This window comes from Paramormyrops kingsleyae, chromosome 2, assembly GCF_048594095.1.
Source record: "Paramormyrops kingsleyae isolate MSU_618 chromosome 2, PKINGS_0.4, whole genome shotgun sequence".
Taxonomy (NCBI): domain Eukaryota; kingdom Metazoa; phylum Chordata; class Actinopteri; order Osteoglossiformes; family Mormyridae; genus Paramormyrops; species Paramormyrops kingsleyae.
The window spans coordinates 36,110,799-36,180,444 of record NC_132798.1 but is presented as its reverse complement, the minus strand read 5'-3'; the positions used below and the strand labels follow the sequence as shown (position 1 = coordinate 36,180,444).

Genomic DNA, 69,646 nt, shown 5'->3' with positions numbered 1-69,646 from the left:
CATATCATTATCGATCTTTACTTACTCAGTACAGGGTCACAGTGAGCTTGGGGCCTATCCCTGGAGGCAATGGGCAGCAGACCCATGCCTGATGATGTGTGGGAACATAGCATTACCCATAGGGTCACTGTGTCCCCCACAATACAGACACACAGGGTGAAAAAGAAAATAAACTGAACGCTCTGCAGAGAATGGTCATCAAGTGGTGAATTTTCGTTCTTTCCTCTCTCACTTATAATATCAACATTACAGCACAGACATAAACATCAGGCTAATAGCAGCACCACTTATTCCATTAAATAAAGCGTAACACTACCTCTCACTGTGGTATGTCTTTCTGTAACCTTGTTTGGTGACCAAACATGAAGCCATCCAGAGCGGAGCTTTAGAGCTTCAGAGGAGCGCCTGGCGAGTCACCTAGAGTGTCTTTTCTCACCCCCCAGACACATGATGTTTAACAGGCCCAATTTTCTCATCCATGTCTAGGAACTCAAGAACATTGTGGGCTCCCCAACAGCCCCCTCCACCCAACCGTAGACCTGTAAACATGTTACACCCCCCCTTTGGCACCAGCCTTTTCATTTCCCTGGCAAGTAAAACTTTTCACGGGCTGACAATAGGACAGCCATTAAGTAAGAGGAACAAACGTCATTCCCTGTATCAAGTGTCCAGACCCTTTGCAGGGAGCAAAGTAACAGCCACGGTCAATGTTTAATGAGCTCTGCATCAACGGAACATGGTCTGGTGACCGGCTCGTGGCGAAAGCGCGCTTCAGTGAATGGCTCGTGGCGAAAGCGCGCTTCAGTGAACGGCTCGTGGCAAAGCGCGCTCCGGTGAAGGGCTCATGGCAAAAGCGCGCTCCGGTGAACGGCTGGTGGCAATAGCAAACTCTGCCAACAGGCAACCGGCAAAATCACACTCCAAAGACAGGCTCATGGTGAAACCACGGTCTGGTGAGGGGTGCATGCTGTGTCTGTTCCATGGAGGGGAACGGTCAGAGGCTGCCACGTGCCATGGAGGATGTTTATGACAGCAGGCATGACAGGAAAAGTGGGGAAAAAAAGCCATGATAAAAATCTGCCTGAAACAGATAGTGGAAAAAATGAAAGGGGCCACAGAGATAAGAGTCACCTCTAGCACACTCACTGTCACCTTCATGTCACACTGAATCAGCCTGCCGGCACACATGAGCGATCACGCTGGTGCGCAAATGGCATGACACACTAGGGTTGCACGATTCTGAAAAAAATTTGGATTGCGATTCTTTTGCTTAGAATTGAAACCACAATTCTTTGTAACAATTTTTTTTAATTAAATGTGAACGTTTATTGCACACATTAAACTGCAAAAGGAAACACAACAAAACATGACTGTGCCAAACATATGACTGATCCAACACCAGCATATCAACTACTGACAACAGAAAGGAAACACTCAAGTGGCCATTCAATTAGGGTAATCAAAACAGCCGTACCAAAAGCGCCACTGGGGTACTTTTTTGGTACTTCAGTACTTTGAGGTGGTACTTGAAATGCTTTCTTTGTTGAACAGTTACACAAATAGCCTGCCTCAAACGCAATACAACCGCCCTCTTGAAAACAATGATAAAAGAGGTAATACTAATAATAATAATAATAATAATAATAAAAGTGAAGTGACCCAAGCTTTAACTGCAACCTGGTTGGAAAAACCAGAGGTCAGGATAACATAAAAAGAAATAAAGTATTTTATAATATACTAGAGCAGCATGGTATTGAACATTTTCTAAGTACTGCAATGTGATTTTGTTGTAATAAATATTAGGGTATTTATAAAACAAAAAAGGAGTTCACCATACATTTCTCCAAAAACCATCTAGGAGTGATTTAAAGAGCAAGGATGAAAATGATTATGATTGTCTTGGAGAGTTTAAACTGATTTTTAAACATATACTAGATAAACTTGAAAAGGAATAATAAAATTGCAAAACTTGACAATTTTTTTCCTAGGACAGAGTAAAATGTTTTAGCAAAACAAACTCCCTGTACTATAATGTCCATATACAGAATTGAAAGTTTTAATCTAGCTGATTGGCAAAGTAAGAATTGTTATTAATATTGTACATCGGCCAGCCCAGTAATATACAGCAATTTTTCAAATTCAGTAAAAAATACCACGCCTTGCGCTGTGATGGTAGAAGTCAGTAGAAAACCAACACCTTGAAGTAACATACATGTGGTACTTTCTTGAAGTACTAAAAGGTACCTGGTGAGGTGGGAAATCGCCCTTCAGAGAGAATGCAGAATTATGGAATGCTTGAGAGTCCCTGGAGAAAAGTAGGAGTGCTTCTTTTGATCCAGCTGATGTAATACAATGCATAAGAACCATTGTAATTTAGAAATGAGATCACTTAGAGATGTGAATCGAGACCACGTTTTATTTTCACGATTAATTGTGCAGCCCTATGACACACACACACACACACACACACACACACACACACACACGCGCAGACACACACGCGGGAACATACAGGCGTATACATGCACGCATGCAGGCGGCCACAAAACTATAGACATTCCTCTCATAACAGGCACCTACTCTGAGAAGGCACACCCAGCCACAAACCTGGCCACACCTTCACGCACACACGTGTGCTCCTAAACATGGTCGTGCAGACACAAAGAAAAAGAACTGAACAACCAGGAGGCGGTGGCCTCAAAGCATCTCCTCCCCTAAAACTCCACCTTCTCTTTATGTCATAATAAAATAATTATGCACCCTCGTGATATGATGAGAATCCATTTAGGTTTCATGAATTACACAGCACATCTTAACCAGGAATTCATCCGGCTGGGCTGGTAAATGCAGTTGGTGGATTCCTAGAAAAACCGTGACTTCAAGAGTTTAAGACCTCAAGCTAAAATTAAGATAACCTTAGAGTGAAAATCCAAGCACATCTTAGTGTGATACCACCCAGGAAGGTCTCTGAGGATAGAGCTTTGCACTGGACCAGTGAATCCCTGAAGAAACCTAAATGTGGACAAAAGTGGGTGTGCCAATAGAAATTAGGTCATCGAGGAATGCCACTGACACAAGGGAACACAAACAACAGAATGGTGGAGCACCCCGGGGCCAAACATCTACTTGGAAACCTTGGATTAGGTAGGGTTACATGAAGTTCCAGCCCTACCAGTGAACCTAAAAGCTGAGAAACTCACACCTGACATTCTGGAATAACCAGATCAGCACCCCATGAACCTCCCCGCCCCAAAAATAAAAACCCAGAACACAACTGTCTTCTGGTTGCATTAGCTCTTGTAGTCATAGAAGATGCTGAGCTTGCAGACAAACTTCAACGTCTGTAACAGCCAAGGGGCCTGTACTACGAAGTGGGGTTAGTGGCTTATTGGAGTAATTTGTCGGATTTAAGGTAGTCTGGGCAAAATGTAAGTAAACGAATATGAAGTCCATTTTAAACTCGATCCCAGCACCATCATGTTTCAAAGAAAAAAAAGTCTGACAATCAGCGTTCCCGGAAGGCACAGAGCAGCTGGAAACTGCTCAAATGGAACAAGCAAAACAGCAGATCGGAAAAAAGAAAACCCTTAAGTAAGACAGTTCCACCCTTGTTGCCACCATTTACTGGTAGAACCTGGTTCCAAGAACTAAACCTGTGTGCTGATTTTTGGAAGCTGGTAAACTGACCCCGGTGCTGAAAGACTAGCTAACATGTCTTTGCTAGCCAGTTAACTTTTCTGTACCAGACTGCAAGTAGTAGTGCACAAACTGTCTCCATTGTGTCACTACTTGCACTTAGCCATAGCGGGTAAAGTTTGGCGTCCTCTCTTAGTTTTGTTTGCATTTTCTTGTCAGAAAAACACAAAGTCTAAGCAGCTAACAGATTTTTGGATAAAAGGTGCCTGCATATATCTTCTTTGGCAGCTACACAAATCTAATTTAGACGACCTGGGGAGGCATCAACATTCTGCGGACATGGGGTGGCTTCCTTCACATGGGGCCTGACAGCAGGGTCTCTCTCACTCTCGCTGTGATGTCTGCGGGCAGCCGGATTGCTATGGGGGGGGGGGGGGGGGGGGAACTGTAAGGACAGGGGGGAGGGAGTGAGGAGGAGACCTGAGGTGGGACGGTTATGTTTGCCTCACTATTACTCTGTGACATTACCCGCCTAAGGACACACAGCAATAAGTTGGAAAGGAGGTCACGTCCAGGATACCGTCCGCAGAGACGGAAAATCAGGTTAACCCCTGCCCCCCAAATCACTGGCTGCGATGACAGCAAGAATGAAGAATTCCACTTTATGCCTTAAGTACAATTTACAGTCTGTGGTGTGCAGGGAGGCGACGAGGGGAGGGCAAAGTGCAGCAGGAAGCATGACAGCGATGAGACCCTCGCAGAAAGGTCTCAATATTTACCGCGGCCTTGATCCCTGATAAAAACCAGGACTTTCTAATGGACTATTCTCAGAGGGGATTCTCCTCACCTTTCATTTAAAGTTTCTGTAATGTTTACATTTAACGGGTTGGATGGTGGAGCTTTTCCTTTACATCAAACAAAATCAGATGCATAATGAAAAAAAAAACAAACATTGCTATAACACCCAGATACAAAAACTTTGATACTGTGGCTAAAGAAAATGACCAAGCATGAATTTTAAAAACTTATTTTGTTTGGGATAGTATTTTAAATGGATTCCCTCCTGGTACTCCAGTGTCCACTTGTACTAAATGCTACAGGATTGCTGGATGAATGACTGACCATGTGCTCTGACCTTTTTGTGTATATGGACAGCAAGATGAGATATTTAAACTAGCACATTCTAATGCACCTGCTCTCATACTTGTAAAAATGGCAAATAAAGCTTCATGTATCTTCATTAACCCCACTTGATGCATTTTTGTCATCACCTTAAAAAAGCGCCACCCCTCACCACCACCACTTAGCCTGCCCTGTAAACCCACGGCTGAATGTTAGCTCACATTGTAGGCAAGCAGGTCGCAACCCCACAGCCTATTCAGACGACTTACGCCCTAAGACTGTGCCGAGGAGTCGGAGATGCCCGATAAGGGATAACACTTTTGACTGCGCACAGAAATTGTGTCTTTTTTTACAAGCCAACTTCCTGAGTGAGTATCTCATCTAGAAACCACACTACCGGTTAAGAAGAAAAAGTTTCTTATCGAGAATGGAAAAAAGGGTACTAGCCGTTTTTTTTTTCCTTCTTCCTGTCTCCATCTTCCTGTTTCGTACGCTAAGAGCAGAGGCATGCATCAAGGAACTCAGGTTGTGCATGCAGTCACGCAGTAGACTGTCGTTGCAAATGCAGGAGGAAGTCATTATTAATGCTGGTGAATTATTAATATTGGTTACATCGTTCTGGAGGGGGTAGCACACTGAAAAAAACAAACTGCAGAAGGTCTATGACATCCAAGACACCTCAGTATTACAGATGCTGGTCTCTCCAGTAATAGTTTTTTTTCCTTCTGCAGCTGTTCCATGACAGCCCATCCTGTGGGTCAGAAAAGAGTGCATGTGAACACATCAGAGGAGGACCCGCCTTTTTCATCAGCCAGTGAGAGTGCACTTCTAGGACATTAGCATGGTGATTAAGGACACAGAAATTTCAAAATAAGGGCACAGCGGAAGTGTACAAACTTCTACCCAGGCAGGAGACAGCCTTCTGGTAGCAAATTGAGCCTGAAAGGTGACGGAGGGGTATGACCTAACATGAAACGGCTGAAGACCTTTCCAGAAGGTAGGCAGCAGCAAGGTTCAGGCTCTGCATGTAGACAGTAATGTCCCAGACAAGGCCGCACCATGGCGCAGGCATAGGCTAACCGTGTGGCAACGGTGAATCGTCAGCAGGTTTCCGTACGACATCAACCACAGGTGTGGATGTGGCGCTTTCATGGCCGTGGGGGAACCGCATGCATGGGTTGCCAGGGTCAGGTGGCCAGAGAACATATGGACGAATTAACAAGGCTACGCACTGAAAACACTCCGCAGGCATTTATGGACTCCCGCGAGGCTGCGACCATGGATGACAAAACCCCTCCCTGCCCATGGGGAAGCCAGGCCTTTTCACCTTTCAGCAGCTCATCCAGTCGCCAGAAAAGAGTGACAGGGGCGCTGAACAGCGGCAGCCGGCCGAACAAAGACATGAGCGGCTGGGTCGTAAATAAGCAGCCCATTCAGCCGTTCCAAACAGCTGAAAGAAGCGCCCTTATCAAACATGGAGAGAAAGGAGAGAACACACGACTGAATTACCTGTGTCTGTAATCCAATAGGCACTGGGACAATAACAAAACAAAACAGCATCATTGCTGGCGAATTTTCATGTTCGTGGAGTCAAATTAAATGAAACAATTTTTTAAGAATTTGAGCATTCCAAAAGACCTCAAAATTCACCAAAGACAAAAATTCCTTCTCTAATCAGCTATATATATGTGAAATGAGTTGCACGCACAGGGAGCACAAATTCTCACACCCTGCACACACTGTTAGCCTACACTAGGACATCCTCCTAATTAAAATACATGTAAAAATTCAGGCCACCTACATTCAGATTTACATAAATCTCCATTTGAAAACACTGGTAAACACTCCTGCCCTGAAAACACACACAACCTTTGTTTGCAGCCAGATTCACGATCCGGTCACAAAGTAAATAATCAAAAATAAAAGCAGCAAGCGCCTCATACACCATCACTAGTAAGCGTGAACGCCACACACATGAACCCTCTGACGTCTCCTGTGGTCGATGCCTCGCAGAAATTTACTCACACGCACTCTCTCTCTCTCTCTCTCTCTCACACACACACACACAGCCAGCTGAACTCAGTAATTTGTGCTAGCATGCATTTTTGCTGACGTGAGACACTCATCACCGTCACAGAACAGAGCATTTCATGCATTATCCTGTTTCCTACCACAGGTTAGTCAGCAGGTTCGAGGTGGAAAAAGGCTAAATCTAAGCAAAGGCAGTAATAATCCTACAGTGTTCAGGGCCTATGTGGCCTATAAGGGACACAAAGTCTGCAATGATGCCCATCAAGACTTTATACCCAAAACAAAAACCAACATTAGCAGCCGCAATAAATATAACGACACTTGCACTTGCATCTTTACTCATGGACCATGCCAGGACCATCCACGTTTCCAAAGTCTAAACCATCTGATTGTATAAATAGAGGAAATTCTGATTAACACAGGAGGATCTCATTCACCTGCTCTGGGACAAATGCTTTTTATGAAACATCAGCCAGTAGTTGAAGGGGACTCAAGAAGAGGCTGCAGGTCTCACAGGTCTTCTGAAAATGCAACAGGAAGCCATGTATCTTATAAATCATTCATTCCATGGGGCCCCCCGACCGAAGAAGTCTGAAGTGTTTCTACTGAGGTAGCTACCCTAAGTGGTGCAAGTACAGCCGTGAGGACCTGAGCATGAAGTTAGTGGAGTTTCATTTCCAACCAAGATTATATTATGTCTCTTCCTCTACGATATTATGACTTAAAATAAGGCCTGTCCCACCCCCCCACCTATCTGACTTCTAGTAAACTCAGACAGATGGGCGGAGCCTCAGACTGACTGTGACGTCTACGCCGGCCGGTGTCGTGTGAGCTGAGGTTATTTATTCTGCTCTGACATTCCCCATGAATCACTGCACTGCATTTAAGGAGACGACGAATGTGTCACATTTCAATTTCTTTAATCCTCCAATGTGGCAACTAATCCTACACTCCCTGTTTGTTTATCATTGCCTGATCAGCTGCAGAGTATAACACCTCCTAATGGTCACAGGACATGCCAATAACCAGCCATAAACTGGACACTGGCCAGGTGGTTCCAATGATAATGAACTCCCGGTTCCTGCATCAACGTATGTGAGAACCTCTGCTGTCACTGGATCACTTCTGTAATGACTATGGTCTCATTAGCCTACCAGCTCCGGGGCTTAGAAGTTGGCCATGTACTCTGAATGAGTACTGAACGGTCACAAGGACGTTCCGTGACTCTATCCTGTTGCTTTCCTCCGGCTATGCAGACACCCCACGGAGGCTCTCCCGGGCCCCCAGAGGAGCCAACTGCAGGAGCTAAGGGACAGTGCGAAACTCCGGCAGGCATCTGCGCTACACCAAGGTTAAACACAACCATAGTGGCCCCAGCGACACTGGAGAATGTGAAATGAGAGGAATGTTCGACAAGGGCAGGTCCTTTCTTGTTCTCTTCCATCTTTCATAACAACTCCGCAGTTGTAGCGATGTGTGAGGTATCTTCCAATCTTTAGCTCTGCAAAAGAAACCTGTCGAGCTTCTTGGGAAAACATCATCAATCTGTCATTGTCGTCACCCCTCCACACTCTCTTCAGAGCACACCACACAGTCATGGCGGCCAGGCTGAAGATGGGCCATATACAGGGCAGGCATTGCAAAAAAAAAAAAAAAAAAAAAAAACATGCGCGTGGGTAACATGGGATGCGCCAATGCCTTCAAAGAGAAACGGGGGAGCCCTCAGTAAATAAATAAACACTGCCAGCTCACTGCTTTGTTTGGGAGGCAGGGAATACTGTTATTAACCACTGAAAATAAGATGAGCAGCAAAATGGCACACAGTAGCCCTGATGGCCGCACAGAACAGGGACTGAAAGCTCCCTGTGCAGCTGCAGTGACCCCACCCATCTGCCGGCTTCCAACAAGCCTCGTATTCCAGTCCGCCGTACATGACGAGCCGGCCGAAGCCAAAGCGTGGCTTTCTGCCCACACTGCTGCAGCCATTAACAACGTGTGGCTGGGATTGGTGGGGTGGGGAGGGTCTGTATAGAGGCAATCAGTATTGTGACTCATTCTTTCTGCCATGGCTCCCTCATAACAGCATTAAAGACAAACCTAATCGTTTCAGACGGTGTTCAGGCGACAGGCACCATTTCTTCTTCCCCTTAAATGCTCACTTGCCTGAGGTCAAGGGGGTTAACAAAAGTCACAGAACATGCCTTGGTAGAATTTATAACACTGTTAAATAATAGGAATAATAGCAAACATGAATGGCATGTAAAGTCAACCAGAGCAGCCCAGCATGCCACGTTTCATGCAGAAGGTGTTGGCTCAGAGTGACTTTCCTCGCAGAATAGACTGGTGCGTTCCCCACCCCATGGTTATGAAAGAAATATCTTCTGGGAGACTACACTGCCGCTGGCCAGACCGGTTCCCAGATATGAACCCAAAGAGCAAGTCACTCGCACTCACATCTCAGGAAAGCACATCCTTTTATATCTTCCCCATTCCCTGACACCACCCTCCCCTCGCCCTCCCCGTCCTGAATTTCCCACACAGCTTCTGTTGGGTTTAGCTGAAGCTGGGAAGGTTCATCAATACTAGTGAACAGCTACAAGTTTCATGTTAGGAGAAAGTGGGGGAGCCATACAGTAATGTACTTTATGGTTAAATAGAGTAAATAGGGGTGTCTCCTATAGCCACTTCTTCAAAAGGTACCACCTATCCTTTCTTAAACTGCTTAAGATTCACTGCAGCAGCAGAAACACGTTCATTTTCATTACAGACGTAAACAGCATGAGAGAAACACCAAGAGGGATCAGAACTAAACCTGAGTATTTTGCCCACGTGATCATGCCTTTGGACCAAAGAAAGGACAGGCAGTCCTTACTGAAAATTGTGTTTAGTGCACTCAATATTTAGCTGTTGGTGTTGTGCGGCATCTTGGTGAAAAGACGAAAAAACGAAACCGAGGTGCAAGATGCTGCTCTGTGTAGGGCACGTGTAAATAACAGGGGAGGGGGGTAAAATATTAATGACAGCTGAAGGTTGGCAAAAAGGTCGCAATCTGAGCTGAGCCGCCAAGACGACGGCGGTGGGCTACCTGTTGTTACGACCATAGGCACGGAAACGGGCGATCAAGCGTTTACAGCCAGGGAAGAAGCTGCATTCTTTACAACAGGAAAGGAAAGCTGCCTACATTAAGTCTCTATAAATGCATCAGTTCTAAAATGATGGATTACGTATATGCATATTATATATATATATATATACACATACATATACATACACACACACACACATCTATACACCGCCTATAAGCGCCCCCCCCCCGGTGTATCCCTTCTATGAGCGCTGCAGAGACGCCACGCAGTAACGCCAAAGCCTATTAAGCATGCCGGAGCAGCAAATGCACAGATACCGACAGCAATCGCATTAAACGCTCAAGTCATTCTGGCTAAATGGTGCACAGCTACACAGCTTGTTAGTATTTTTATGGGGGAGGGCGGGAAGGATGTTAAGTAGTTTATACCGAAAAATAACAAGCAAACATCAACGCTTCTACCAGAACCAAAGATCTCAGAAACAGATAATTTGAGAGGCACGATGAGAACCACTTAACATGGGATCAAACTGACCTCAAAAACTAGCTTTATATTATAGATCCTACGATTGCGTTCGAGTATTTACATTTATTAATGACCCCGAGTAACCCCGGCGCCAGTTTCCTAGCAACATCGCCGCATGGTCATTAGATGCCTCGGTGCTGCTCTCCCTCACATTCGGGTACCACACAGAGACCATCACCTACTCACCGAAAAATGTCAAACTTCGTCCGTCCCTCTCGTGTGTCGGCTTTGCTTGGCTTTTTGAAGATGATTGCCCGTAAAATCCCGTTAGCCCCGATGCGCCAAAACCCCGAGCCCACCACCTGAAACGAAGCCTCGGGAGCGAAATGCGAAGAAGCCCGGGACGCGAATCCTGGTGGGTTTCCTCTTCCGTGTTTTGCCGCCGTCCGTCTCGGTGCTCGCGTTCACACGAAAGAAGCATCGGGGCTGGGCGCCCGAGGAATACCTTCAGATCCGACGAAGACCATCGGGCCACTTCGCCTTCGCCTAAAACGCGAGGATCTTCATGCTGGCCTCCCGCAATTCTGCGCGGAGTACTCTGCGATCAGCGGGCTATCAAGCTGAACGATTTCTCGGGGAAAATGGCCATAAATGCAATTTTGCCCTTGACTTTGAGATCCCCGCGACGTATAGCCTGCCTATGCCGGCTGCCAGATGCACTTCAATGTCTTAAAGCGCTTCTCTAGCGGCGGGTTTTGTTACGTTACTAGCCAGCTAGGAAAAGGGTGAAGGTGGGAGGGCTCTCCCTACCTTATTTAAAAGGAAAAAAAAGGCTGAATCGAGTCGCCCCAATCTGGCTCGCAGCGCAAATAAGACTGCTCCCAGACGATTTACGTTTGTCCCAGGCCGGGGCGAAGGCGCCGCCTATCGGCCAGAGCGTGCAATCGACGTTTTGCCGGACTGCCGTCTCGCCGCACACAGGAGTGCCTCGAATTCTTGAGCATTACATTAAAATGGAATGAGAGTGTGCCTTTCTGTGGCTCTGTAATAAATATTCGTTTCGTTTTTAAATTTCGAAAGGCACGAACGTCTGCTTGAGCAATACAGACCAAAATGGAAAAGGGCAATGAGTCATGCTGTCTAAACCGCATACACGTCTTTAGGTACATGCGACTGATTTAGACGTAGCGCACTGAAATGGTTTATTAAAAGGAAAAATGTTCACGAACGGTGTTCACAAACCTTCGGGAAAATTAACCAAATGATGTGGAAGTTTTTCAACAATATAGAAAATGTTACATTCTGTATTTAAAAGCAACGCCAACAGAATAAATTTCCGCTCATCAGCGTAACGGAATTTGTTTTAAAAACGGCCTCATTTATAGTTAACGCTTCTGCGCGTGAAGGTCGTCGATATCTGCGGAAAAACTCCACAGTTCAAATAAACTCGTGTCGTAAAACATTTAATGAGAATGTGTACTGCAGAGCACAAGACAAACATTTTAGGTGATTAATTCAAAAGCAAGGAAATGCCACCAATTTGAAATTTTTGGTTCAAGTGGATTTGGCGGAAAAAGGTTTTGCTTCTCCCACCAGCAGGAGAAGGAACAGTAAGTGAACGGTTCAAGGTTACATTGCAGTCAGTGTATTTCTCCATTTAAACAATGGCAAATCACATAAACCTAAAAAACATTATAAACACTCGTGTACAATGACGTTAAGTTAAAAAAAAGCTCAGATACAAACAAAACATTGCCAGCATATACAAACTTGTTAAAAACACGGAATAAAGCAAGTTGAATTTCAAAGCACGTTCCAAGTATCTAAGTAATGTAAACGCTCAAACCCAGCTAAAAACAAATTTCCTGCGAGGTGGAAAGGTCGGTTTGTGCAGCACCAATTTTGCTTTATTTTAAAGCATACTTTTTCAAACCTTCATTTTGAATGCCAGTAAATAAAACACAAATGACGATGGAATGAACACGTTATAAAAATAAAATCTCACAAACATGTATTTAAATATGAAGGCTTTGCTCAACGCTACTGGAAGAGTTATAAGATGATGTAAAACAGTGGAGGATTCCATTTTAAAATGACCATAGCAAAACTGGATATCAGTGCCCTATATGAATCAGTATTGCCCATTTATATTGGTAAACAAGTGCAAAAAACCAGTTTACCCAAATATGGCATTTGTTGCAATTATATATAGTAATCACTTTTCATGAGATATATACAAAGGTAAATATTATATAAACATTAACTTCCTAAAAAATATACTTTAAAATCATTGATATACCTCATTTTATATGACAAGCCATACAAAATATATATGGTACAGTAATAAAAGTAGAAAATATTGTACAGACATGTACAAGATTATTTTTGTACAGCTTAAGTCAACTACCTGACTGTAATGTATCAAAGGTGCGATAAATCTAAAAGACAGCCAAGAGAGAAAATTATATATTGCTGGAGCTTCTCAACACATGGAATCTCTTCAAGGTCATTCGGATGGACCCTAGGTCCTGGTTGATTTTCTCCAAACGCTCTTCCAAAGCCTCCTGAAGGATAACAACTGAGGTTAATTAAATTAAGACATAAATCTACATTCATTTAGCATGTATATTTAAGACGATCGAAATAAGGTAATTTACTATATCAAAATATTTTTATACCTATTTTATGCCACAGAAATTAGCATAATGGATGAGCAATTAATATGATTAGCAAAATGGGTAGGTAACTGTATGAATCATCATAAAAGTAGTATCTTATAAACTAAAAGAGTCTGATTATTACCCAGCAGATATAAAGAGTCACTGCCACATCCTTACATATTATAAGATGGTGTTTCACATCATGTAGTTTACATAAACAAATACAAATAGCAAACTCTGATTAAAACAGACACTGATGCTCAAGGGTGGGCGATATTACATATCACTGTAATCCTTTGTAAACTTTTTTTCTGTTGAATCCAGTAGATGCTGTGCTATTTTAAGAATCTGCCTTCATTCCATTCTCTGAGTTATACAAATATTGACATAAAGACTCACTCCTACAATAAATCATATCATATATTATCATTATGATTATTATTATGCTAAATCACAGCCCCTATGAGTTGCGCATCCTTAACTCATCTAATGGTGGGGTTCGTACCTCATCCAGCTTGGCTTGCAAGGTGACGCGCCCCCCAGTGGCCGGGATACGGCTCAGCGCCGCCTCGATCTGCCACAAGAGGAGAGAAGAGGGCAAAGAAAGGAACAGATAGATAAACAAGCAAACAAATAAATAAATAATGAACACAAGCCAAATATAGTCCCAGAGCATGCCTGCTGCCCCTTTTAAAACACAGCTCGCGCTTCCCAAAATAGACACCATTGCTGTGATGGAGGAGACACCAAGTGTCATAACGAGGTGGAGCTGGGCCTCATGGTTCTCTGACATTTTCCTGGACTGAGTTCCACCCCTCCCTAACCTTTACCAGTGTCCCCTTCCTCTTCATTTCATATGCAAACCAAAAGTGTGTAACTCCTCTCACAGGGAATTACAGGCACCTGTGCATCACACTCATCAATCAAGGGCAAAGGTGTACAAAACAGGTTATAATCCTACACAACAAGCTGATTTAAAATTACTTATTTAAACATCAAGATCTGTCTTCAAAAGTCAATCATGCTACGACTTTCTGAAACAGGCAACTGTCTGAACTGACAGTGAGCAACAGGTGTCTGTAATCCTCCAGAAATAAAGGTCACTTTGGGGGGTCTTGCTAAACCAGGAGGGTGGGGCTCTCTGGGACTGGGGCTGAACATGTAGAGCTCCACCATCTCATGGTGCTCCTCAGCTCTGCAGAGCTGCTTGGCCCAGAGTGGCACAAACAGGGGGAGGAGCTCTGCTATAATGACACTTTAGCATTTGCATGCAAACCCACCTGCTGCTTCTCCTGAGTGAGCTCGTCAAACAGGCGCTCTGTATCAGCCAATGACTGCAGCCTGCCGTGGTACGAGGGGAGTGTGTCACAAGGACCCAATATTGCATCCTCTTCGTTTCCCTCAGCACCCTGCATCTCCCAGGACACTCGCAGGGCACCCTCTGATGGCTCTGTGTGACTATCTGATTCCAGTCCACCATTACTGGACTGGGTGAGTTCTGTAGGGGTATTCACAATCATAAGGCTACAGATAAATCAACAGAACAGTATATGGCAAATATAATTCACTACATATTGCACTATAAAGTCCCCACAATACACTGCTAACTGGCGTACAGAGCATTCTGCACTGAGACAAGACCAAAACACTCAAGTATTCAGTAACCAATAGAAAAAACAGGTGCTGTAGCACTGAGGCTACATGGCAAGTATTCATCAACGAACATCAGCACCTTTGCATCCATGGCACACTCACCTTCAGCTTGTTCAGATGATGTAAACTGGAGTCTCCTTTTGGATCTAGACCCAAGAGAGGGTGACAATGGCAGCGGGGCACTTTGATCGAATCTGTCGCAGCTGAAAAACAGACAATGCACCCCAGGATCAAGCGGACACATTAGGACGGAATTCTCAACAGTAATCCTAATTAAGTGCATTCAACTGAATTAATCATATGATTCAAGTCACACTGTACCATAGTCGGGGACTCAGTCTATTTTAGGTTCATTTAGTTCAGTAATACTTGGACTGATGAATACAAATAAAGCTTTGTCTCATTTTGACTTTTAAAAAATTTCACTCATTCTTTTAACCAATTTACAAGGACACCAACTACATACATTCGGTAGCAAAAAAACAAAAAAAAACAAATATTCTATAAGTTTTAATACTGCTATACACTAATGAACAATAACAGCACAAATACACCTGTAACAGGACCAATAATAATGGTTTAACACAGAAATGACAAAAACCATAAAATTATAAACTATTTAAAAAAATGTACTGAATGGCTCACGCAGTTCAAATCAAGATAGCATTCAGTCTAACGTGATTCAAGCTGCGCAATTCATTCAGATCAACAGCTCAATCACTGCTAATTAATTAAGAGCTCAGCTGGAATAAAAATTAGGGTAGTGTCTGTTAGAACCGATGTTGGGAACCAAGTCAGAGACCAGGGTAATGAACAAGTGAAGCTGTACAAATAGTTATGCTTAACTCATCCTTGTACGCCATTAAGTGTTATATTGACGTAGCAGACCTGCACTCTCGTGACCAAACGCAACTCTGACAAAGAGTTGAGTTCTGAGGCTGATGTATGAGGTTTCCTCCTTTGAGGGTTGTGGGGATGGATGGATGGATGGATGGGTGGATGGATGGATGGATGAAGGTACTGTGCTGCCAGTTACCGAGGGTTACTGCGATACAGCAAGGGAGGAGAATGGCCGAAGGCAGTGGAGAAGTTCTCTGTGGGACAGCGTTTTGGGCTGGATTTCACCGAAACAGGCATGAGAAGGGTCTCTCTCCTGGCTGCTGAAGACAATCAGAAAAAACCCCAAACATCTGACATTTAATTAATCCTATTGTTTTAATTAAAGTCTGAAAAAACTACTGTGGTGATAATTAAGATAAGATGAACTTTACTGATCCAAATGGGAAATTTTGGATATATAATATTTGTATCCTTACAAAAGCTTCACATACAGTATATTGCTCCAATTCTGCATTCAGGTTATGGTCAGATGGTTATCATCCGCATTGGAAAACATACAAACATGGAGGCAGCTTTACTCAAAGACATTTCATAAACTGTAAAGCTGTGGAGGAAGCAAGAGAAACAGAGAAACATGTCCACCTGCCACGGAAGCCTGACTGCCCCTGGGGGGTAGGGAGGAGGAGCGGGGGCCATCTGGGGAGAGGCTCCTCTGGGCCCTGGGGATGACTGTGGCCCGCTCTGATATGGGCTCCCGCCGGTCACTGTCCACAAAGCTCACTGTGGGCCGGCGACTCCCCAGTCCTGTAAAATAAGTCAATATATATATATATATATATATATATATACATGCAGTCTAAGGGCTGGTTTATACTCTATGCATGCAACGCCTGCTGCTGCTACGCAAACAGTGCTACTGCTCATACTTGGACGCGTAGTTTACGTCAATCTGGCGGATTAATGGTCATGTCCACTGGAGTGCAGCGTGAGAAATCCATCTTTGTTGGCTCCTTCCTTTCTGAAATGAAGCTGTACACTCACTGCCTCCACAGTGAGTTGCTAACTTTGTAATACTGCTGCCGCATTCTCTATATTCTACCCAGTGCTTCATGTCACATTAGTACTTCACTCTGCCACATATCACTTAATACCTTATGCTTAATGTTGCATTATATGATGTTAGATATCTCGTAGTAGTTAGGATTCTGTGCTTAGTACTTCAATATTAGGGGAAAAAAACATTTTGCGATAAATATTGTAATACTGACAAAGCAAAGAAAAAAATGTATCAATCTCTCACAGACACATCTGAGAGTGATTTAAACAGCAAGGATGAAAATGATTATGCATGCAGAAGTCATGCAAAAGTAATGGTGGTAAACTTGATAAACATATACTAGATACTCTTAAAAAGGAAAGGTCATTAAAATTGCAAAGTTTGCTAAGTTTTGTTCTCTTGCCTCAGTTTTGATCTTCCAGCTGCACATTCTTTAAAAAAAAAATAAAAAATTAAATCAGATGCTCCTTTAATACCAATTGTACCCTATATAACACATTGTCCTGTAACAAAAGTTGACCATACCACCCCCAAGATTTTTGGTGGTACTGCATCTCGTGTAAACGTAGGGTTAATTCAGCACATAAGTGCACAGACGATGTATGGAATCAGCGCAGAAAATGCACAGCGGTCATGATGCGGATGCGTTGTGAGCATGAAGTATAAACTGACCCTAAAGCACGGTGGCCATGAAGTGCAAAACACACACAAAAAAAACATACAAAACACAAAACAGCTCATTTTTATCTGGGGCTGTATTTAACTTTTCAGAATGGAAGCTCTCTAGGCCATAGGGGAGGGTACATGTGGCAATTAACCTAGCTAAGCCTAGTTAACCATTGTTTGTTTATCATGCAGCATAGCTAAGCCTAACATTTACAAAGAACTGAGCAAATTAAATGGATAAATTTGACTAGAAGGCTGGCCTATACTGTGAGTTTGGAGAATAACATTTGCTGTGAGTTCTGACATTTGAATCGGTTGATTGGAGCCTCATTTTGGTTACTTTCATGAGATGTGATCTGTGGTCTGTCCAGGTATAACGGATATGGGATGCGAATGGGAACAGGACTCCCCACCTGACCACAAAGTTCTCTGCTAGGCTACCCAGCAATTTTAGATGTATCAGTCGCATCGACTTTAGAATTAGGATCGATGGCAGCAACAAACATAAAAGCCAATCACTATCTGATAAAATAAGTCCTTTACTGAGCCTGATGTATACTGCCCCCCTGTGGCCTGGAGCACATCTGTTGTTGTAAAGGGCAATCGACCCCTTAAAAGCAAAAGGCAACACATTAAGTAGAAAAAAGCAACTGTGGGCTGAGGAACCATGTTTTCCTACTGTAATTAATTTAGCATTTTAGGGCCAATGTACTACGAAGGTAGATCCTATTTACGTATTTAAGTCCTCTTCAGTGCAGGATATCAGTGGTTTGTCCAACACTAGGGCTAACCGGTAATGTGACGTTTACGTTTTTGTTCTCTACACACCCCGTTTGCATTAGTGTGTGCATGATGACCTGCTAACCCAACAGAATCTGACTCTATGTGCTATGCTAATACTGTGCCTTTTTTCTTTTTAAACAAAAAGCAGCAGTGTCCACCACACAATAACATCACCAGGGTTACCCATAAAAAGAAGGAGCAGGAGGATTAAGATTAAGATAGAAGGCAGCATGCCGAGGAGATACACATACCTATGTGACCAGGAGCGGAGCCAGCAGAGTCTGCCTTGGCCTCATCTATCTGGATCAGTGCTCGTATGACTGGGGTTGGGGCAGGGTCCTTCTTTGCAGGATCCTTGGCTGGGGGCCGGTCCTGGGGGCCCACCCTCTGTGGGGGAGACTGGGCCCCTGTGGAACCGTGAAGGGCGTCCCTAGAGAGCACAAGCAGGACAGGTAAAAAACCATTAAGTGAACCAACTGTTTTATCAAAGTATGAAATCAAACCGCTTTAAATTTCTACATCCCCTGAAGAAACTGCTTGGCTTACAGAAATTGTGAACCATCCATCCATCAATAGCCAATTATAATATTGGCTTATTCACAATAAGCCAAGAGCGTATTCCAGGAAAGACAGGCACACAGCTGGGGAACACCATGGACAGGATACCATTGCATCACAAATCACACACATATACACACACATTAGTTTAGACACTGATTTATCTAAACCATATACTTAGAAACCTGCCAGATCATGTTACTTGAAGACAAAGACCCCACAGCAATGAGTGAATCAGATACCTGTCCCTGTCACTTTGCTCTGAGGACTGCTCTACACGGCTGCTCTCTGTGTTGGCGGCGCCATTTCTCGGAGAGACGAGGAGGTCTGGATGGTGGTAAAACCTGCTGGACGGATGAGTTGAGCCTGTTAACAATGCAAGCTGTTCTACACTGGGCATTGTGCTCTATGCATCATCAACCCCATGGTGTCTTGGCACTAGTCACTGCATAATGAAATACATGGCTTACTGTACATTTAACCATTAACAGCTACGCAAAGCCAATAGAAATGGCAATCTGAGAAAATGCATTCATGCATAAAAGTTGTGGATAAACTACGGACTCCTTTCAAAATCAGTGATGACTAATTTATGTGATTTATAAACATGAATTTATAAAATTAACACAATGAGATTTAAGAGTAAGTGTGAGTTTAACCACATTCATCAGTGACCTGTGCTGCTATTTGATTATAATCTGGGAAACGCAGGTGAATGGTTGACAACATGGAGCTTAATGAATAGACACACTAAAAATGTATCTTAACCAAAGACAAAAATGCAAATATTCCTATAGAAGCAATATTAAATGCATATTTGAGCAAGACACCTTATCATACATCAAGTACGCTATACTTTCCACTAAAATGAAGTACGCTAAAATGTAGAGCTGGGCGGTATAAGCAAAAATTTATATCACTGTATTTTTCAAAGTTATATTGGTTTCACGGTATATGGCGGTATTTTTTTTTTTTGGAAGTATGACTGGGCGTTTACCACATTTTACAGGACACATTTTTGTTTTACGTTTTTGTATTGTTCCCACATTGACTATATTAGACAGACAGACAGGCGGGGGATCCAGACCCATCAGCCATAGGTGAAAATCCGCGATATAGAAAGACCATATACATAAACTTTTTTATAGTTTAAGCCTTAAAATATATAGTGATCCCCCGCCCATCGCGGAAGTTACGTTCCAGACCCATCAGTGATAGGTGAAAATCCGCGATATAGAAAGACCATATACATAAACTTTTTTTTATAGTTTACGCCTTAAAATATATAGTGATCCCCCGCCTATCGCGGAAATTACATTCCAGACCCATCAGCGATAATAAAAACAACCGGAAACAGCTGATAAACACGGGGAATTCACACGGGGTTAACGAGGGGGCGTGGCACACAGGAGGAGCGGACGAGCGGGGCAGGACATACTGCACTTTTAATCAGATTTTTTAGATTTTCTAAGCAATTTTTATTCAAATAAGTTTTTTTCATCTCTATTTTGCTTTTTTTTGTCTTGGTTTAACTTTTTAAAATCTTGTTTTTATAAAGCATATTAAATAACCCCTGTGTATGATAATAAAAACTTGCCTTGCCTTACCATAAGAAGACCGAGAAACGTTCTCCTCAAGACCACACGAACAACTAAGAACTATATGCTGGAAACTAAGACATTCACAAGGTAACTCCATGAAAAGCTCTCTAAAAGTAGAAATGTGTTTATTTTATGATAAGAACGTGAGCCATCTGGCTAGTAGTTGCCTTTTAACTGAAAAAATTCACTCCAGTCATCAGAGAAAAAAGTTACTAACGCACTACATCAAAACATTTACATTGCAATAATGTATGGCATGAAATAAATTATTTTAATTTAGTCGTTCTTGTTGCAGTAGATAAATGAGAATTTGTTTTTAATAAATTAATTTTAAGATAATTACATTTTGCGGGAGTAATTCTTTTCTCCCGCAACCCGCACATACATGAGGACCTTACCGGCCGCACCCGCATTCACCCATCAAATCTTGTCCCGCGCCGCACTCAGTTTCTACGTTGCCGTGGTGACAAGCAGGCGGCGGGAATGCAGCGATTGGGGTGTCGACTTACAGGTAGGAAAATCCATTCATTTGTGTTGTTCGGGACCGCGATTTAGGTGACGACTAAGGGAATTTGACGACTTACAAGCGGCGACTTACACAAGGAATTTTAAAGGAAACATCATTAGGAAAAATCGGGACTTTTGCTTGAGCGTCGACTTGTGCACATTGACGAGTTACAAGCCGGCGACTTAGACCAGTTTTACTGTATATCATTCAGTAATACAAATAATAAAACATACCGTTCACATTGGCCTCAAGAACTAAGTTAGCGCTTGATTCCCCTGCACTTCCTGTTGTGGCTGAGCGTGCACCTGACGTCAGTGGCTGAAAGTGCACGTTCTGCAGCCAGACCCTTCTCAAACTGTTTGTTTGCCTAGCTGCAGTGATCACGCAATGGGATTTGTAGTTTTATTACCACGCAGACACCGGTGCAGACCAGAAAACACAACCAACGGATTAGTTTTACAGTTTTATTTTCTGCGGACAACGCTTTTTGGGTAAATTAAATTTAAGACCTAGGATGAAAATCTGGGCATTTTTAAGACATTTTAAGGCCTTAAATTTAACTTTCTGAATTTTAGACTTTTTAAGACCCCGTGGGAACCCTAGTGTGTGTTAACCAGCAGGAATGCATTCAGCGGCTATTGAGAGGAGGGGAGGGGCTGCGCTGTAATGCTGCTGTATGAATTGTGGTTAATGAGGCGAAAACCGCACTGTTGGTATCAATAATGGTCTAGTCAGATACTAATTATTAATATCGATTAGTATCTGAGAATCAATTTTTGACATCCCCAGTGTCTCATTTTCAACTCCAGCGTCAGCTATATCTTCCGTTTCTGATCTTTCGCGGGACATTTTTAGCGGTGCAGCAGTGAAAAAGGTCCACCCTTAAACAGTTTCTAGCTGCGCCACTTTCCAAACATTGTGTAGGCTATTTAAACTGGTATTGCTGTATAAGAAAAATTCATATCATAATAATAAAAAACGGTTTTCGGTATGAACCGGTATACCGCTCCGCACTAGTTAAAAGTATACACCGAAAACGCACATCAGCATGCACTTGCATGACCGGCACACTAACATGACACGCCGGCCCCTTACCCGGCCCCAGAGGGCTGCGATTGGCTGCGGGAGACGTGCCTCGCCTTTGTGTTCTCATACTCCAGCTGCTTGATCTGCGTCTCCAGCTTCAAGACCATCCTGACAGAGAGCAATACATGTCACCCCGCCAGTGACCCCGAAGGACAACCCATTAATAAGAAACTTGCGTAACCCGAGGGGTGATTCAAACTGCCCCATCACAAACGCTAAAGATGACGCAGTGTTAATTACATTCATCACTCTTCCTCAGCTCCAGGTTCTCCTGAGCTTCTCCAAGCTACCAACCCCAAAAAAGCAAATAAAATGGTTCAATTTCTTTTAAAAAGAAAAAGTTTTGCTGTACTTACCTCTTAAGTTCAGATTTATCTGCATTGGACTCAAACAGTCTTTCCTCAGTGGACACCAAACTCTCCTGGCAAAACAGGATGGTTCACATACAATTTCAAGGTTAAACACTAAAACTGTAACAATATATATTCAACAAACATTTATTGTTTTTTACCTTAGTTCTCTGGTGATCTCTGTCTAATGCCTCATAGTCTGCAAGGAGCTGAAAAATCAGCAATAATATTTGAGACCACAGCAGTGTACAGACAATACATGGATGTGGTGCTGATGCCCATGGGGCGTGACGGCCATCACCCACGTCCTGCAGCGCCTTGTGTTCCTTCCTCATCTGGGCATCCTGGTCATCGGCGTCCCTGCGGGTGGCTTGCAGGGCTTCCTCTGCCTGCAATAGTCTGGCCCGGAACCTGGCTGCGGAGGCCTCCTTCTCCCGTTCACTCAGTCGCGCCTCGTCCAGCCGCTGCTGAAGGGACCGGGCTGCGTCGCACGCTGCCTCGTACCGCGACGGCCAGTCCGTCTGGGGGGGGGAGACAGACAGCATTAGCACCCAGCCCTGTGGTCGTACCCCTCACTGCCCAGCACCAGCTCTAACACCAGGAGCAGCTCAAGCTCCATTTCCCTTCTACAATAAAATCTCATGACAAAACCTCACAAAAACACACAGCAAGATTTTACATTAACTGCACCTAAATAAATCAACATTCATAAGCAGCATGTAAGTAAACCTTAACATCCTAACATACCTTAACAGCTTTTATGTACATTGATAACAAATAGTATATGCTAGGATGGTAAGGTATACTTGCGTGCTCCTTATAAATGTTCTATGAAAACATTATGAAGGTGTACTGAATGTTCTATGAATGCATAACAAAGGCATTATGGAGGTGCAGTTAATGTAAAGCATTACCAAACATACTGTATCAGAGCTAGAATAACATGCTGAAGAGAAACCCATCATTTCATAATTACTTATGGTTAACTGTTAATTTAATTACTTGCACCTCATGTATATATTGAGAACCATTTTATTACTTATTTCTTTATTTTTATTATTATTATTACTTTATTCAGAATTTTTTATTTTTATTTATTTGTTCTATTTCTTTAACGTCTGGTTCTGTGTCTATGCAACACTGCTCTACGTGCTTCAAATTGCCCCTCGGGGACAAATAAAGTTTTTTGATTTGATTTTATTTGATAACAAGCACCGAAAGAGTGCTCAGTGTCCTTTAAACACAAGACTGGTGGTTCTTTTATATAGTCAAAGTAAGCCAAAGTACTGTTTATCTAGAACAACACAGGGTTCATTATGTGCCCTATCGGGCTAAGCCTCTGTGCCCGTGATCAGGTTGCCAGTTGGAGCCCAGTTTCGGCAGAATAGTCAAATGTCCGTAGGCCCCTTAACCTCCACATCCATGGACGCCGCAAGGTGGCTGCCCTTCACTATGCCCCCCAAGCATTCTGTGACCTCTAATGCAAAGAGAATTTCCCCACGGGGATTAATAAAGTATCACTATTATATAACACAGGAAGAACATGCTAAAAGAGCAGGGGTGGGATTTGTACCCCAAACCCTAGAGATGCGAGGCTATAGTACCGCTCACCAAGCTGGCCGCCAGATGATCAGCCCCACATTTAATACACCTTAAATGGAGTTGCAGTCTAAGGTACCCAAACCAGGAGCATGTAGTTACAAAAAAAGAGGTTGTCAGGCTTACCAGCTGCCGTTCCATAGAATGGTTCCTGCTCTCCAGTTCCTGGATGCGGGCACTGGCCTCTGTGAGGGCTCTCTCCAGGTGCTCACACCTGTCAAGCGAGCAGGGATGGGGGATGAGGCCCAAAATCACATGTTCAAACATACAACAAACTATATGCCCACAAAGCCCCTATGCATGCAGGCTCACCAGCTCTCCATTAACTGCTAACTACTAATTAGTTAAATGTGGGGAATTTCCACTGAGAGAAAACAATGTTGTGAAGCTATTTCTTCACTTCACTAAATGACCTACAAAAAACAAAAACAGTACTCCCAGGATTAAAAGATTTTTAGCAGAAAAACGCAAATCAACTGCAAATTGTGCCTGGCTTCCTTGTAGCGCATGAATATTGCTGGGGCAGATTCTTCAATGCAGGAGACAAAGAGCTGTTTGTGCAGCAGTAGCCCAGGTAATGTCGCCTTGCTTCCCTCATACCTGTCCAGCAAGCTCTGATTTGCTTTCTCCAAGTCCAAGCTAGAAGGCTGTTTTGCCAAGTCCAGTTTTCTCTGCAGGATGTTTAACTCAGACTCATAGTATGCCCGCAAGTTGGCAATATGACGTGAGGTTTTCTCCCGCATATTCTGCCTTACCCTGGGAAGGAGAGAGGGGAGCAAGGGACTGCTGAGGAACTGGTTAGGAACAAGAATCAAACAGATGTAAAGGTAAGGAGCTTGTGGGAACCAGTACTCAACAGAAGAATTACTGAAGAAGTGTTGAGTAACCATTAAACATGAGGAACAAGTGAAGAACTATTATCACACACAAATACAACCAATGAAGAACCATCAAAAAGACAAAGAAATCATCACACAGACAAGGAACTGATGAACAACCATTATCATACAGATGAAGAACCATAATCAAATAGATGAAGAACAGGTAAGGATCCTTTTCCACAGACAAGGAACCGATGAGGAACCATTATCACACAGACAAAGAACTGGTGAGGAAGACCAGAAAACTAGTTAAGGAGAATGAAACCAGTCACCCACTGAAGACTTGTTTCAAGTTAAATGGAGAAGCAGGATGGTCTTACAGAGACAGAACTACCGGGTCGTCCAGGGACCGGCCAGTGGCTGGACTAGGCTCCAGTGGGTCCATTTTGGAAGTAGGTGGGCCATTGCCAAGTCCATGGGAGCCATGGGGATGCACGGCAGAGGCAGCTTCCTTGTTTGTGGGCAGGACAGGGGATTGGCTGGTAGGTGTGACTCCGGAGAGGCTGCTGGTGCTAGAGCTGCTGTCTGTGTCCATGACGTCGTGGCTGGTGATGCCCTCTGCCATGGAGTCCGGGCTGACTGGGGTACCCGCGGGCTGATGGCCATGGGACTGGCCAGAGAATGGTAGTCCACTGAAGCATAATGGCGAAGTGAAGCCAGATGATCTACCCGAAGGCCACATGTACGCCTTGTTGAGGTCAAGGTTCAACACCTGCCATGGGAAGGCACCCAGAATTCATTTAAGGCTGTTTCACAGTAAGCCCATCGTGCAAACACCAAAAACAGCAGAAAGCATGCAGACAAGCATGTTGCCTTAACATTTCTCAACTGGCCAATTACTAAAATAGCTTACAAGGTGTTAGTGGACTGGCTGAAAAACAAACACCATCAACATGCCAATGAAGGAAACAAATTTATACATTTAAAAGACAAATCGAAGGAGAGAAGCAGGGATATAATCCAACAAAACCCAACAAAATAACTTTACAAAAGCAAAATCTTAACCTTCAAAAGGTCATGTTTCCACCCAGATGTACCTGAGCAGTGGTCGTGCTGGAGGCGGGAGAAATGCTCCAGTTGTGCCCTTTGGCGTCTTCTCTCTGGCGATTCCTGTAAATCTCCGTCAGCGAGATCGGGGGCCTCGGAGCCTCAGGTGGAGTCTGAAGAAGAGGAGGAGGAAAAGACAGTCAACTTGGCCGGCAGCGAGACTGCCTAGGGGAATGGGGTGGGTACTGGGTGAACATACCAGGCTTCTCGAGTTTTCCTGCCCCAGATGGAAAGTACCTCTGCCCAGGCTGTCAGGCAGAGGGTGATACAGCTCATGATCCTCCAGCCTCCAGTAGGTGAGACCTGGATTCCAACCAAGGGGACAAATGAAGTTAAAACATACAACTTCACAAGGCTCCACAAAACTGCTCCACATTCATGTAAAAAGTCGGTCTTCATACAGAAACGTGGATAGGGGTCCATGGAAACAGCTCAACATGCTATTATTAACTAAGGTTAAGTACTTAATTTACAATACAAATATTAACGATTTACGCAGTGGAATTCCATATTTTTATGTTCCCAAAGAGATAAAATTATATTTTGGCTTGTAAGTCACTTTGAATGAAAACACCTGCCACAGAATATATAAACTAAAAATAAAACAAACTATTTTTGTCTCCCAAATATTTTTATGTTGTTCTAAATAGTTCAGAGACAAAAATAACAGGCAAAAACGACTTTCTCTGCACATGACAGCATCTAAGGCACTTTACCAGAAATTTCCGAAGCCAGGCTGTCACTGCGTCTCAGGTGAAAGGGCTGTGAGGCCTGTGCGGTGGGTCGATGCTGAAACCGGAGAGGCAAGATTCAGGCTCAAGCGGCGATGAGCCCAGCCACTGCCACGTTATCCCGACTCAGGGGCGGGGGCACAGTGAAGACCTTCCCACAGCATCCCCCCTCTCAGATTGCATTTGGGGCCTCATAAATCCCCATCCCAACCCTAAGTCGACCATGAGGCCTGGTTGGCAGAGTTACACACTGACTCAGCAGGACACGAGGTCACACTGCAAGCCCAGCCGGGGGAGCTTTAACAATTACACAGAGTGACGCACACACGCAGGTATAAACATGGCATGAACAAAGGTAGTCAGACCGTTCACGTTTTTGCTCCCTCCCAGCTCCCAAGACTGGAGCTCCCCGAGATGTAGTGCATCTGAACATGAACTAAACACAATGCTTGAGAAACTAGGTAGACACAGGACTTTGACTGGGTTCCTGATCAAAGGATCCAGGTTTACCATGAACCTATGGATTGTGAGAGCTTCTGTGAGGTCCTCCGAGGTGTGAGGAAGTGAGCAAGTTGCACCTGTTACCTTTTATGCGTGCACGCATGTATGTATGCCAAGACATGATAACTCTGCAGTCTGGTTAAAGAGACAGACTGGTTGTCATGTTAACCAAGTAAACTGTGGCTTCTTGTGTCCACACGTGGATTAAATTATTTGTTCATAACAGACGTGTGTTAAGTTTGTATTGGTGTAAGCTGAAATGATCGATTTGCTGAAATTGTCCCCTCATAGTGAGTCATGAAGAGCAGACACACGTTGTGACCTGTGGGGTCTCATTCAGCTCGACACACCGGGACGCAGGAGATGAACTCACGTTGTGTGCCTCGTCTGTGCTTCCATCGTGGGTCGTCTGCTCCGGCCCGCCTAGCTGAGCCCCCTGAGCCGGTCCGCCCTGCCCCGCCCCGCCCTTCCACTGCCTGCGCCTCAGCTTCTGGGCCCAGGTGGTCAACAACGGGCTGAAAAATAAACCCCAAGCTTGGTTCAATGGACCACACAATTGGATCAGTCAAACTATTATTAAACAATACAATAAGTTAAGCTTTAATGAAAAGATCTGATGTGGAGACTTCAGACACCGGGTCCTTAGAAATTATAAAAATATTCGAACATTTTAAAAATATATAATATTTTTGGGTAAATTACCCTGCAGAGTGTGTCTGTTGTGAAACAATAAACAAAAAAATTAATGTTTTGTCTCTGTGAAAGAAATTGACAAACACCTGTGGGTTTCTGGCTGGTCAGCCAGGGGGCTGGGATTGGACAGGAGGGAGGCAGACGGCGTTCCCACAAGGGTGCCACCCTCCGCACCCAAGTCCTGCACGCGGGCAGAAGGTGAGAGCGCCGACCCAGGCCCGTCGTCGTCCCCTCCGCGAGCCCCACCGGCACCACCGGCCCCCGCGTCTTGCGTGAAACTGTGTTCCGAAGCAGACAGAGTGCCGTAGCCACTGCTCAGGAGTAATGTTGCCACTGTGCTCTCCGTGTGGGTGGGCCCCAAGTGCTTCGTCACACCCGGACAAGGGGAAGCCCCAGGGAGGCCACCGAGAAGGTCGAAGAGTGGGGACCCAGCCGGCGTGTGGGCCTGTGAAGCCTCAGTGGCGTGAGGCCCGGCCCGCTGGCTCTGCAGCTGGACTAGAGCCTTGATCTCATCCTGTATGAGCTGTGAAAAACACAGGGGTTTCAGATGGAGGCCACAGCCCTTGCCGCGGGCAGCAGCAACCCGACATGACAGCAGGCAGAAAGCAGGGCCCCCCCACAATCCAATGCAGGATTACAGCATACCCCAGAATTATCAAAAAACTGCTCTGAGAGTAAACCTAAATGTTCCTGTCATCAGAAATTTGGCTGACATAAGAATTATACAGGTCTGACATTTGATGGAGCCTTTGAAATCCCGACTGAGAAAAACAGGTCCAACTTTAAGTTGTTTATTGTGCTATGAAGAAAAAAACTGGATACGCTAAACACCTAAACCCTAATTATCACTACCCTTAATTCACTTAATTCTAAATTCTTGCAAAAGTACTTAATGAATAACCAAATAAAGGACATAACTTGAGTTAACCTGAATTTGGCACTGATACTGTTCATGCTGAGCAAGGATCTGCTCCTGGTATCGCTTCTCCACAAGCTGGAAGAGCTGTAACCATCTGCCCTGTTAGGGACAAAGAGAGAAAATGGCATTTGGCATAAACAAACAGCAAAAAAGGGGTCAGCTTCTGTTTTCAAAGCAAACTTCCTTCAGACACAGCCAATGGGAGACAGTCCTCATATGAGGCAGGGAGCTCTGTCTGTGGACAGATCATGGAGGGTTTTAAACACAGAAGAGCAGCTTATTTTTGTTCAGAATGAGACTGCTCACTGCCACCTGTAAAACATCTAGGAAAGGTTCTACATGTGCTTTAATTATTTTTAAACCAGGAGCAAAAGTGGAAGATTAGAACACAGTTCCCCCTGATATTAAAACTGTCAAATGGATGGACTTGCAAACATACATTAGGGTTTGGCGATGTCGACCAATTTGGCATCGTACGATGTCTAATGTGAAACATCGCGATGGACGATGGCATCGTCATCGTAGGCGGCGGGTTGGGGGGGGAGGAGGGATGGTTGTTGTTAAATAATTAATTCATAACGAAAAAATTAATTGTAGCCTACCGTTTCCACTACCTGACCCGCATGGTCTTTGTTTTACCCATAACCAAACCATAAATAAATAAAGATAAGTTACACACAAATTACCACCTGTCAATCACTTTTTTCGTGGGACTCTGGCATGAATAGGCAGAGTGATCTGTGTCGTTATAATGGCGTCGACAAACTTGGTTGGTAAAAAAGGTGCTGTTTTTGTATGCCTCATTTATTAATGTAAACGAACTAGTTTGTGTAATTCGTCTGGAGTTCACTGTAATTTGTATTGTGATCGCTAACAACTTCCTTGTTATTATTTCCTCATAATAATAATAATAAAATAAGTAAAGATGCGGAAATTGAAATCATGCATTTCATTTGGTTATATTGTGTGATTAAGTGTGTGTTTTTCGCGAGCTGGTTGCTGCTGCGGCGGGGGCGGGGCGGAGGATCGCGATGCTGGCTCAGCATCGTGATGTCTATCGGCCATCGGTGATGGACGATGGCATCGTCTATCGACCCAACCCTAACATACATGCCAGTTCACATAGAAATTTACTTTTTATTAATAACGTAATAAATACAAATCTCTGGATAATTCCACTAACATCACACATTAATGTTTAATGGAGACTGTTCCATACTGCAGTGTGGATTTGCATTTCTTCAGTGAAATCTAGACCAGCTCTGTAATCTGCACTAGAGATCCCACACTGCAGTCAGGACCAGTGTTCCAACACTCCATCCTAGATCAATCTGTACTTGTGCTCCAACACTGCAACCTAAATCACTCTCCAATCAAAATCAGTCTTCTGGACTTTTTCACAGGTGAAGAAGAAAGAAACGTGTCACCTCGCTGTCCTTCCACAGCTCTTGGCCAGTCTCCCCGCTGCTCTGGATCTCCTGCACCAGTGCTGTCAGTGTCTGCAGGGGACTGGGCTTGATGGCTGGCAAACTTTTTCCAGAGCTAAACTCATTGCCTGGACTGAGGCACAAACTCCTGCAACAGGCAATATGTATTCTATATATTTTTTACTGCCTGAAGCTTCTCATCAATCTATCACACCAATATGTGTAAGAGGTATTACCCTCCAACCTAAAATTTGAAGTTAGCATTAACTGGAATATAATAACAGATTAACATTTTGCTTCATTTTAATCATTTTCTTCACCAAAACTTTTTCTGGACCCATGAATGGCATGAGAGACAAAGATTACGAAGGTGTACAAACCTGCTCTTGTGTCCGCTATTGAATTTTGGCACTGAAGGATCCTGGCTCTTCACAACCCCAGTGGCAGCCTGGATGAACCCCTGCAGGGCTCGTACTGACTGTACGGGGGGATGCTCCTCCCCTGGACCAGCAAGTCCTGATGGGGAGTCCTCAAACGAGATGATGGAGGCCTCACTTTCCTTGCCACCACTCTCCTCCACACTGTCGTGGTCCAAAGCTCCAGAACTGGACACGTCCTCGGAGATGCTATCATCTGTGGACATCCTTAGGTGGCCTTGTTGCGGCGATGCATTTGATACCTGGAGGAAACTGGTTAGCCAGCTGATCTGACAGAAGGCAGGGACTGCATATTCATCTCTAGTAGTAAGTGATGTTTTCTGTCTCAATTTAAAAAACTCTTAAGGCAAAGCAACTTATACCATGTGCAATCGCCAGTAAACGGGTCAAGTCGGGAACAAAATCTGACGGCCGCGAAAATATAGGCGCCTCTCTGCGACAGTGATCACGGGACTGGAATAAACAGCAACGCGACAACATATCTGACAAACTGGCCATGGATCAGAAATTGAATCGCTCCCCTACAGAGAGCAAAATTCGCATAGCACATCATCTGTACTCAGACAGCGTGTCGTCAATCAGTTACATAAATAACGCTGCATAAGGAGATCAGTCCCCATCTGGACTGCGGGACCCTAGCCCCGGAACAGTCCATCATCTCGTGCAGCTGGTGCTTTCACCTACTTCTTTAAAACACAGCCAAACGTGCGCATTGGCTCATTGTCGCGCAAGTGCGTTGAAGGCCGACAGACAGTGTGTATAGACCGACTTACCCAGAGATTTGTCGCATAGCTGCAGCTATAAATTGTACGGCGGCAAAACACCTATGCCTACGTCTTTACCCCAGCATCCATCAACGGAAAAAATATCTTGCATTTTCGTATTGGCTGGCTTGATTCGGAAACGAAGAAGCTGATTGGTGAATTCGACAGATGTGCGACGCCCACCTGTACGAAGTGACCATCCAGACTGGCACTATGTGCCGAAAATAGGTGGTTAAAACACACAAACAGTTTTCCGATTGGCTATTTTCTCCCACAAAAGGCGGAAGTAACCTTGGAAGTACAAGTTGTAAGGTCGTAGTTCAACCAAAGAATTGAAAGCTTGGGGTTTACGTGTTAGTGTATTTAAGCCGAGTGCTTCGATTGTTTTGACATTTTCATATCTTGTGGAACTTAAATCGGAGACTAATTGAGCTGTTTATGTGGCGTATCATGATATTGCTACCCGCAGTCCTAGTTAGCTAGCTGACTCATGCCTCATATGTTGGTTGCATCCAGAAATGTCAATATAACTCCCTATAGCTATACCGATGACAACTAACTCAACAGTATATCACTGCTCCTAATGTGGAATATGACATAATGTGTACGCAGTATACATATGCATGTTACTAACACGCAAATTATGTGTCAATACTTAACTGGTTTTCTAGATATTTGAAATATAATATATTTGATAATTGTCTCAAAATCGCGTCCATAAGAAGACCATATGCCGTCGTATGTACTATCGCGACTTATCGTTATGGCCGGGCAAACACTGACATGGGAGCTAAAGTTTCCTGGGCGGCTCCTTTTATCTCCAGTATCGGTAGGTTTGCCGCGCATCCGAGCGGCTGGGAAAAAGGACCGCATTGATCTCGACAGCCTAAATGAAGAGCACTTGGAAGAGCAGTTCGTCAGAGGATCCGGGCCAGGGGGACAAGCAACTAACAAAACCTGTAACTGCGTGGTTCTTAAACACATCCCATCTGGCATTGTGGTGAAGGTGAATTTAAAATGCGATGGTCTACAGATTAATTCTACTAATGATTCTCATGTATTTTCAACTTAATTATTAAATTGTGATATGTGAAAATGACTATATAGGTTGCGAGTTGTTGTCATTGTCTTTTGAGTCATCTGAGTGTGGCTGTTGATCAACATTGTGATGTTTTAAATGTTAAGGTATTTTAATATTAATCTTTAATTTTAATTCTGATAAATAGCTAGAAGAATAACTTTGATTTCTCTGTTCAAGTGTCACCAGACCAGGTCTGTGGACATGAACAGGAAAAAGGCTCGGGAGATCATGCAGGAGAAGCTGGATATTTTCTACAAAGGTGAAGACAGTGGTGTCCTCAAACAGAGGAAGGAGCAGGAGTGGCGGAAGCTGGAGAAAAGGAAGAGGGCGAGGGAAACGTTGGAGAAGAAACGACTGTTTAAGGAGAACGTCCTAGCAGATTCCAAACAGGGGGAAGACACCAGATGACGTGTCTCCGGAATTTTTCCCTATTAGGCCAAATCTTATTATCTGTGCAGAGCACTTAGGCAGAGTGTAACAGCTTTGGATAGAGTGGACTAATGTGTTGTGACCATTTTTTTTACTTTGGCTGTAATATAAATATATCTGCAAAGGGTTATTAAACAGGACATTTTAAGACTGTAAGTAAAAATAAAGAAATGTCCAAAGCTCATAATGAATATTTGTTCTGATCACTTTGCAGAGACTAGATTGTCAGCATGTTTAAATTTGTCCCCATAGACCCACAGACCCAAAAAAGAGTACATATAATGATCTAAAATTAACAGTGATAGCTGAAGATGTTTGGTGTGTGGAGCCATTCCGGTCCCTAGGGGGATCTTCCCCTTCTGCTAATTAGCAAGGTACATAACATGACTAGCTTAACTAAAATACTCACCTAGGTAAAGTGAGTTTTAGTTAGCCTTTATTTAACTAGATTTTTTTCACAACCAAGCTAAAAACTACAGTAAAGTCAAATTGTCAGTAGAGTAAAAAGCATACTCAAAACAACACTCAAAAGATGTCCATGGGCCTTATAGTTTAATAACTTTAAATCCTTTTAAAGTGACCAAATCCATGAGTCTACTCTAATTTTGCAGGCATATTCCAAGCAGCAAGTGCAAAAAATAGAAAAACTTATTTTCTAAACTTAAGGTTTAAGGACAGACATAAGCACCAAATTTTATAAAGTCCCCTGTTTCTCAGGCCTAAAATGAGATACCAGAGTGGCTTTGTAAATAAAAATGTACTAATGAATAGTGTTGAAAGAGCAGGCCAAGCAACTGTAAGATCTCCATTTAATAATGAACCTCTAGTATTTAGCATATAGCATTTGGAGATAATGAGCTGATGTATTTATATACTTCACATTAACTGACTGGCAAAATTGTGGCTTTGACCAGTATTTGTCAAACATAAACTGAAAAGGAAGCTTTGTTCCAAATGTAAATGAATATTAAGCAAAAAAAAAACATCCACACTAGTCAAGCAACTCAATAATTGTCTCTTTGAAGGGTACAAGAGCCTGCCCCTTCCTGGGAATCAAACCAGTCATGTTTTGGTCATGATTTTCTGTGTAAAATAACTCCAGATTAAACACACTCATTCATCTGCATTGGAAAAAAAATCCCAGTACAGTTACTTTAATGAAAATAAGTTTTATTACACTGAGTAATAAATACATACAAAGATGCAAATCATTTTTATTACAACAGTTTATCCAAATCTGGTGTGGGATACAGTGTATTTGGCACTATCCTTCTTTTTTACTTGTTAACTACATTAGTGTGTTAAAAAGATCCAAATCAATCATTAAAATGTCCCATGCTACAGGCTTTTCCTGTAAATGTCATGCAGTTTCTATAATTATTTTGGGACATTACTACCTAACATGCATTTTTAACTTTTCATTTATACAAGCAGTTAAGAGATTCAGTCATTCCCAAATGGGAACACATATAAAACCAGGAGGTTCTTGTCAAGTATCTCTCCTATACTGGTATTCCGCATTCAGTTTACGCATTCCCTAGACCAAACATCAACATATTTTATTATTATTATTGTTATTTTATTATTACATTTTCTGGAAGCCGTTCCACAGCCCGGCACATGAATTGTTAAAGGGAAGGACATCCAAAGCTTCTGTAGCAGGGTGCTTAGGACCTGGCGTTTCTCTCTGTCTCTGCCAAGCATTCACGCACCAGTCCCCTGGCATGAATTATACCTTCAAAGGAAGTAAAAACGTGATTTTTTTTTTCAGAGATCTACTAATACAAAGAATGACCCAAATCAGGTTGAAACAGTGTGTGTCTTAAATGGTACATCTCTAAATAATAATTAAATATTAATAAAGAACTAAATTGCTTGAAAAGTTTGCATGTTTTGGTGGCTTTCACCCATAATCCAAAAATGTGATTATGAAAATTGACAGTGTGTCAGTGAGTGCATGTGCCCTGCAATTGACTGGAATCCAGTCCAGAACATTTAATAAAATGCATACAGCCTTAAATCAATAGTTAATAATGGTCTCTCTAGTGTAGAGTTGTTCAACCAAGTCCATGGGGACCCCCAGATAATCGACATTTTTGCTTCCTCCCAGCTCCCAACACACCTATACCAGGTATTCAGTGTTCTTTATTCTTCTCGCAGCTGGAAAGAAGCGAAAATGTGGCCTATCTGGAGGTCCTGGGGGACAGAGTTCAGACACCCTGCTCTAGTGTAATATATTAAAGTTGTTTTTTGGAAGATTACCTCTCTTTAGTCTTTCCATGGCACTTTTACTTCCAGCATATGTGGGTCTAATCTCTTTCCCCAGTTCTTCAATGATGGCTAATAATTCTGCATATTTGCTTTGAGGCACTTGGGTTCCACTAGTCCCCTGGAGCTAAATAAATAAATAGATACAGACAGACAAAAACTGTCAAATTTACTTTGTTAAGCACTGCATATGTTATTATACTTAACTGTATAAGGGTATATTTAGCATCGACATATACAAATTTTGTCATTGGCTTGCGGTACCTGGGAATATCCCAAAGATGGAGGTCCATAGTCATTCACTATTGGCCTGTAAGACTGCAGGGTTGCTAAGCTTGTTGATGGAGAGTGGATATTTCCAACTGAAAGAGAATACAAAAGGTGCACTCGCGTTACGTAAAAAATTGATCCCAGTTAATCTTGCGCCGACCGTTTTCTGACAGGCTTTTAATATACATGCATGGGCCGTGCACGCTGACTCTGTGCGTTAAGCGTGCATGTACCCCGTTGGCCCTTCAGCGTAATACGCAGTATTATGAGCACAGGGTGTAATAAGGGCTGTCTGACGCTAGGTGTCCTCAGAGGGTCAGAAATACGCGCTCCACATCCAGATCAATCATCGGGCTCAGGGAGACGATCATGGAGGAAACCGTACGGACCGAATTAAAAAGCCAAAGTGATACATTTTAAAAACGCATCTCGGCGCACCCGATTGACCCAAGCCGGCTAGCCGACAGCGCGAAATAACTTAAAACGGTGATTACATTTCCGTTTCCATTGCCGGCGAACGAGAAGGAAAAGGTTTTTATGACTAGTAATAATGGCGGATATGAATCAGCTCGCAGGATCTGACCCTATATATATAACTGGACAAAAACTACAGACAAGGGCTTTCCCCAGGTATTCATTACAACACCGAATTTTTGCATCCGACAAAACGCGGAAAATATTAAAAATACGCTCAAATTTCTTTCTTACCCTGATTCACGGAAGTTCCCGGAATGTGCTGGTGGAGATTGGGTTTGTAAGACATTCCCAGAGACATTATAAATTAAACAAATAAAAATGTCCTGAAATTCACTGAAGCGTCTCTGTCTCTCTCAGACACTTTTTGTTTACAGCAGAGCGGCACCGGCAAATATGGCCGTCACTTTATATTGACACCCACAATGCAATCTATCATCACAATGGTAAATTCATGGCATTTTGACCCAAAGCGTGTTCGCACTATATATATACAAATAAAACACTTAAGTTTCGGAAAATAAACATTTTTAAAAGATTTTTGCGTCCATACATATAAAATTACCAACAATACGTGTTTTGTTTGATATACATATTTTGTTGATTTTAGTTTTTACATATTTTTTTTATTTTCACGTTTTCCCAGTTTTCCCAGAAAGGTACTGCGCACTGTCCAGATAACTTTACATCACTTTCCAGACATCCTGTTATGTGTAATATATATATATATATATACATATACACACACATACACTCACATATATTTATATATATATAAATGTGTGTTTATGTATGCACATACACACCCATATGTATGTATATCTATGTGTACACGCACTTTTGAGCGCTCTCAAATCAATGAGAAGCATATTTTACTAACATGAATGTGATGGTTATTTCGAGAAATGTGTATATGACATATTAACATACAATATCTGGAATAAAAATGTACATATGACTAAGTCTAATAGAACCAGTACTTTTTCTCAAGTAGATGTTATTTTCTGTGAGTTGTTCAGTATTATTTTCGCCAGACGCTTAACGATATTTTAAAAGAAAAAATCATTAAAAAAAACTGATTGCCATGGTATAAAGGAATTCAAAGGTGGACTATTCGACCATCTGTTAGGCACAAGTCCATCATTTCTTTCCTGTAAACTAAATGTGTCGTATCGATAGTGCGATAATGACACTAGCACAGCCATGAGGGCTGCTTCTGCTTCTGATTTTTTAACAAAGAGGGATGTGTGCCACTTTTAACCTCTTCCTGTCGCGTAAATCTCCCCTCCCCCTTTCTTTATGCCCCATGACGATTCGTTGGACTTGCGTGCTAAATTTTTCCGCTGGAAGGGAGGGAGGGACACGACACGCAGCTCGTCAATGCCCGGCACTGTTACGGCTCCCTGGCTTTGCACGCCCGGTCGATGCGGCGCATTGTGCTTCCCAAATGTAACATATACCCCCCTACGAAGAGCTGACACCCGACAGCTTGGACTATCCGTCTATGCAAATCCATGAGGTTTAAATAAAATATACGCCTGGCAATTACTGAATGTGGTCACTGTGATTCTGAAACATTTGTGTGTCGGGTGCCCATAATATTAAATTCCACCACTTGCAGTTTTCCTTTTTAACTTGCTGTCGTTTGCTTTTTGCGTTTCTAACCTTTAAGCCAAATCACATTCAGAAACGAGGAACCGCCCAACCCCATAAACAAATACATATTCACGGCTTCAAATGAAATTTTAGCTTTTGAGAGAAGACAATCACGTTCAAAGAAGACACCCTATGAATGTGTTACAACCCATTTACAGTGTGTTCATAAGAGACTGAATATCGAGGAAAAATACATATAGTATGGACGTTTTTCTAGCATCTAATAAATTAAAATAGTGATTTTGTTCTCAAGGTTTATTGGTCATGTGCAAGATTTAAATACCTTGCTCTTGAAGAGATTTAAATTCTTTGTACAACAAATCAGTAGTGCAACTCGTGCAAGCATGAAATTACATTGCCCTCCATTGTTATAAACATCCATTTTAAGCAAAAGGGGGGAAAGGAAATGCAACTATACATTTTTTTACATCAATGCATCATTCCCGCATTAATCTATCCTATGAAGAGATTTACAGCATCTAAATCAAGATATTAGAAAGTCCTTTGCTCCAACGTGAAATGTATTTGTATTAAGCAAATATTAAAACACATTGATAGAAAAGTAAAAAGATCAAAGCCAAATGAAGGCTTGACTACAACGACATTCCAGTTGAAAAAAGAAGAAAAAAAAAACATCTTCAAGATTTGCACAGATGGGGAGGGGAAGGTAGGGTTCATTATAGATCTTTAATCCGACCACATTAAATGAACACCATAGTCCTTAAATGCAATGACGGGTCTGTCAAATCATGCAATGCTGCAGATCTGAAAGTGCCAGTGGTGGACGGCGGCTTGAGGATACCGCACTTCTACACTGGCTCGAGGCTGTGAAGAGATTCCATGAAGGGAACAGGACAGAGTGGGAGACCAGCAGTGCCATGCTTCTTCAATTTCTATCCTCCACACATCCTATAGTTACGTTTAACACGGGTCCCTGGGGGAGGAGGGGGGAGGGAGTGATTGTTTTGTCAAACTAACCCCTGAGCATTGTTAATGTGTCTTTCAAAAAAAAAAAAAAAAAAAAAAAAACTGAAAAAACCAATAAAAGTTCAAGCACTTCAAAAAGCTGAACGGAACCGATGAAACAAAAGCTGAGGAGCAGAGGTAAGAGTACGGGAGGTGACCAAAAAAAGACGAACATGAGGGGTCCCCCCCACCCCACCCCAACGTCCACTCCTTCATTCAAGTCTCCTCCGTGCAGGAGTGAGGCACTCAGCTGATCTCTCCTTAAAGTACTCTTTGGGCGGGAAACGCTGACAGCGTGGGGTACAGGCCGGGCACTGGGTGGGAGGGAGGGAGGGCGCCCCACTATGTCTTGGAGAAGTGGTTGATGCTCTGCGGGTGCAGCTGCTGCCACATCTGCTGCTGCCTCACAGCCAGCTGCTGGGACTGATCGGATGACGAGAGGATGTTGAGGAGCGGAGCTGTGCAGTTCGATGGAATGATCAAGCCTGGGACAGAGTCACATGTCAGTACAATTTGGCTAATCCAGAAAATATCCCAAACAGATATTTTACCCCCTAATATGGCATCGCTACTTTGCCCATTCAGAGATGGGCAGGCATCATCACCATGGTGAATTCTGATGGACATTGTGATCAAAAAGCAATTATTACCATGGACAAGGTATTTAAAAATGTAACCTATATAGCAGGGCTGGATGAACTGGTAAAATATTTTATCACAATAACTTCCTTCATATCAGTCAATACCAAAACTTATTGCTATGATTTAAGTCATTACTTTAAGGTTCCACTTTTGCTTAAAATTTCCTTTAGAATTAACATTAAAAACATTCAGAACATGAAATAAGGAAGACCGCAAACAAATTAATATTACTAAATTAATCATACAAAAATAAACTTGTCAGAGTGCAACATGCCAACAGTACGGTTGGTTGGTAGGTTTTTATTTGTGTGCCTCAATTCTTGATCCTATGAACGGGTTTGAGATTGCTTGTGGAGTTGTCACCCCTCCCTTACTGAAAAATTGAACGCTCTGTCCCATTCTTAACCAATACAGGAGGTAATTTTAATTCACTAGATTGAAATAGGAAACCCTATCTGCTGGGTTTTGTGACTGTAAGCACTTGCATTCCGTATGTTCTACTAGACGGCAAAGCTTCAAGTGGTGAAATAAGTATAGAGTATTTCCAGCTTTAATTGGTACAAGTTTCCAGCAGAATTCATAGTATACAGCATCAGTCTGTTGCATGTCAGACATTAAATTACCCAAGTACCGCCACATCGGCAACATCTTATCTACATTCTCCTTTTTTAAATGATGTTGTGACTGTTAAGCTGCAACTTCCTTCACTGACACCAAGTTTCCTCTGAGGGAGTTTTCTCTTCCATGATATTACCAAAAGGGAAGCATGTGGTGTCCTCTGCTAACTCAATCAACTATGCGTTTGTTGGACACAGGTTGTTTGTTCTTAGAACATCAAACAACTGGTTGGAAATGTGTGTTTCTGAAATGTGATTGTTTGATAGACATCAGCCTATGTTCTTTAGACAGTTTATCGAAACTTCACATTTTGTCAAAATTTTATATGACAATAAGTCGATATATCACTTCTAATATGCCCAGCCCAACTACACAGTTTCTCTCAGTCTAAACATATTGCCACAGACAGAGACGAGTTATGCCATGGAAGTGCATGCCCATGTATGACCAGGGTGATGATCCCTGGCGGTGGGGCAGGGGTGTCCATTTACCCTTTCATGTCCATTTACTTTTCTTATCTGGCTAAAAGATATTCCATACAAACCATGCGTGGACAGTCACTTGGCCGTGGATAGAAAGTAAATGTCTCACCCACAATTCGTTGGCTATCTTCAGTTCTCAATCGAACAATCTGCATTTTGACACTGGTTCCACTGACAGAGGCAAGGACACCCTCCACCTTCGTCCAGACACTGAGCACAGAACCACAGAGGACATGGTAGGTCCTGCAGCGAAGACCCACGTCGCACTGGAGCCCCACCGATGCTTTCTTACAGTTCCCTCGCCTGTGGAGACCCATGAGAGACCCACATGGGCCATGAATGAAAGCAAAGTACCCAGCTGAACGGTGTAATTAACATCAATCACCAGCTTTTGAGAATTAGCAACGGCAGAAGCAGTTACCCACCAATAAGCATGGGAGCAGGTGTCTGCTGAGGAATTGTATTGGTCTATCCAATGCTGCTTGGCATCTTCTGAAAGAACCTATTGTGAGTGGGCGGAGAAGCACGTCAGTAAGAGTGCCTTCACAGCCCACTTACAGGCAGAAACGTAACTAAAAAGCCACCACCCACCTTTTTGCACTTCTTGTGAATATCTGCGTAGGTTTCTAGTTTGAGCTGCTTCCCAGTGTTTGGCCTGTAGACTAAGAAGAGCCTCTTTTTGGCGTTAACCTCCTTTGCCAGTATGGCGGTCTTCTTATTGTTCCTCACCTAACACATGGAATTTTTTTAATATTTCAGCCTTTGGACATGGAGTCAACGACCTTAGCTTTTAACAAACAGACATCAATCTCACCTGTACATAAAAGCCATCGTCGGGTCCGCTCAGCTCAGCCCAAATGTGGGTGGCATCTTCCCAAGACATTCCCCTCTCGACACTCACCTGCAGAGACAGGAAAAGAATACACCATCAAATAACAGAACCCATTTTCCCTTTTGTGGAAACACAAACACTGTAGAACTGAAAGCACTAACATCAATGAAAGAGTGGCATTTTAATCCAAGAGAACACACTCTTACCATAGACAGTTCTACATGTCCAGAGGTAGAATAACCTGGGGTCAGAAATTTCTTGGAGTCTGTTTTCTTAACCTTTTCATCTCCTGACCCCAGATCTAAAACAGGACAGAGAAAGAAAGCCAAGCCAGATGTCATGCTTAAAATCTACTGTCAAGTGAGGCTAGGAGCCAACGTTGCGGAAAGGTCACGTTTTAGAAAACGCTGACCTACCCAGAATTCCCATGTCATATCGACCGTTCTTCTTGGCATTCTGAATGACTGCTGTCAGCGTGTCTGAAAAGTACTGGAATAGTGCGTTCTGCTGCTGGACCTCCATTCCCAGAATACGGTTGAGAAACTTGCCGATGTTGTTGTAATCTGCCCATAAAAAGACGACATGTTAAAGCAAGTAGAAAAGACAGACCATTTTGTAATTTGTAAATGTGAGATTAACTTAATATAAAGTAAGCCACATAGCCACATCTGACCTTTGTCCAATGTGAGAATGCCTGAACGATCTTCTACATTGATTAATCCAACTCCAATTAAACCATGGCGGATTTCTGTAGACAAAAGCAGACCAAAAAAAAAAAAAAAAAAGTTGATAACGTCAAGTTTCATTCCAAGCTAAAACTCACAGGGGAGCAAATGAGAAAGACAAAAATATCCCTTTAACGATGCATTCTGACAAAAACACAACTGAAGTGACATGAAAGAAACAGCAATACCTTTGAAGAAATCGCCATCAAAGTTGGCAGGTGGGGAGACCAGAGGAGAGTCCAGGTTGACAATGGACTTCATCACAATTTCAAGTGCATTTCGACCATACTGTGGGGACAAGGCACGTCAGAGGAAATGCAGCCCAAGGAGAAACATCAAGCCATTACAGGAAAAAAGCCATTACCTTGTTGTCAAAGTTGAACCTACTCAGATCTCTGGTTTCGGTGGCTCGCCGGTCCCCGTGCGTCAAGGCACCCTAAGCAGAAGGCCCACATGTTTACAGATGCTCAACATACCAAGCCCAAAACATGACACCAATCTCTTCCGACCAGGCAAATTACCAAGCTCTCAAGCCTTTTAGCAACAATGGAGGCGAAACGCTGCTCCCCAGCAAGCTCAGAGATGAGGAACACATACTCTGGGGCTGTCACTTGATTGGACCTATGGGTTCTACCTGTGCTCAGATAGGAAAGGGAAGAGGGATTATCAGGACAAAGATATTTCACATCAGTGAGCACTTGGTGGGAAAATACCAAAATCTAAATCAGAATTCTCCAAATCTGAGGCTATACAACCCCAAAGAGGGAATGATGTAACGCATCATTCTGGGTTGGGTTAAGCAGAATGAAATAAGGCATCTTAGACACCTGTGGGGTATACCACAAAGTAAGGTTTACATACCCAGAGTTAGAACCAGATCAATTAATCCCAACTGCCATGTTAAATGGTACTACGACAGCAAATTAATGGTGCAAATTAAGAGCTTGAATGATACCCTGTAATACTACCCCCCCTCCCCCTCACCACTTGACAAATTTTATGATCAGCACCCCCTGTCCCTTGCCAGATTTAATCCACCACAAAAGGGACAGGGTACTGAATTTTGGTATCAAGATAAAAAACCTTGGTATTACTTGGAATCAAATCAAGAATAAAAATCAGTGGCTTGCCCATCCCTTGATTTTTAGTCAAAGGGCAGGTCTTATATAGGTTACATTTTTTAGTGACAGGGCGGTTCGGATGAACATTTTTGGTAAAAGGGAGGGACTTTCACCCATTGTAAGTGGAAAGCTGGCACTTAAACCTGCTCGGAGCAGGTTAGGTGTGCAATGCAAGTTACAATGACAACAACAAGCTACGATTTGTAGAAGCCAAAAATTAGAAGTCTCAAGAAAGCTAATTAACAAGTCAACTTGCTTAGTGTTACAAGCCTCAGATCAGTAAGTTAACACTATTTCTGATTTTATAATCGCATGAAAAGAGCATGAGACAAATACAGCTTCCTGTCACCCCCACAGGTTAATGACATACAATTAAACTAAGCTTGTTAACCACATACATTTAAATGTAACCTACAAAAATGTATGAAAATCCTATAACATCCAAAATAGTCCAAAATATGAAACCATTTCAAACAAAGAAAAATAAGAAAAAAATTTAAAAAACCTGTCACAATGAACTTGCTACAAAATCCAGCAAAGAGACTTGGCAGGGCTGTTTCTCACATAAGCAGAACATTTTTTAATTTAGAAACATTCTTTAAACAGCACTTCGACACGCTCAATCTTCCCTGCATTGTTCAGCCCTCCAGGACAGACAAACAGTATGTTGACTGCACAGCTAAGGACATGAGAACTGACATACATGCGTCCAACACTCATCAGGCAGGAAGGACCAAGGTGAAGACTTGACTTTGCATACTGCTTGGAAACATACCAAACTGCTGAATGGCTCTGTCGGCACTCCACGGTAACTCCAAGGTCATATGCACCCTCCTGCGCTGGTTCTTCACCCTGCGGTCAGCTTGCAGAGAGATACCGGAGCTGGCTGCCTCCGAGATGATGGCGATATTCTAGACGTGAGACAGGAGAAGCGAATCGTGAGTTACTGGAGTAGCTTTTTCCAATCACAAGTGAAGAGGAGGGACATGTGCATGTGCGGCACCTTCTCTCCTTCCATGAATCTCTGCTTTTCTGTGAGGTTGAGAATCTCCACGGGGACATCTTGCTCGGACCGAGACTCGTAGGAGATGCTGCCGTCGTCATTGCTGACCACTCTGCCTTTTCGGCCAGTCATCTACAAAGCAGTTGTGGGGTATGAGAAGGGGTGTGATGTTATTAGAAGCCAGGCCTGAACCCCATTCACATCCCACAAGGTAGAAAGTGCAACAGTACTGCTTCAACTAGTGTTTGATAAAACCTAGAATGCTTTGATGGTCAAATCACAGCAGGTAAGAACTAACAACTTGACCATACTTTTGGCATGTTTCAGATGGATAATACAGCAATGCTTTCAAGTGCTAGCTAGATTGTTGCCATTCCCAAGTAATTTCTAAAGCCATAAGCAGATACTGTAAATGTTATAATTAATATTAATTTATAATTTTTATAACGAGCCAACCTCTGCCACGTTGTCAGGACCCCCAAGCTCGTCAATGAGCTCGTCAAGCGTGTTGGGTGGAAGGTCCTCAGCCAGATCCTCCAGCTCCTCCAGCAAGTGCCGCTTCATCTGCTGAGCAGACTCCACTGCATCCTGGCTGGTCACGCAGCCGCTGCTCTCGCTCTCCTTCTTGGCTGGACATTTGAGAAACGGCAAACCATTCTATTTAGCGAACTCATTTTCACAGATTACAGACTCTTCACACACTAATTCAAGAGCCATGCACAAGGATATCAGAGCAGGGTTCCTCTGCAAACAAAAAAGGTAGCCATAGCACCACGCTTGCATACTTCAGAAAGAAGACTGAAAAAGTCTTGCTTCACTTTAGAGAAAAGCTTCACGCTAATGAGATTCCTAAACTTTGGCTTTCTAGATACTTCTCTAGTCATCCCAATGCACTCAAAAGATCTGGTCTGAACCACAGGTCCACTGACCATTAGAGGATGAAGAGCTGGTCATTGCTTTGGTAACAGGAGTGGTAAACGTAGGTCTTGTGGAACCCAGGCCAGAGGCCAGCAAGGCACTTTGGATGGAATCTGGGTCAATGGACTTTTTCTTCTTGTTCTCCTTCACCTTGCCTTTCTTGTGCTCTTTTCGTATTAGCCAGGGATCTGGAAATAGGGAAGCATACTTAGATCAATGAAAAGTAGTTCTGCATTCTGTGGTTAGCAGCAGTTACCCCATGAGTCAAATATGAGACACGAGTTTGACATTGCAATCAAGTACACTGCATAAATGAAAAGAACTGAAAATAAGGTTCTAGTAGCTTATTGCATGTGCATTAAATGACTGATACAGTCCAACACCTGCAATTACAGGCCTAAGATTTAGGCGATGATGAGGATGATGTTATCGCTGTTATGTCAGCCGGAATGCACAATAATGTTTTGAAATGATAGTCATAACCTTATTGTAATTGCATATGCATGTTTAACTGCATCGACAAATCTCACAATGTGGACTCAACAAATGCAGGCTACATCTAATCTTATACAGGCCAATATTCACATCACTAATTAATTAAATTCTACAGCACAGGTGAGTAAAGAAGTTGTCCATTAGTTATTTGGCAATTTTGATGTGGTTTCAAGCCAAACTAGAAAGGGGACCTGCAAGGGGACCCTGCAAATTTAAATGAAGTCATTTGCCGTTTCTGCTGAAAAGACCCAATGAAGGGCTGCAACATCATGAATCCTTACTCTCCTCCATCATCCAGCTGAATTCACAAAGATAAGCAAGGCTAATTTAGTCAGGTTCAGCACCATGCATTTCAATTGGTCTTCCACAAGTTAGGCTAAGATATAGCCAGTCCATATCAGAGTATACCAAACACAAGCATGAGCTTAAAATGACAGATCATGAGATTCATGCTAAAGTGCTATATTTTCACACAGTGGAGAAGACTTCCTTCAAAGACGTCCTTAACACATTTGATTGTCAATGTCATGCAAGTACTTTGCGAAAACAACCATGAAGTTACTAAACCAAAGTTCACTCAAAAGGTAGAAACAGGAAGGAAGGAAGGTGTTTTGCCAAAAATGGACATTTCACAAATCTAGACTGAGAGCCCAAAGAGTCACCCAGCAGAGAACCTGGCTGATGCACTGCCCTTAAGTAGATCTCTTAAGGCAAAGTTCTTTCTTGGTTAGTGCAATTACTAATTGTGTTAAGCTATTAAGCGTACAGCACAGCCATGATGAGCGTTTTCTGATACAAGTTCCTTTGCAACAGCCCATGTTCACTGGAGCAGAAGCAAATAGCTTAACATATACACATGCATGCATGTATGCCTTGTGGCCAAATTACAGAATGTGATTTTTTAATGGAACACAGATTTTAAAAAGTATCTTTTTAAACGTGAATATCAGCTATTGCAAGACTTAAAAATAGAGTATACGCGATTTGAAAAACTGAATATGACCATAAATTAATCCAAAAATCTCTGGTTCATTCAATAAACTGAACGTTTGCACAGCCTCAGTTTAATTACGTCATCAGAACTGTGTGTGCTCACCGTCTTCCTCATCCTCGCTAGACTCATCCCTGAAGGGGTTGAAGTCGTCTTCATCCCCCGAGCTGACAGACTTGAAGCTGTTGTCGTCACTGTCAGCCTCCTTGTCGGACGGCTCGGAGTCACTGCCGCTCTCCTCCGAGCTGCTTCCCGAGAGCCCGCCGGACACTCGCGGCTTCTTTGCCCCCTTCTTGGCCTCTTGGCCTGGAACACATCAACACCGAAGGGATGGGGCTCAACCCATAGCTTCATGACACTAACATCCCTTCAAAAACACCATCACTCTTTAACCCTCTCGGGTCTAGGAGTAGGGAACACACTTTCACTGACTGTGGCATGGTCACACGTTTCACTCAATATCATAAACTTAATTAATGGCAAATAAATTATTTCTTATATATTTGTTTTGGCATTAAACTCATCTTAGTGTACTTTGTAAATATGTCAGATTTATGTAGCACATGTAACACTTTGGGATAAATGTTTTTTAGATAGGTGAAATATTTTGAAATGTCAAGGCATGTCAGACTACCCCGAAAGTGGGAAAGAGGCCTCAGACCCCAGAGGGTTAAACCCCATACTCCCCGATACCTTGACGTCTGCGCCTTTGTCTCCGTTCTGTCCCCGCTCGGCACGACAATATTATAATTACATGTAATGGTTTATTAATATTAAAAAAATGAATTAAAAAATCTTTATTTTTAAATGTATTTTATTATATAATTTACTGTTACTGTCTATCATTGTCAATGTATTTTTGCTGTCTAAATATATGTACAGTGGAACCTCAAATTTCGAGTAATGCGGTTTACGAGTGTTCCGCAAGACGAGCAAAGATTTTTAATAAATTTTGACTTGGAAACCGAGCAAGTCCTGGTTTACGAGCACCAAGTATCATCAAAAATCATATGGCACACATGCGCTTCCTGTTTTGAAGCCGAGCGCACGTCATCACAACTGAACCAATGGTTATTCACTTTCTCACGCTGCGGAATTGTGGGTAATCGTCTCCCATGCTCGGTCTCAGTCGGCATGCCTCACTCGTATAGTCAAAATTTAATAGAAAAGCACTACCTGAATAAGGGCGTAGCAGTGCGAGCGATGAATCTGTTTAACTACAATGCAATGTCCACATTTTTGCGAAATCGAAAAGGAGGCAAGAGAGGCTGTCATTGGATGGGTTCCTTGTTAAAATCACACAAACAGAAAAAGATTCCAGTGAGTCAACAGATAGCAGTGATTCCGTTAATTATAGCGAGTCGTCCTACAAATTAGAACTGGAGTGACACTTTTTCTCAAAGTCAGTGGCCTGCACAGTGAATATTGATGAGATAGGTGTCCTCACACCTGTAGTAGTTTGCATACTGTCAATGGCCCATCAGTCTGGAATGTCACTGCACCCTACACCCATCACATTGGAAAGGCAGTTTGAAACACAAGAAAAGAAGCAACAAAATCCCGTTCATAGTTTATTGGTAGATGGAATGAAAAATGAAAAACTGTGACCATATAAATATAGAAAGCGATAAATATGATGCAGTGACTATTATTAACACTCGAGACGAGGGCATCGTCGACCGCTTATCTTTCTCGTGTATTTCAGTTTATATCTCACTGAAATCATTATGTGGAATCATGAAAAAAAAAAACCACTAAATCCGTAAACTGTCTTTTCAAAACTTCCATTGTCGGAAGTATTAAAGTTTTTAAAATTAGGTTAAATAGGCAAAAAAGCAAACCGTATCATATTTCTTTGTTTTGCATGCATCAGGAGCGTGTAGGACCGCTCTTAGCTGAAGATCGCTATTCACGTTCTAAATAGACTGGGTTTGAACCGGCAATCGTGTGATTACAGGCACACAGGCTTAACACACTGAGCCATGGACACAGGTATGAGATTCGCTGCTGAAAATGGCAACATTGGCGCAAAGCTTCAGCGGCAGAGACGTATCCGTGTGCTATATTGTAGCCGATCATTGTAAACACTACCTAGACATTTGCTCTTGTTTATTTTGGTCACAATGGGCGTATTTACATATTTCTTTACCCAATACTAACTGTCGGATTATGTTATTATCATGCGAATAGCGCAATTTACAAGTGGGAAGGCGATCAGAGCTACTTTGAGACGCTTAAGTCAGTCACTCTTGTTCTTTCAATTCGTATCACGAAGCTGTAAAAATATATTTAGTTTCTACCTATATATATTTGAAAAGTAGACCGTCCAAGGTTTCTGAGGGTGTTTTTAAAAAAAAAAAAATAATTATATATACAATACAATGACCGGAATGGGGAAACAAACTGGAACGCGGATGAAATACAGAGGACTAACGACAACAACCAGAAACAGCTGATCACACGGGAATTCCACACGGGGTTAACGAGGGGGCGCGGCACACGGAAGGAGCGGACGATCGGGGCAGGACACATTGTTTGGATACATTTATTTTCTTACTTTACAAATTACTGTTTTGATAAATGTGCTTAGATGTGTTTAGTACAGTATATGCTCTTGTTTTATCTGGTTCAGTTTGTGTTTAAATGCTGTACAAGTACATAGTAAGCAATGGTGGAAGTTTGTTTTGATCCCAGATATCTGATCACCAAAGTCTTGGCTACATGAAGATGACTAAATGATGTAATTGCAACATTTGGATAAATAAGAAAAACCTAACTCATGTCACTATTTCTGGCTCCTTTCACTGAATATGTAGCAACTTTCATGTGTATGCATGAGCCATTGACACCTGGTGACATCCCCCACCCCCTTTATGGCGCTGATGGGGATGTATCTGGATCGCGTTTCACTGTTGCGATGTTCATCAAAATGCCATGCGAATACGATTTGAATACGCACTAATGCAGCTATTTAGAATGTGAATAGCGATCTTCGGGTGAGAGCGGCACTACACGCCCCCGATGCAGGTAAAACAAAGTAAGGTGACATGGTTTACTTTTTTGCCGATTTAACCTAATTTTTAAAAAACTTTAATACTTCCGACAATGGTCATTTTGAAAAGAAGACAGTTTACGGATTTAGTCAGCGTTTTTTCATGTTTCTATGAGATTTCAGCGAGTTATGAACTAAAATACACAAGAAAGATACGTGGCACCGCCAACGATTATGTCGACTCCAGAGGGTTAAAAAACATGCTAACATAAGTCATAAGAAGAATCTATCACCAAATTAACTTAATAGATCACTCAATATTAAATGAAACCTATAAAATGTACCTATACATCAGACACATTTTTTGTATGTATGTATGTATGTATGTATGTATGTATAAAAAAAACAATGTGGACTCAACAAATGCAGACTATATCTAATCTTCAGGCCTGAAACACCAAAAACTTCCTCTACAGGTAATTGGTAATCTTTTGAATCCCACTTAAAACATGGAATATCATTCTCATTTTAGGCGGTCTTTGCAACAAGACAAAACAAGCAGTGTAAAGAGACACAGTAACTGGACATTAGAATTCCACGCCTCCACCCCCCCTTGGCAAGAGGCCTCAGACAAAGCAGACACCCTGTAGCTTTTAGCTAGAAGCAACGCACAAACAAAACAAAACAAAAGCAGCTGTTGATGGGAGAAGAGATGAGTATGTATGTATCAGGCATGGCCGGAGATGGCAAACGGAAAATGCTGGCCAATCTACTAGGAATACGCGCACAGTCACGGAAAATGCTGGCCAATCTACAAGGAATACGCGCACAGTAGCTGCACATTTTTTCCATTTAAAGGACCTTCATTCTGCAAATATTTTAGTTGCAGATGACAACATTAAATGGATCGCTTCTCCCACAAATACATTATCTTTTAACACCATGAACTGAAGGCAGTTGAACTTATGGGCCACCTGGCTGCCGGTTCCACCATGGTACCGTTTCCGCTCCTTTTCCTGGGCAGGATGGTCTCTGCCCACTGCGAGTCTGGCTGATAGGATCCATAGCCAAGGACTGCAGCCAGGGAAGTGTTTTGGGGGGGGGGGGGGGATGCTCACCTTTCCGTTTCTTGCCCTTCTGGTCAGTGGCTGCATTGTCATTGGGGGAGGGGGTTTTCTTGGCTGACAGGTCGATGCCCAGGAGGCTGAAGAGCTTCTGCCTGTCTGGGGCAGGAAAGTGCTTCTCCACCAGAGACTGTAAAACACCCCTGTGACATGAACGGCACTGAGTGTCAGTGCAAATGCATGATATTACCCCATATTACAAAACAGGCCCAGCAAGCCCCATGCTACCTAACCATGCAGTATTATACTGCATTATATATCAAGTACACATTTTTCACACACACACACACACACACACACACACACACACACACACACACACACACACACACACGAGATGTGAGGTATCAGGGTCCCCGTCTCCTGTTGGCTGGTGGGGAGGGGGATTAAACTTACTTGGCAGTGGAAACAAAGTCATTGAGTTCGCCTCCCCCCTCTTCCAGGGCTTCCAGGGTGCGGGCTTCTCCTGTCGACTGGAGGCCAATGACCACACACTGCAGAGAGGCCGGACGTCAGGCATGAGAGGCCTAACCCAATAACTGCGGCCAGGGGAACAAGTGGGGGCTCCATACCTTGCCATTCTTGACCTCCTCCCGGGCCAGCTGGACGACCCGGCGGACTTTGGAGGCGATGCACAGGTACTTGAAGAAGCGCTGGTGGGCCGACCAGAACTGGCCCCACATGGACTTCTTCATGCGCTGCTCGGCATCCATCAGGTTGGCCGCCTGCTGGAATTTCTCACGTGCGCTGACCCACTGCGAAGCAGAGACATGGCACCCCCATTAGATGCTGACCTGCTCCAATGGGCCACTGGAACCCAAAACAGAGTCAGTCACACGGGACTCACCAAACGGACAGCCTTGTTGTACATCCTGATATAATCACCCGTCAACGGAACCTCATCAATCTTGAAAGTTACTCCAGCGAAGCTCAGCTGCCTGGCGATGTACATGCCTCGTAGCTTCATATCCATGGCAACTATCTCCATGGCACCCACGCCCCTTAAAATGAACAAAATTCTATTTCAGTGGACTCCTCATCTGGTAGGTGTAAAGAACTAACAGTCATATGTTCAAGTTGAAAGCCAGGATGACAGAGGTGAAGCCACAAGTTACATAAGTTATTGTGTGAAGAACATTTCAGGACCAAGAAAATGCAGAAAGCATAAGAAGCAGGAACCTTTTCAGATTAATTTTAAGGGATTTTAACACTTGTGTCACCATTTTAACAGAGGATTTTCATGTTAAACAGCAATCACTCTGCTCAGTACTTGCTTTTTAAGTTTTGCTATTAGGAAGGAACCATCCCTCCATTAGAGCCACACACACACACGACAGCTATGGATCGGTATACAATTGGTCAGCAGCCCGCCCAAGGTCAAAGCTCAGCTCAGAGGGAGGACCAGGACTTCCACTACTCACCTGCGTTCCACAGCTTGGATGAAGTTGCTGAACTCCTTAAAGGGTGTCCCCTCCCCCCAGATGCCAAGACGGTTCATGTATGCCATGTTCCGTGGCTCTGATGCACCTGCAACACAGTGAGAATGGGGGTGAAGGGGTCCACCATCCTGTCACTGATCAGCTGTTGCAACAAACCCCTACAAAGTTTACTACAAATACCCCTACAAAAATCAGACAAACCTTTTTAATGATCATGCTTCTAATATCACTTAATATGGGCCACTGAACCAGCAACATGCTTGATCATTTAATCTCCTTTCATATTCAGGGAATTCACCTCTGCCTTTTACATCACACACCTCCATCAGAGGAACATCTTACCTGTGGCGCTGGCGTACACCACTCGTGCTTTCGGCAGATTGTTCTGCAGCTCCAAGACAGCCAAACCCGTCTTGGTGGGCTTGGAAGATCCAATGGGACACACATTCTTCGCCTTGTGGCATTCATCAAACACAATCTGACACATCACTCAAGGAACATGCCAAACACACAGGGCAAAAAGACGAAAAAATGAAAGGTTATTATAGCCCCACGAAGACTGCTGGCAAGGACTTGCAATGTGTCAGATGCTATAACAGAACAGTTCCGAAAAGGATACCACACCGTCGAAGTCCGAGCCACACCAGTGTAACAGCTGCTTGAATCTCGTCTTGTATTTCCCACCTGACTGGCTTTCCCCAATCAGAGAAGAGTATGTGGCAAAAATCACCCCTTTCTTCACGCTGCCGTTGTGCTTGGAGGAAATCTTCCCATATTTAAACTAAACGGCAGGACACAAAGGAAAAAGAGCCAGCTTTGGTTTTTCAGACTCATGCAGCTGCCTAAAACGGCTCGACGCGCATTCGCCAACCTACCTTGTTCAAGGAGTGGACCTGGATGTTTTTCGCCCCGATGTCTCGCAGGTCTCTTTCCGCATCATACTTCAAGTCATTAGACACGCTAAACCTGGACAGCAAACAGCCCATAGTTACAATGAATCGCATCACTAAAACTGCAAAGGAATCAGGGCTTGAAAGCAACAAGCTCTCTCACCATAGGGACCTCTTCCTGCCCAGGAGGTAGTTCTCATAGATAATGCCAGCAATGGTCCTGCCCTTCCCCACACCTGCGCCATCCCCTATCAAGTAGGCTGCTCTGTCCCCGTTCGGTAGGAACGTCTCGTGTTGCTAGACAGAGACAAAATCACCAATCAAAACAAAGCATGTTGAGATGCTGCGTGCTGTGGTAGGGGGATCCACGGACAGGGACCTTACCTGGGCAGCATATGTGATGGCCTCCAGCTGCAAGGCGGACAGCCAGCCCCTGTCTATGGTCTCCTCTGGGATGGAGAGGTGGTACCACACGTTGGGCGGGGAAACGCTGGACAGGGAGCTGGTCTCCACCACGGGGTCAGGATGCCGCAGACCCACCTTCACTGGAGGGGTGATGGAGTGCGCTGATTTACATCTCCCCAGCATACGCACAGATACACACTGCTGCTTAATCCACAATCTCGAAATACTTTGATGGAGCTATTCCACTTGACTCTCTCTCTCAAGGGTCCAACAGCCTAACATGGAAGCTGACCTAGCAGCACTTACATCTGATCCGCCGTTCCTCACCTCTGCGCTACCCCCACAGACATACATCTCACTTGAATTCTTCAGACACATCGCTACCAAATATTCGTGTGACACTCAGAGGCAAAAGCAGCCAGCAGGCACTCTTACGTTTCATAGGCATGTACTCCGCATAAGTCTCAGCATGCACCAGCTCTTCCTCCTCCTCTTCCTCAGGCTCCTCCTCCTCCTTAATCCCATGGACCTTCTAGAAAAAGGTTTACGTTATTTTTAGGGATCAAAAGTGTTGTAATTAATTCAACTTCATGCCACCACTAAGTTCATTCGCCTTCCTGCTGGGTATTTATTCAAATGAAAACAAACACCCAGGTGGCCTCGCCACCTCAGCATGGAGGAGGTTATGTAAACGGTTTTTACATAAGAGACAGCTGCAAAGTTGGGGGGGGGGGGGGGAACTCACATTCGTGGGGGAAAAGCTCCTCATCTTGATGTCGTCGTTGACCCAGATGCGGGCCACATCTTTGCTGGACACTTCCTTCTTCAAGCCGTTGTTCAAATCAGCTATGGGAGGGGGAAAAAAAAACAAAGGCAAGGATGAGGTTGACAAAGAAATCAAATTTATATTAGAAGGTGCCACTTTCTTCCTGAAACTCCAGGATCTCAAAATGACTGTTCATCTGCATTAATTACAGCCCCAGACTTTCCCTTTACTTGTGCGATACCAGGGGGCATGAACCCAGTTAAGCATGAATTTTTGCACCTCAGTGACCACCACTGTCGCCCTAACACCCGCCCTACCTGCTTTATTTACCATCGTGGTTGAGACCAGAATGATTTCTGGAAAAGTAGATGGAACACAAGGTCACAGTGTGATGTATGGAAAAGTTGGCTAAGCAACATCATCTGAAAATACTACAATTTCGAGAGTACCCCAGACGACATTTTTAATACATCGCACGTCACATTCATATAGACCTTTTTTTTAAATAAAAAAAAAAATTTAAACACAGCATACAGAGAAAGTAACAAGAAGCGTATGTTTAAGCCAAACAAAAAAAAAAAACACCCTACACCTTCAATCAGTGATGTGATGGGCACACAGGGAACATTTATTTGCCGCTAAGCAACCAAGGAAAAAACGATAAGCTGGAATCGTATCCATGGTAACCGTAGGCATCACTTGGGTTCAGGTCAAAATTAAGAGAGGTCTGTATTCTGCCACTGACAGGCAAGAAATGTTACCAGAATGGTCACATATCATGAAACGCCATTATGAACAACAAAGCAAGAAGCCCAGGAGAAACTGTATCCAATCCAGATAAACTTACTGGTAGCTGTGGCAACAGGCTGGGCGATATTCGGTGGAGGTTTGAGCTTCATGAGTTCACCCAGGCTGCTGGTTTTCAGAAGGTCCTTCAGCTGGATCTGGTCCTTGCTGGACGGGACCACCTCGCATGTGGCAGCCGTGGAATTGGCCCGCACGGTGGTGGAGGACGTGTTGATCACCTTGGCCACAGTTAAGGTCTGCCGGGAAGTAGTACCGGGGCCAACAGATGGCTTGGTCACGACTATCGTCCCCAGGGATGGGAGCTGATTCAGTTGGTTCAGGACGAATGTGGTGGTCGACGGCTGAGGCTTCTGCAGGCGTCCAGGTGACAGGAGAGCAAAGGGGAAAGAGTTTAGCTCTGAAAGCAGCTGAAAGATCAGACAGCTCAGAATATGCATTATTCATGCCAACATGCCATTCACAACAAACATGAAATTTACCCAGGAATAAAAAGCAGGCACTGAAAACAGAGGGATAAGAGTTTCTAGAGGACAGCTCAACGAGTTGTATACGTGTTTGATTCAATCCCACATCGATGTACAAAGCTGTACAATATAATAATAAATAAAAAAATAAATAAAAAACTTTGCGAGTATCAAATACACACCCGGCTCAGATAAAAAGCACAGCTGCCCACAATTCCACCAGGGGTTACAGGGAAAATAAACATTTACACACCATCTGACAGAGAAAGGGCTTATGAATCAATAAGATAGCTCATTGGGCTTAATCTCATGCCAAACGGCTCTTTTAAATCCTCAAATGATGTAGCAGGACACTTCTTGCAAAGTGCGGCCACTAAGGACATTTCTTCTCATCATCCTTCCTGACCCTACAGCCTTCCAGCTCACCACAGAATAAGAAAAACACCACTAAAAGGCACTGGTATGAGGAGAACAGTAAACAAAAACTTGAGGTGAATCCAATATCTTAAAAACCTGATACGCTGCTGTTTTCTACTTCAGAAAAGCACCTCTTTTCCTAAAGGCAGGTACAACAAAAGAATCTTTTTTGGAAGCTCTGATTTTCCTTCCCATGTAAAGAGAGTAGTTATGATCTGGAAATACTGTGGGTCTCAGAAGGAATTTCAGTAGAAGTAGAGAGAGGAGAAAGCATCTGCGCTATAATTTATTAATAAATAACTTTTGATCCTGGATGTTTGTGCATATTTAGACCAGCGCCATCCAACACAGCAAGAATGTTCTACGCCAGTATAAATGCTCTGTAATTACCATTTCCTCCACACCTAATACATGGAGAAATCTACCACAAAATTTAAATATGAATGGAAAATGAGGGGTTCAGGACCATTATTTAGGGCAGGGCTATTCAACTCACGGTCCTCAAGGGCCGAGCCCTGCTGATTTTCCAGCCTTCCTTCACGTGTGAGCCAGGTATGAAGCCTCTGACCAATCAGAATAAGTAATTATTAAACTAACTACCTGGGAGAACTGAAAACAAGGCCTGGATTTGGAATCGAGGGCCTGAGTTGAATAGCCCTGATTTAGGGTAATGTACTAAAAGCATGTTAATTCCCTAGAAGACTCTGTCCAGATAAGAACATAATCCTCATTTGAAAGCACAGAAACTAGCCACAATAAAAATAAAAAAAAACATACCCTAATTGTGACTGTAGGGGTTGGGGGGGTGAGGGGCACAGCTGGTTCGTGCCTCAGCACCCCACCTGCCTCTGCTCCCGTGCCGAGATCCAGGGCACTTATTGGAACAGACTGGAGGGATTTGAAAAGGAAAAAGATAATGATTCTCTCCTGAATATGTAAAATGGAGATTGCAAAAAATAAACATCCTGTAATTTGGAAACTTATTCATTCATATGGGAAGGAAAACAATCACCTTCTGAAACCCCCTTTCAAGATTTTAGTTTTCAGTGTCTGAATGATGTTGTCTACATAATAGAAAAATGTTTAACATGAACAGTATGAAACTGCCAACAACTACCAACTTAATTGAACTACAAAGAAAACGCTTGTGGCTTCTTAGCAGCATGCAAAGGCAGTATCAACATTACCAAAATATAGTGTAATTTCTCTTTTGGACTGACCACTATGGTGGAAAATATCTTATCTTGTGGTCCAGGTTGGCTTTTTTTCTTTTTTTATATAAATGCGGTCATACTGACACCAAATAAGGGAGCTACAGCGGTGCAGCTCATCTGTCCGATTGCAGTGCAGCTCAGGTTCATTACCTGTTGTACATTGGTGGGTTGCGCCATGTCGATGGCACTGATGTCAAATAGATCATTGGGGCTGATCCCACTTTCACTCAAGGCAGCGAGCAGCAAGTCTTGTCCAGGATCCATTTTCCTGGTGTAGACAAAACCGAATCAAAATATTATTTTTTTGGAGGGAAAAAGCAAACACAGTCCATCCAAATTTCATCCATACTCATATATATATATATATATTATTTTTTTACCTGGACTGCTACAAATATTTAAATAACACAGACAGTTTCATAAGTAAATTCAACTTCTACAGCCAGCATGTGGCAGGCTTTTAACTTTCGGGTATCTATATTCCTTAAATACATCATACACGAGGAAAAAAAAAACCATTACAACACCGAATTTTCACAGTCGGAAGTAGACTTCACCACGAAAATAATTCTGAATGTACAAACGACGCCTTTCTGGCTTATATGTGGAAAAGGTCATTCACAGCCGGCTACAAGTGGTCATAACCTCTACCGAAACACGTGTTCGCATGCAAAAACTTCCGGGTTTGAAGTCAGTGCCTAGCTACCAAGGCAACATTTAAACTGCCAAATTGGTACCGATGTATTAGAAGAAAATTAAACCGTTCAAGCCAGATTAATAACGGAAAAGAAAGTGACCAGCTAATTGAAGATTGGGCCACAACTTATCCAGTATTTGCCATTAGCCAACGGATGCCATCGGTTAGTCAGTGTCAAGTAAAAAATTCAACAGAACCGCAATTTCACTAAAACGTCCAGTATATCAAGGTAGATAAATACGGACAGATGTGGGTAAATAAATTATAAAAACTAAAAAAAATAATACGTTTTGGTGATTCATACAGTCTCCCTGCTAACTGGCTAACGCATGCAGCCCATCGGCTAGATAACTAGCAGTATCGCCTCCCTGTGCAATAAATACGATAATTTGCCCAATTTTAACGATCTATCAACTAAGCTGATGAGCGAGTTCAGATACTATGAACAAACCGCGTAGCCCCAGGACTATCCGCCAAAGCTGAGGATTAAACGAGGGTTTCGTTAAAAACTGCCGTCGTATTTAAAAGCACCAATACTGAACAAAAGTCTCACTTAGCTAAGCTAATATAAAGAAACATCACGGAATTGGGGACATCTAGGTGACAACACGGCTTGCCGTGCGCTGCCACCTCGGGAGCCACACACAGTCCCCCCCACCCCGAGTTAGTCGGCGCCGTCCTGCACAGTCACCTCTCAGCGGGCCACACAAAAACAAAACTAACGTTACTCCGCGATGCAGCTAGCTTGGTGACCAAGGGCGCCGGGCTGCTCCCACTGAGAAGCGCTCAACTCCCACAAAATCGGCCGGCAGCTGTCTTCAGACCTCGGACTCCGTGTGGAAGGGAAGTAACCTTACTTACCCGTCCGATCTAGAGGCTTCCAGTCACCGCGACTGATTCGAGGTTGCTGCGGCTGCTGCTGCTGTCGCGCTCCGTTGCTTTCTACCCGACTGTCGCCATCTTTTCCGAGCGAGCGGGGCCGCGTGCGGGTCACGTGACACCCACACCCGAAGGGAGAAGCTGAAAAGAATCGTCCCCGGCAAGCGCGCGCGTCAGTGGCAGCCAAAAAACATTCACACTGCGTCTGTAAGCACACCGGACGCGTCGCCTCGATGAAGGATGCCATTCTTGGTATATCTATCACATATTAAACACATCGGAGAAGCGGAGAAGTAAGCCTTGTTCACGTGACCAGCGGCCCCTTTTCCGGATATGACGAAAGATTTACCCGTTTCCTTGTACGTAAATGATGACACAGCTAAGTAGCGGGATGCCATGTTTGGAAGGTCAAATTACTGACCATGATCAGGTGCTTCATGATAAACATAACGAATGTTAGGCCTACACGATAAAGTTGAATAGACCAACATTTCTTACGGAGCGTTTCTGTCAGTCTGTATTTAAAAAGTACTCATGATATTACTTTACGGATGAATTCCAAGTCACCGCAATTCCAAGTGTTTAGAACTTTTACTTAGGATATTTTTTCAGTACTTGGGAAAGTCTGTAATGCCTCAGACGATAAAAATGCATTTTTAATATGGTACCGCAATTGCACTTTTGCATTTTAGCAAATATGAGCAAACAATGAAGTTTGATATGCGATGGTTATTGTATTTAAATAACAAGAATAGTTTTGTTCCATGTCGGTCCAGAGTTAACTAAATTATCGATAAAGACATATAGTAGGTATTTATTAATGGATGTAAGCCACTAATATGGTGACAGATGATTCTATGGTTTCTATATTTTATGGTTTGTTGACCTTAATTCTTTCAAAAAGCCAGAACACATACACATATTTATGATAGCACAGGATTACAGATAAGCAGCCATCAATCTTCCAGGTGGTTGTCACTTGGGGAGGTCTGGAGCCTATCATACAGCTCAATGCAGGGGTACATCTTGGTCAGGATGCCAGTCCACAACAGGGCATATACAGGCATATACTCATCCACACAATTCACATAACAAAAGATACCTGTATGACTTTGGGGGAACATGCAAAGTCAAATTAGAGGATACATGACATATCAAAGGAGGAAAAAGGTTGACTGGCAATTCTTAACATGAGTGTGAGTTTCTCAGTTTTATAAAGTTATGAGGATACACTGGAAATTCAGTCCCTTGATGCTTCACCAATGCTGTCCTTGTTCTGATGAAAACAACTTACTATATGTGAAAATAAACACTGATAGCCAAGCACATAATAACAAGTAAATCATACAAATCATATGACCAATTGACAGGCTCGTTTACACATATGCAACTGAACCCCCTGGAAATGGACATTAATTGTCTTATTGCTTTAAGTTTTAGAAATTGTTTTCTATTGTTTTTATTGTCTATATTGTTCTTATATTATTATTTTTGCTGATCCTATGGATCCTGTTATACTGTCTTTTTTTATTATTGCTGCTGTTTCTAAGGAATTTCCCCATTGTGGGATTAATAAAGTCAATCTAATCTAATCTAAAAAGAATTACTGAACAAAGAGAATGAACAAAAGAAAGTGAATAAAGGAAAATGTGGAATATACACATTTCGCATCATAATCCAATCAAAATAAGTGTTTTTGATTAAAAACAATGGAACAATAAGCCACATAAAAGGCCATACATTGAAATAATTTAATCATAATTACTTTATTTAGCCATAACTATAAAGGAAGTCATCGAAAATGTAAAGGTTAATTATAAAGGTGAATCAGACTAGATTGTACCATATTGCAGAACACAGATGTACAGAACAAATATCCAACATCCAAGGCTGCAGAACATTTAAATGCGAATAACAATACCTCTACGTTAAGAATGATGACATATTAACTCTTTTTTTTTCATTTACAACATATCCTTCTTTTTTTAACAGTTTCAGTTTTTAGTGAAAATATAGGTGCACTGTATCCCATTAATTCCTACCATAATTAAGAATTATGCTTTTTTAATGTCAAAACATGAATGTCATGGGTTAGCAAGTTCATTGTTTCTGACCATACTACGTCACAGTTATCGGAGCAATGACACAGTCCAGTCTACAGCTCAAACTGAGTGTGACTAAAAGATGAGTCATTAGTCCTCTTAAACATCACCAGGGAGTGGAAGGGGACACCCAGTGAGGATCATCAGCATTTACTGCTGACAAGAAGTTATTTTCGTAGACATGATAAAAAAAATTACAGAGCTCTTACAAACCTTATTTCAGATACGAACATATCACTCATATAGCTCAATGCATATATGCGCCTGAAATGGGCAAAAGGCATCTTATACTGGGGAAGTAGTTTAGTTGCACAGGTGGAAACTCCATAATTGGGATTTTCACTTTAATGAACAGATCTTTTTTTTTTTTACCACAGAATGCGTGTTTACATTAATGCCTAATCCGAGTGTTAATTGTCGACTTCCCTTCCGGTGCGGCTGTTGGTTGTCTGGCGGTGCGTTGTTAGTAAATAAGGGAAATTTATTCCTTTTTATAAAGTGCCACCTTCCTTTTCATTATTAAATCATATGCTACCACACTTAACTACCTATAATATTGTTGCACTTTTTTAATTTTGAAGAATGAACACATGCATGATAATTCCCTTCTGCAAATAAAACAACCCGGAGTGGAAGTGAAAACCAGAGGCATGTAGACATTATATTCGTCGCTTGTCTGCTTAAACGAATCACATCGAAGCAGCGGGACTTCCGACCAATCAACATTTAGGTTGATTTTAAAACGGCCAGGTCCGCCCAAGCCACGGGCTCGTGCAAAATGAGCATCCATGTCATGTCTTTTCGAGCTAACAGAGAAAGAAGTGATAGTTTATGATAATAAACACGGTAAAGGTAAAGGAAATTATAAAGGGTCTTGAGGTCACGTACGTTTGAATATTTCAAATTTGGTAGCAGCGTTTTTATTTATTTATTTAAAGTTTACAGACCACTCGGCTGAAAAGTATTGCTCGTAGTTGCAATGGCAAAAGGTAAGTCACAGCAAGTATTTATATCCGTAGAGACAATTATTGCGTCCGCGGTTTTATTTGTAATTGTATCACTTATGGAAGCACCCACACGTACGTCGAGAATCTGGCTTTTAGATTTGCAGTATAGACTGCCGTTCCCCTGCGACGCCAACAAAGGTTTCTGCTTTTGTAGCTAGCTTCACTGCTTTAGCATTTTATCATATCTAGATTATATTTTATTTTTTTGTCTATTTAGCTGTTGCGTTGGTTGTCACAATTATGTGAATGACGCATGTGAATGTGAATGCTTGCTTGGAAAGCTCGGCAGCTGCTCTGCAAACATTTCCAAATGGAACGTTAAAATTTACCTGCAAAGGACAAGCAAGCACAGTAAATGGATGGCTGGTTACGGCATTCGTATAATTACGTAGGTTTTGGAAACTACTGAAGTGTTGTTAATGTGCCGCTTTGGCAGGCTGCCGCCCTCTCTCGGATAGTAGTGGAACTGCGACCACCTGGGTCCTTTAAATGCTCACGTGGTGCTTCACCAGAAGTTAAAACATGGCGGATGGGAGGAACGATAAAAGCTGCCTCGGTTGAAGAGGGGAAAACACCCTGACGGTGACACTTCTGAGTGCCCGGTAGGCCGAGGAGTACGAAAACCCTTCTGGCAACTGAAGAATGTGTTTTATTTCTTGGTACAAGGCAGACAGAAACGCCTGACTTCGACCAAAGTTAAAGCTGACGACGCTCTTCGCATCGCAGAAAAGGGGACAAAAGAAAACCAACCAGAAATGAACGGGGTATGTGCACTTTTTATAATTGCCATTAAAGTTAAACAGTTGATCATATAATATAGGCGATATCAGGACTGTTAACTATAAATTGATTAATCGGAATTTGAATCTGCGTATAAGCTGAGGTTCTGTCAGTGGTCTGGAAAGCGAGTATGCCCAGGTGGCCATTTAATGCAAACTTTCATGTGGAAATTATGTAATTTGCACGTGAAGTTGCACGTGCATTTGGCATAAAAATTCCGTTTATAAAGTGACTTGTGTGTTGGTGTTTATGCATGCATGGTTCAGTTTTAACTCTAAATGTTCCTGACACATTTTGGCATAAGGGTTTTTAGTTTTGTGTCGCTGAATGTGCTGATCTCCAAGGCATAAAGGAGAATTTACTAAAGGCATTGAGTTACTTTTGTGCACAAACTTAATCCTTTTAGACTTGGCACTGAGTGTACTGTTATGATCATCATTCTGGCAATTTGGAGTAACCAAAGCTGCCTTTAATGACTTCCTTTCTCAGATGCCCACTTTAATTAGCAGGCTGATGTATCCTAACGTCTGCAGTGTCTTTCTAACCACAGCAGATGTCCACAATTAGTGTTAATGCTCACGTTTCCTTTTTGCAGGACGTCTTGTATAACGGTCAGTCTGTGATCCAAAAATTCTTCACCTCTGGCAAGTCCCGCTCCCCACTCCATGATAAATCCCTCCCCCTTGGACATGAGGGGAAGGTTTCTGTGAAGCAAGTGGTCCAAAGTGAAACGGACAGACGAGACGAAGGTAAACAACTGGCTTGTTCGGGTTTGTTTTCCATTCATTCAGTTTGCCCTTGGAGGCAGGAAGATGAGTGACAGCAGTTTCCCTGATGTCCTTTTGAGGAATGTGGATTGTTGCCACATAATATTAATTAATCTGTTTTTAAATGTGTGTTTTAAACCACAAAACAGCTAGTGTAACTCAGCAGGTCTGAGTTAGCACTGTGAACGATTTCCTGCAAGTCAGTGGCCTGAGTTTTCAGAAATGACATCTTATGACATTGTTTAGTGGTGGGTATTTTTAAAATGATCCTCCAAATAAATTATAAAATGAAGCGGTAGGTCTTAAGTATGTTGGAACACTTCCCCAACCTGTGAATGTGTGCCTTGCTCAACCCTGCAGTGAGGCCTAACAATGTGAAATCAGAAGCAGCTGCTACTGCAAGAAGGGGGGGCCATGACAATGAGGGCGAAAAGTGCCTCCCATGCCGGACAGAGGAGCCACAGCCCAAGGAGCCCCAGGGAGAAGCCTCCAACGCCACCACAGAACCCGGGCCTGCTTCTGGCCGTGCTGCTCGGCGCAGGGTTAGACCCAAGAAGTCTAATCTGAAAACGTAAGCAATTCACATCCAGCATGGCTGTTGACATGATTCCTCAGATTCTAGATTTGTTTTGCAGGAGGTGTGTGTGAGAGAGAGAGGGGGGGGAAGAGAGTATTTGTACTGGATTATATATTCTTAATGTTGTGCTTATTGTTCTCTTGTTGCCCTCCCATTTTACTTAAACATTAGGATTTTTTGTTTGGAGGACGCTTTCCTATGAATTAATGTGTAATTGTGATTTGAATTACATTGATACAACAATTATTTGAACTTGATTAACCAACCCCCCCCCCCCCCATTTATTTTGCTTAACTGTTGCTGATGCAACATCGTGGTATCGGTTACAGACATCGGTGCAGTACGAGTACATGAGCACTGTTGTCGTAGGGGTGCATCAGTAGTGATACTATTTTTGCCTTCTACAGAGCAGAAAGAAAGGAGACCCAGAACAGAAAGGTCACTGATTATTATCCTATAAGGAGAAGCTCCAGGAAGAGCAAAAGTGAGCTTAAGGTCAGTATTGATTTCTAGGCAGAATTTAAAAATTCCTGTACGGTAAGTAGGGATATCCCTTTGCTGCTTTTTCAGGGTCTTCCATCTTTGCTTCTGTCAAACATGTTTTGTCTTTTGATGCACAGCTCATCTGAAGTGTGTTGATTTGTGCCATGATCTATGGGAGTGGGTAGTATGGCAGTTAGTAATGAGCTTGCTGTTAATTACATTAGTACAGTATAGATTCAGGACTAAACGCAGCCTCATTGCAAATTTTTCAGCCCTAAAGTCAACTCATTCCTAAATTTCAGTGTTTTGCTGTGTGATTTGGTGTAACAGTATTGCAACACCATGGCCGCTCCCATGCAGATCAAGTCAAATGTTCTGACTTGAGCAAAAACTGATTTGCTAGAGAAATGGTGAAAGGCAGCAGCAGGATGCAATTAATGCAGAAAGGTCAATGCTTCATGACGGACAAAGCAGCTACCTTAAGGAATTCATCATGAAGCCTGCAAAAAATCAGTGGCCTCCATCTCGCTGTGAGCATCTAGTTTTTCTTTATCTTTCGGCACTCATCTAAATGCTTCACAGCACTAAAACATACTCCACGTACATATATTTATGCATGGCCAAAAGATCTTGATTTATCTATTAAAATTGCGATTTCTCTGGTAACCAGCAAAATCCCTTTAATGTACAATGCAATACACTGACATTCCTATGCTAACCCAGCTATACGTATGTAGCTCTGAGCTTGTTCATATTGTCCATATTCAGACTCTGCTTCATTAATGTAGTTAAAGCCGTTAATCCTTTTCTGAAAGGATCATGCAGCAGCTGCTGTTTGCCTTAATCCAGCCAGATCTGCACTGAAGTGCGCGCGCGTGCGTGCGCGCGTGCATACGCACTAGCCTCTGATGCCATGCTGATGGTCCAAACTCTCTTCTCGACAGTGCAAAGAACAGCAGCACATCAATCACCTGATAAAGAACGGGATTGAAGAAGGCATGCAGGTAATGTGCTCTCGCAGTGGGTGGGCACTGGGGACACAAGCTTCTCAATTCAGCACTTTGGTTCTTTTATACTTTTGTGACGGGCCAGGACTAAGGGCATTAATGTTCAGTCTGGATCAGGTCGTGTGTGTGTGTGTGTGTGTGTGTGTGTGTGTATGTATATATATATATATGTGTATGTGTATATTTTTAAAAAAAAAAAAAAAAAAAAAAAAAAAGCCGGGCAAATTCGGGAAATAACAGGCTGCCTTTCCCACACCCCGGCAGGTGAAGCACATTGAGGGTAAAGGAAGGGGTGTGTTTGCTGAGCGGAGCTTCCAGAAGGGGGACTATGTTGTGGAGTACCACGGGGACCTGCTCCAGATCAATGACGCCAGGGAACGGGAGGCCGCCTATGCGCAGGACCCCTCCACCGGCTGCTACATGTACTATTTCCAGTATCTCAGCAAAACCTACTGGTAGGTGTTTGACAAAACACCCTTGTCTGCCCCTATTTGTGTACTGTGCAATATTTCATTCTCTTCACTCAAGATTGTACAGGGGCTATTGCAGCTGAAATATTAACTTGCCCAGATGCTCTAGGGCAGTGAATAGTGAACTAGTGCAGCATGCTTTTGTCATGTGGCTGACTATCCAGTGTTGCCAGTGTTTTGCTAGGGAGAACAATCGTCACTTAACTTAGTGGCATGTTTACCTTAAACCAACCAACTGATCTCTCCTGCCCCCTCCCCTCCAGTGTGGATGCCACGAAGGAAACCAATCGCCTGGGGAGGCTGATAAACCACAGTAAAAATGGCAATTGCCAGACCAAACTCCATAACATAAATGGAATACCTCACCTGATACTGGTGGCTTCCAGAGACATTGAGAAAGGGGAGGAGCTTTTGTACGACTACGGTGACCGCAGTAAGGATTCCATTGCGGCTCACCCTTGGCTCAAACACTGATGTAATATGTTTACCCTTCCTTTCCTCAATCAGCAGCTGTACTCCAAGAAGAGAGAATCAGCATTTTTTTTTTCCTTTACAAACCATTTTAAAACTGCAAATGGCCTTAGTAAAAGCATATGTGCTTTTTTTTGGGGGGGGGGGTTGCTGGGGCACATACCCAAGTTACGGCAGTCCTTAAACTGTAATGGCATCAACTTTTAAATATTAATGGTAATTTTCCGAAGCAATTTTTATGTACTTTGTATACGGGTAGGTCAGTGACTCCAGCTGGTATAGACCACGCTCTGCATTTTATCAATCTTAATGTTAGGAGGTATGCTTAGCAATAAATTTATGGTTGAGGAAGAAAGCGTGTGTAGCTGGATCTCTTGAAGCCGTTAACTGGAATGAGATTCCTAGGCTGTAGCTTAAAGTTCATCTTAAATTTGACCCCTTCCTTGCCGTGTTGAACCTAGTTATTTTATGAACTTGAACAAGAGCTGTACCTCACACACAAAGCTGTCAAATGTCTAACCAAATGTTTCAAGTGAACTTATTAAAATAGTGCTCCTCAACCTGAATTATTACCCTTTTTTGCCATACATTAAAGCATTTTACTGCAGTCTTCACTGAGTCGTTGAGGCAACCCAGGTAGGTAGGTGTGTGTGTCTTTGATTATTGCTGCTTCAAACCCATCCACACTACAACTAAAGTCAAACTGAACCTCTTGGATGTGGAAGTTAAGGCATTTGGAATGTTTTTAAAAACCAACATTAAAAGTCTACCCTTAAATGGGAGATATGTGCTGGCATAATGACATCTGTTTAGCCCTCTATTGCCAGCCATAGAAAAATTGAGACAATGAAACCCTGCAGTATATGGGAGTGACTATGCTCAGTCAATCACTGCCTGGTTTAACAAATGAACAGTGAACTGATTAAATTTCATCATCTATATTGTAGTTTTCACTGCTTCATTTCTCCCATTCACTGACTACTGCACAGCTGCCATTTTTAATGTATCACCTTTCCAGACGTGGGGACCTTACCAGAAGTGTCCTGCCTCTCACACTGCAGTACCAGCCATCTTTCAGGCCTGTCCTCAGTCCATTTTCAAGGCAATAATGGTAATTGGCACATTGGGTGTCAGCTGATGGATTTAAGAAGAACTCATTGAGCTTAAAGTCCTGCAAGCTGCATTTCCTCATCTGACACGATGCCATCCTGCACTGTGGGCTGTGACGTGTATGTGTAAAAAGTCCAGTTCTGTTAAATCCAGGCTGGGGCACTCACGGTGACGTCTTGGAGCTCACGATGGTTATTTTTTTGTGAAGGAAAACCTGAAAAGGAGGGAGATGGTTTATGCTTCTTAAATGCTTAAGTACACCCTCAGGAACCAGAAACCTAGAACGATGCTTTAGATAAGTGTCTACTAAATAAAACATATATGTAAAACCTTGTATCTATGTCTTTCATCATTAATCCATGTGCCACCCGGTAGTCAACAGCCTCTTTATAGAAATATTTTCATACCCATGACAGAAGAATTTTGTGCCCCCTCCCCCCATCCAGAAATTACTTTCAGAAGTGCAAGACATCCGGATTTTTTAACGCCACAGATGGTGCATAATTTTAGACAGTGTAGATAGTGGCTTGAGGCCATTGTTTAAGTCCCCCGCAAAACCTGTTTGCTCAGAGTCTGCCAGGTTCTCATACCGCACATTGCACGACAACACAACCTACAGCTTTCGAATGGTTGTCTTCTCTTCTTTAGGCCCTTCCTTTGTCTCGATTTTGGCATTTGAGGCCTCGGCTTTTTTGGGTTCCAGGTCTATGTCGGCCATGGATGGTTCAGGTTGGTGCAAAACGCCGCTGTGGACAAACCACCATACTGTATATCTTAGAGATGAGGAACTACAATAAGGACCCTGCATATCAATGTAAAGGGCATTTATCCAGACTACAATAAAGGTTCGATATAGAAATATGTGGCCAAGAGCTTTAAACAGACCTTTCTTCCATAGTAGGTTTCTGCTGAGTTCATACCTTTTATAGAGCTGCAACTCTTCCTGGGCTAGAAGAAGTTGGGTCTTCAACTGATTCCGCTCCTGCAGCACCTCCTTCAGCTCCTCCATGGTGAATCGAGGCCGATTGGGGTCCTTTAGGTCCACTACAAGCTTGTCTGGACCCAGTAGTTGCTGGAAGCGCAAAATACAAGGATCAGGAAATGTTAATTCTCTATGACTACAGGACAGAATGAGTGTGTACCCACCTAGGGGCATTTTGTTGGAAGAATCTCATGCAGTCCAATCACAGATAAAGCGCTGGTATAAATAAACCATTTATCCTTTTTCCTACCAGAAAAAGAATTAACAATGTCCTACTTTCAAATTACATCTGATTACAAGAGACGCGGCTGGCAAGAACCATGAGAATTACCCCGATTTCTGGGCAATGAACGTGACTACTGCAGAGAGCCCATTTACAGCAATGTCATTTCTGAAGGCTTACACAATAAACTGGATTGTCTGTTTGAGTGCAGAAATTCAAGTAACTTCCTCCCGGAACATTACTTAAGAGCCTCACATGTTCTCGATTAAATTATTCACTGCATACTGGACTATGCTCCTTGCTCACTATCACATTGTGGAAATGAAACACGTGTATGCTGCACATGAAACCACCCAAACAATATATTATCCATCCTTCACTACACACAGAAAGAGTGAGCAAGCATAGGATTTTTCTTAAACAACCACTGATTTTACGATTTTTTTGTATGTTCTCTAAATCCCCTGATGGAGGACTCACCGTTCCCTGCCCGTTTGCACAGTTACCCAGGATCCTGTCCAGCTCGGTTTTCAGATTGTCCCTTTCCATTTTGAGCTCTTCCACGGTCAAGCTGTACCGATTCACCAGCGCTTCGAACATCTCCAGCACCCGGACGATCTTGAACTGCAGCTCGGAGACCACGTCGGCCGGCTGGGTGATCTTCAGCAGGTCCCTGCCGATAACATAGGAGATGTCGTACACGTCCTCCACCGTGAGCTGAAACGCGTCCTTTTCAAAAGCCTGAGCGGGCACTGGGTCTGATACATCTTGCATTGTCGCTGCCAAAAAAAAAGATCGGCAAAGAAGGGTGACGCTCTGTAGATTACCAGATTATTTTATTTTTATTAAAGCAGAAGTGATTGCAGTATCTTCCTTTATTAATGGTCAGTAGTGACCCGTTAACTGTCCACTTGGAAAACTTCCTTCTCCGGTTTCTGTTGGTGACTTTTTTTTGTTTTGAGTGACGTGACCGCGGGCCAATGGCTGCGCGGCACCTTTGCGATCCGAACCGGCCGACAGGGCGCCTGCACCGTCCCCGTAGAGACCGGTGAAGCCGCGAGAGCCGTCAGGTGAAAAGGCACGTGATGTTCTCCGAAAACTGAAACTGAAAACGTGCAAATTACTTTGTTTTATGAAATGTTATATCTCCTTCCCCATCACCGGGAATCGGATAACATGGGAAAGTTTATATTAAGGTTTGGATTATTGAGAAAAACACACACATACACACATATTTGTGTTAATTGTATCTTTGTGGGGACCGTCCATTCATGTCTATGGGAAAAACCCTAATCCCAAAATGACGACCTATAACTATACAAGACAAAATACAAGACTTTTGTTGTTTTTGATTTTTCTAAAACTGAATTTCCAAAAAAAAAAACATAAAAATAACAGACTTTTATTACATTGTGCGGACACTTGGTCCCCATAGTGTAATATAGACATGCCTACACACAGTGAAACTTGCTGGGGTCTCAATAAATTGTTGCCAATTTTG

At 43.0% G+C, this 69,646-nt stretch overlaps 6 protein-coding genes across 14 annotated transcripts; 2 read left to right on the top strand and 4 right to left on the bottom strand.

Annotated features, from left to right (window-relative positions):
• Positions 1-11,787: 11,787 nt before the first annotated feature.
• On the bottom strand, positions 11,788-31,283 carry LOC111860037 (M-phase phosphoprotein 9). Of its 4 annotated transcripts, none has more exons than XM_023843317.2 (24): positions 31,111-31,282; positions 30,281-30,579; positions 29,901-30,048; positions 28,483-28,572; positions 27,641-28,077; positions 27,235-27,376; positions 26,346-26,418; positions 25,829-25,932; positions 25,620-25,742; positions 24,903-25,294; positions 24,302-24,457; positions 23,828-23,915; positions 22,408-22,623; positions 22,264-22,311; positions 22,109-22,173; positions 21,762-21,860; positions 18,800-18,904; positions 18,251-18,429; positions 16,136-16,297; positions 15,690-15,813; positions 14,756-14,856; positions 14,281-14,498; positions 13,506-13,574; positions 11,788-12,904 (listed from the first exon to the last, which is right to left on the bottom strand). In XM_023843317.2, exons 2-24 carry the CDS (start codon positions 30,541-30,543, stop codon positions 12,803-12,805), a joined length of 3,504 nt encoding a protein of 1,167 aa, XP_023699085.1. In that variant the 5' UTR covers positions 30,544-30,579; positions 31,111-31,282; the 3' UTR covers positions 11,788-12,802. The 4 variants fall into 4 exon arrangements, with proteins under 4 accessions (XP_023699085.1, XP_023699088.1, XP_023699087.1 ...); XM_023843320.2 differs by having other exon boundaries at positions 15,690-15,810; positions 31,111-31,281; XM_023843319.2 differs by having other exon boundaries at positions 18,800-18,901; positions 31,111-31,281.
• Positions 31,284-31,419: 136 nt separating this feature from the next.
• Positions 31,420-32,798, top strand: mtrfr (mitochondrial translation release factor in rescue). Its single transcript, XM_023843328.2, has 2 exons — positions 31,420-32,107; positions 32,360-32,798. The coding sequence occupies exons 1-2, from the start codon at positions 31,832-31,834 to the stop codon at positions 32,588-32,590; spliced, it is 507 nt and encodes a 168-aa protein (XP_023699096.1). The 5' UTR covers positions 31,420-31,831; the 3' UTR covers positions 32,591-32,798.
• A 966-nt stretch (positions 32,799-33,764) lies between these two features.
• Positions 33,765-36,031, bottom strand: LOC111860046 (cyclin-dependent kinase 2-associated protein 1). Its single transcript, XM_023843337.2, has 4 exons — positions 35,858-36,031; positions 35,144-35,241; positions 34,874-35,006; positions 33,765-34,346 (listed from the first exon to the last, which is right to left on the bottom strand). The coding sequence occupies exons 1-4, from the start codon at positions 35,922-35,924 to the stop codon at positions 34,279-34,281; spliced, it is 366 nt and encodes a 121-aa protein (XP_023699105.1). The 5' UTR covers positions 35,925-36,031; the 3' UTR covers positions 33,765-34,278.
• A 1,488-nt stretch (positions 36,032-37,519) lies between these two features.
• On the bottom strand, positions 37,520-58,513 carry sbno1 (strawberry notch homolog 1 (Drosophila)). Of its 4 annotated transcripts, none has more exons than XM_023843329.2 (33): positions 58,149-58,513; positions 56,741-56,858; positions 56,154-56,264; positions 54,536-54,845; positions 54,006-54,044; positions 53,668-53,768; positions 53,358-53,454; positions 52,902-53,062; positions 52,681-52,814; positions 52,503-52,593; positions 52,247-52,408; positions 51,970-52,105; positions 51,610-51,715; positions 51,036-51,189; positions 50,761-50,943; positions 50,585-50,682; positions 50,183-50,331; positions 46,178-46,378; positions 44,598-44,774; positions 44,125-44,297; positions 43,669-43,800; positions 43,441-43,576; positions 42,066-42,178; positions 41,909-41,980; positions 41,733-41,832; positions 41,493-41,567; positions 41,236-41,382; positions 41,026-41,120; positions 40,802-40,888; positions 40,579-40,716; positions 40,413-40,489; positions 40,097-40,290; positions 37,520-38,730 (listed from the first exon to the last, which is right to left on the bottom strand). In XM_023843329.2, the coding sequence occupies exons 2-33, from the start codon at positions 56,852-56,854 to the stop codon at positions 38,588-38,590; spliced, it is 4,206 nt and encodes a 1,401-aa protein (XP_023699097.1). In that variant the 5' UTR covers positions 56,855-56,858; positions 58,149-58,513; the 3' UTR covers positions 37,520-38,587. The 4 variants fall into 4 exon arrangements, with proteins under 4 accessions (XP_023699097.1, XP_023699098.1, XP_023699100.1 ...); XM_023843330.2 differs by having other exon boundaries at positions 53,358-53,451; XM_023843332.2 differs by lacking the exon at positions 54,006-54,044 and having other exon boundaries at positions 53,358-53,451.
• A 2,450-nt stretch (positions 58,514-60,963) lies between these two features.
• kmt5aa (lysine methyltransferase 5Aa) lies at positions 60,964-66,390 on the top strand. Of its 3 annotated transcripts, XM_023843333.2 has the most exons (9): positions 60,964-61,120; positions 61,207-61,257; positions 61,942-62,039; positions 62,651-62,804; positions 63,183-63,393; positions 63,807-63,894; positions 64,827-64,886; positions 65,154-65,344; positions 65,623-66,390. In XM_023843333.2, exons 2-9 carry the CDS (start codon positions 61,248-61,250, stop codon positions 65,831-65,833), a joined length of 1,023 nt encoding a protein of 340 aa, XP_023699101.1. In that variant the 5' UTR covers positions 60,964-61,120; positions 61,207-61,247; the 3' UTR covers positions 65,834-66,390. The 3 variants fall into 3 exon arrangements, with proteins under 3 accessions (XP_023699101.1, XP_072565157.1, XP_023699102.1); XM_072709056.1 differs by having other exon boundaries at positions 60,966-61,257; XM_023843334.2 differs by having other exon boundaries at positions 60,970-61,257; positions 61,712-62,039.
• Positions 66,391-66,752: 362 nt separating this feature from the next.
• rilpl2 (Rab interacting lysosomal protein-like 2) lies at positions 66,753-69,111 on the bottom strand. The gene is made up of 4 exons (XM_023843335.2): positions 68,626-69,111; positions 67,861-68,012; positions 67,558-67,686; positions 66,753-67,154 (listed from the first exon to the last, which is right to left on the bottom strand). The coding sequence occupies exons 1-4, from the start codon at positions 68,917-68,919 to the stop codon at positions 67,133-67,135; spliced, it is 597 nt and encodes a 198-aa protein (XP_023699103.1). The 5' UTR covers positions 68,920-69,111; the 3' UTR covers positions 66,753-67,132.
• Positions 69,112-69,646: the final 535 nt, after the last annotated feature.

What these genes read in the sequence shown, in the direction of transcription:
- kmt5aa (XM_023843333.2), top strand. An exon ending in GGATTGAAGAAGGCATGCAG is followed by an intron (nt 64,887 to 65,153) that starts GTAATGTGCTCT and finishes ACACCCCGGCAG; the next exon opens with GTGAAGCACATTGAGGGTAA. An exon ending in TATCTCAGCAAAACCTACTG is followed by an intron (nt 65,345 to 65,622) that starts GTAGGTGTTTGA and finishes CCTCCCCTCCAG; the next exon opens with TGTGGATGCCACGAAGGAAA.
- sbno1 (XM_023843329.2), bottom strand. Translation starts at nt 56,854, where the DNA reads ATGGATCCTGGACAAGACTTGCTGCTCGCTGCCTTGAGTGAAAGTGGG. An exon ending in CAGAGCCATTCAGCAGTTTG is followed by an intron (nt 42,179 to 43,440) that starts GTATGTTTCCAA and finishes ATCTGAGCACAG; the next exon opens with GTAGAACCCATAGGTCCAAT. An exon ending in GACATGTAGAACTGTCTATG is followed by an intron (nt 40,889 to 41,025) that starts GTAAGAGTGTGT and finishes CTGTCTCTGCAG; the next exon opens with GTGAGTGTCGAGAGGGGAAT.
- mtrfr (XM_023843328.2), top strand. Translation starts at nt 31,832, where the DNA reads ATGCCGTCGTATGTACTATCGCGACTTATCGTTATGGCCGGGCAAACA. An exon ending in CATCTGGCATTGTGGTGAAG is followed by an intron (nt 32,108 to 32,359) that starts GTGAATTTAAAA and finishes TCTCTGTTCAAG; the next exon opens with TGTCACCAGACCAGGTCTGT.
- LOC111860037 (XM_023843317.2), bottom strand. Translation starts at nt 30,543, where the DNA reads ATGTCCACAGATGATAGCATCTCCGAGGACGTGTCCAGTTCTGGAGCT. An exon ending in CTGTATCGCAGTAACCCTCG is followed by an intron (nt 14,857 to 15,689) that starts GTAACTGGCAGC and finishes TCTGTTTTTCAG; the next exon opens with CTGCGACAGATTCGATCAAA. An exon ending in TCACTCAGGAGAAGCAGCAG is followed by an intron (nt 13,575 to 14,280) that starts GTGGGTTTGCAT and finishes CTCTTGTGGCAG; the next exon opens with ATCGAGGCGGCGCTGAGCCG.
- rilpl2 (XM_023843335.2), bottom strand. Translation starts at nt 68,919, where the DNA reads ATGCAAGATGTATCAGACCCAGTGCCCGCTCAGGCTTTTGAAAAGGAC. An exon ending in GAGTTGCAGCTCTATAAAAG is followed by an intron (nt 67,687 to 67,860) that starts GTATGAACTCAG and finishes GTTTGTCCACAG; the next exon opens with CGGCGTTTTGCACCAACCTG. An exon ending in AAGACAACCATTCGAAAGCT is followed by an intron (nt 67,155 to 67,557) that starts GTAGGTTGTGTT and finishes CCTCCTTTTCAG; the next exon opens with GTTTTCCTTCACAAAAAAAT.
- LOC111860046 (XM_023843337.2), bottom strand. Translation starts at nt 35,924, where the DNA reads ATGTCTCTGGGAATGTCTTACAAACCCAATCTCCACCAGCACATTCCG. An exon ending in CATCTTTGGGATATTCCCAG is followed by an intron (nt 35,007 to 35,143) that starts GTACCGCAAGCC and finishes TTATTTATTTAG; the next exon opens with CTCCAGGGGACTAGTGGAAC. An exon ending in CATGGAAAGACTAAAGAGAG is followed by an intron (nt 34,347 to 34,873) that starts GTAATCTTCCAA and finishes CTTCCTTTGAAG; the next exon opens with GTATAATTCATGCCAGGGGA.